This window comes from Gymnoscopelus microlampas, assembly GCF_963454915.1.
Source record: "Gymnoscopelus microlampas genome assembly, chromosome: 20".
In the NCBI taxonomy this organism is placed as follows: Eukaryota; Metazoa; Chordata; class Actinopteri; order Myctophiformes; family Myctophidae; genus Gymnoscopelus; species Gymnoscopelus microlampas.
Window position 1 is genome coordinate 5,356,667 of NC_139957.1, and position 72,089 is coordinate 5,428,755.

The window sequence follows — 72,089 nt, forward strand, 5'->3', positions numbered from 1 at the left end:
ATATAGCGCCCCGCGAAAGGGCGCCGTGCCTCCGCAAAGAGAACTAGGCCAGCGGGGTTGGACAGTAACAAAGCTTTAATTTAAAAAAAGATTTGTGTACGTGCCACGCCGCTCGAGACAACCTATGAATCTCGTTGCTTTCCGAGGCCTGGTCTGGCCTGGCAAGGGGGGGGGGGACTTTACAACATTGCATTTGTGGCGAGGGAGGCCTGTAAACAGCGATCAATGGGGTTCATGTGGGTGAGCGAATAGAGACGGGTAGAGAGACACGGACAGCCTCGTGGGTGCGGGTGGGGGGGGGGGGGGGGGGGGTTAACATTAGAGACAAAGGGGAGTTAAAACTACATGACCTTTTTTTTATTATTTTGTTTTGTTTATCCCATTAAGACCTGAGGCCGATTCTATACAAATGTCTTCTAGAGCTTCGAAAACTCTATCAGCGGTGCTCAAAACGTCTTCATGTCAAGGACCCCCAAATCATATGTATTTGACCGACCCCCCATCTCAAAATATTTTGATCCAGGAACCCCCAGAGGCAAAGATTTGAGTACAAATTGTAAGCTTTAAAAAATATACATATATTGAAAAATGTGCTCACATTTTCACAATTCTCTACAAGCTCAGAAATGACACAGATGCTTTCCCGGCATCAATGGATTATTACATCCGGGGGGGAATTAGTGACCTCAGTGATGGATGACACATTTCATGGCCGAGGATGAATGATTGCACAGCTGATGCGTAAACCAGTCAGCTGGACTCGGGCGGGAGAACCCATGCTGCGCGGTATCAATCACAAAATCAGAACTGTGACATAGATTCTTCCAAGATTAATGGCGCAGATTTCCCTGTCAAAGAGTGTACTGTATACGAGCCTCTGCGACAGATCTGCGTTTATTCATTAGGCGGCCGTGATTACGCATTAACCCCTTAAGGCCAGGGACGCAACCGTGTCATTTTAAGATTTCTTTGGCTATAAAAAAAAAAGCAGATCTACAAGCTCATAGCTCGGCACCGAGGGCTGCGCTATGAGCTTGTAGATCTGCAATTGTTTTTGAAAAATGTGTGCAAATCTTTCAGTATGTATTTTAACTCAAATCTTTGCTTCTGGCCTAGGGATTCTATGTCTTTTTTGAAAAACGTATGTTTCTATAATCAGTGGTGCTCAAACCTTTTCATGTCAAGGACCCCCATATGTATTGGGCTGCGGACCCCCGTCTCAAAATATGTTGTTCCAGGGACCCCCAGAAGCAAAGATTTAAATGTTTGCTTTAAAAAATATGTAGGTATATTCAAAGATTTGAAAAAAATGTCATGATTTTTCAAAAAAATTGCTGATCTACAAGCTCGTAGTGCGGCACTCGGTGCCACGCTACAGTATGAGCTTGTATATTTGCTATTTTTGAATAGCCAAAGAAATCTTAAAATGACACAGATGACGCTTTCCCGGTCTCAATGGGTTAAGTAAAAATACCGCCATGCATTCGAGTTCCTAATGGAAAATTCAGTTTCATTCCTGCGACGATTACACCCACCCCGGCTAAATTTAGATGCCATTTAGAGTTATGGAAAATGACAAGGTGATATCATGCCGCTCGGTCATATCAGATCATACGCTCTGTCCCAGGATACGACAACGATATGGATAAGCCCGATTAAAACCAGCTTGATTGATTCATCTCACGCTGCACATTACACCATCTCATGAGGGCCACTTCTATCAAAAGGCCATGAATTATGAATTGCGCCATATGGTTCGCCTTTCCCCTCCGCGCTCTAATTATGTGAAAGTCAAGAAAAATCCAATTTGCTACTCTGCATTATTAACCCATTAAGACCGGGAACGCATCTGTGTGTCATTCTGAGATTTCTTTGGGCTATTCAAAAATAGCAGATCTACAAGCTCATAGCGCGGCACCGAGTGCCGCGCTATGAGCTTGTAGATCTGCTATATTTGAAAAATCGTGAAAATGTGTGCAAATCTTTGAATATATATATTTTTAAAGCGAACATTTGTAACTCAAATCTTTGCTTCTGGTGGTCCCTGGAACAACATATTTTGAGATGTGGGTCCGCGGCCAAATAAACTTTTCTGGGGTCCTTGACATGAAATAGTTTGATATAGCAACATACGTCGCTATATACGTAGGATTTGGAAGACATTTTGTGGAATCGTCCTCAGGTCTTAAAGGGTTAAGGAACCAAAGTCCACGCCCGCGCTTCGTTTAGAAAGTCAACTTCAGACCTTCGGACCAGATGTACACTTTCACAAATATTTGTCTGTTGAAAATAGTAGCCTTCAAAATGACTGTTTCACCCTTTACGGAAAGCAAATTAGCGCTACATAATATTTATTTATTTATAAGGATCTGTGCAGCTTGCTTTAAAATTAGAATGTGCTATATTTGCAAAAGTATTTTTCTCGGAGAACTTCACCATAGTTTTCTGATGGGACCTCCAATGGATTCGTTTGCTTTCAAATTCAAAACATGTAAATAATTGAATAGTTTGTACGCGCCTTCATCCAAAGTGCATGGCACCGGCCGGTTCAGCGGGGGAGGCGTTTGGGGTTCATGTGTCTCGCTCCGGGGATCAAACCGGGGACCTTCCCGAAGCAGCCTCACGTGGGATATCAAAGTCATACACGTACCCGTTTCTGTATATCACACAGTAAGAAAACAGAATTGCCGTCGCTGCAGCACATAATATTTGCAGTTAGAAAATATGAAAGCTTTAACATCCTACAGTGCATACCTGAGAAATACCCTGTAGCCTATTGTAATAGCTACAGATTCTAATGCAGGGGTCTTCAACCCAAGGACCCCCTAGCTGAGAGAGAGAGATGAAGCAGGGACCCCTCTATATTGTATAAAATTGTGTTTCAGATTCAACTTTTTTTCCTCTTTTTTCCCTCTACACCTCTATACCTCTTTGCCAAAAAATAGCAGATCTACAAGCTCACAACGCCTCGCGCTGCGAGGCGTTGTGAGCTTGTAGATCTGCTATTTTTGGCTAATGTTCCCCACAGAATAGGGATGCTAGGGTTCAAGTGGTTAATGTAAAAAAAAAAATCCTCTCACACAAATATTTGGCGGACCCCCTATAGTAGCTCTGAGGACCCCCTGGGGGTCCCGGACCCCCTGTTGAAGACCCCTGTTCTAATGTATTAACATAGGTGGCAGGTGAGCCTGACAATTGGGAAGGCTAGGAGATCTGGCTTGAGGCTTGAGGGAGGTCGGCCGCGCGCGCTGAAATAGTGCGGTTTGCGTTTTTTTGGGCGGATTTTGTTAGTTTATTTTCGTTTTTTGGTTACTTTATTTCGGTTTTAGGGTTAGGTTAGGGTTATGTTATTTAATTCATACTTTTGCCTGATTTTACTGATTTATTATCCAAAAATTAACACAATAATGCTGCGCACCTATATTATATATAATTTGCACAATTCCCAGAATAACATTTGGGAAGGCTTTAGCCTACCCTAGCCTTCATTACCCGCCGCCTATGTGTGTTAACATCTCTAAATTAACACCCTATCCTGGTTAAAGAATTCCAAACCCCCCAAACAAAATGTTGAAATAAAAATAAAAATGCCTCCCCCTATGCAACTGCCTAGTTTACCGACGCCTAAAACTCCCCTTTTTGTGCGTGTGTGCTTGCGACGTGCACGTGTGTGTTCTAAGCCAGTGGTTCGTGCAATGGGGTCCGAGGGCCCCCAGGGGTCCTTGGAGGGGTTCCAGGGGGTCCCCACCAAAATGTGTTCACGTGGCTATTTAAAAAAAAGAGCAGATATGCAAGCTCACAGCTTGTATATTTGCTATTTGTTTACATTTTAGAAAAATCTTGAAAGTGTTTGAATAAAAAAAAATTAAAAAAAATTATATATATGTTTTTTTTAAATACACAAATCTTCTCTTTCGGGGGTCCCTAGCACAAAACATTTTCAGATGGGGGTCCGCGGCCAAATATGTATCAATTTGGGGGTCGTTGACATGAAAACGGTTGAGAACCACACTGTTATAAGCTGCCTGTGATGTAAATATTGTGACTATTGTCACTGAAGCCAGCAGACGCTGCAGGTAAAAAGCTCTCAGATGCAACAGCTGCCGTTCAATCAGCTTTGATTACCATGACATTTGCCTCGCCTCTTGAAAGAATGTGAGCATAATAACAATAAATTGCTGTGAGACCACAAAGGCAATATCCAAAGTTATATTCAAAACACTTCCTGTAGCACGGGCGCAAAAAACAACAACTAATGGGCGGGAAGTGGCGCCGCGAACAACAGAATCAGAACACATACTCTTGGCAGATATTGCCCGGTAGCGCACGGACCCTTTGGAAGTTGCTGCCAAACATATCTCCAAGACCACGGCTATTACTTCTGTTCAGTGGCATGCAATTTATATGGTGCGGCCCCTGGGGAAATTAACTTTGTGGTGACAACTCACAAGATCAACAATTCTGAAAGGAATACAGGCCATTCCTCCGTGAGGAGAAATAGCATAATTACAGGCCATGAACTTCAACGCAGCCTCCCTCTCTCTCTCTTGAGGAGAGAAATTTCATGATCTTATTCATAAGAAGGTCCCCCCCCACACCACCAGTGGTGGAAAGTAACTAAGTACATTTACTTGGGTACTGTATCTAAGTACAATTTTGAGGTACTTTTACTTTACTGGAGTATTTCCAATTGTCTATACTCTTACTACTCCACTACATCTCAGAGGCAAATATTGTGCTTTTACTCCACTACAATTATTTGACAACTTTAGTGACTTTGCAGACAAACATTATCACATTATAAAACATACATTAACCACTTCAGCCCTATTTTATACCTAGGCTATATGAAAAAAAGCCAATCTACAAGCTTACAACGTGTCGCATATATAAATAAACAGTACTCACGAGGACCTATCTATTTTATTTCGGTTACACAACTAAGCAACAAAACGTTGTTATTTTCAGGTAAAATGAAGGATTGTGACTGACTGGGCACTGTCATTACATCTCTAGGGCACAGATGTAATGACATTTTTTCCAGGTAGCGTGCCTTTGCATCCGCGTTCAGCTTCTCTCTGTATGGTATCTCTCTGTCACGCACTGCGCGGCGGTCCATCTTCTGTCCTTTACCAATGAATCCGTTGTAGTGTATGCGTGTCAGACTCAGGACACGCGTGAGTAACTGTCAATGGTGTTGATACAGCGGTTGTTGTGGAGCCCACCCAAGATGGCCTCCGGAACTAGGGGCTTCTGGGCTCCAGGGACATAGGCTCCTCCCTACGCCCATTCCCTATTCCGATATTAACCTGTGAGCCGCATTAAGTAAAACATTTGAGTACTTTTTTTCCACCACTGGTGGTATGGCTGCTTTTACCGATGTCAAGAAATCCGAGGTTTGAGTGCACGGCATATTGTGCCTTTTTATATATATATATATATATATATATATATATATATATATATATATATATATATATATGCAAAACGCAGCGGTTTGGCAGGACGGTGACAGGACGGTGCAGAGGCCATTATTAGACTGCAGGCGACGATCATGCCCAGTCGGCGCCAGGAGCCAAACGAATACCAATGGGCTGTGAAAATAAACTGATATGCAGAGAGGAGGTCAGCCAGAAGATGAGCATTGAGAGCTTTGGCCTGCCAGTGTCTTTGGCTGTACATCCTGCATGCCAAATGGGCATCGATTGCATAATGAAGGGATCGGGCTAAAAGTATCCCCAGGCATCTTATACTCACCGAACTATCGCAGATGTTCCCGAGGTGGCCGTTCACCGGCAGTGGTGGAAGAAGTACTCAAATCCTTTACTTAAGTAAAAGTGTCAATACTGCAATATAAGAAATACTCTGTTACAAGTAAAAGTCCAGAATTAAAAATGTACTTGAGTAAAAGTACAAAAGTATTGCCTTCAACATATATATGTATGTTATGTTACCAAAAGTAAAAGTACTAAAGTGTTTGACAAAAAAACAGATCTACAAGCTCACAACGCGTCGCATCGCGACACATTGTGACCTTGTAGATCGGCTATTTTCAAATGGCCTATGTACAAAATAGGGCTAACGTGGTTAATGTATGTTTCATAATATCATAATTTATATCTGAAAAGTAACTGGTAACTAAAGTTTTCAAATAATTGTAGTGGAGTAAAAGTACAATATTTGCCTCTCATATGTAGTGGAGTAGAAGTAATAGTATTGGAAATTGGAAATACTCAAGTAATGTCCCACAGGGGTCTATGCTTGGCCCCATCCTTGTTTCCCTTCTACACCAAATCTCTTTGCTGATAATAGCCGATCTACAAGCTCACAAACCGTTGCTACGTTCACCTATTTTCAGCAAATGTTTTGCTATAATGACATGCCCAGTACAGGGTTGCTAGGGTACATATGGTTAAGGTTTGATGATACAGTATAGCTACGCCATATAAACAGACTATAGCTAAATGATGTATGTAGGTATCTGTTTAAATGACAATAACAGTGTCACGACATTGTCTACTTACAGTTTCAGCCATAACATCATCTAACTATATAAATGGCGAGCAACTTCCGTGCCCTCGGTGTCCACACCCCACAGCTCTGTTATCGACTAAACACAACACCGTCACACCACATGTCGCCAACACTGTCGCCACGGCGGCCGGCCTGAATTTACGTTTCGCGTAGGGCACCTGGCATGCCTCACTACACCGTTCCCACCTCGCAACATAATTAATTCTACTCACCAAATGTCGGACACAACGGAAGTGGAAGCAGCTTCCTACCGCTTACCGTGCGTACCACCGAGGCCAACACAACACGACGGCCCGCCATTGAAAATCCCCAAAACAACAACAGCACGTTGCTCTGCTCTGCTCCACACACCAGGCTAGGTTCATGACACCAAAGGATTAGCCAGTGATGTCATCATTACTGGTCAACACACAGGCTAGGTTCATGACAGCAAAGGATTCGACAGTGATGTCATCATTATGCAACCCGGAAGTACACATCGCCGGCATTGGGATGCCAGGTTGGGATGCCACGCCAGAAACAAGCAAGAACCTGCATGATTTTTTTTTTTTTTTTTTTTTTTTTTTTACCGTTTGGAGATTTTCATCCGACGACTTTGGCGCGGACCACCAGGGGGTCCGCGGACCCCCTGAAACATAAAAAATATTATTTCTTCCCAATTTTTTTCTCAATTTTTTTACTTTTACATTACAACTTCTTTTTTTTTCTTTTTTTTTACCCAAATGTTCATCCCATATATACACGCGCCCCGTGCGCGGCTAGGGGTTTCGGGCGGCCGTAGGCCGCCCGGACCTCTAGTACATAATAAACATGTTCTTGTTATTAATGGTTTTATGTATGTATTCATGTTTGTTTGCATTTCATGCACAATCATTTCAGAATGTACCTGAATAATTCAATCATTTTTGGCTAAACATCACTGAATGGTTTATAAGTCATGGATGTTTGAAATTCTTTCAAAACTCAAGCTTCTTTTCCCCCAGAGACTATTTTCACATATTTAAATGGATTAGAATGTGATAATGTAACTTGTTTCAAGCTCATTTCAAATTGACATTTCAAGTCTGGATTCCTTGAGAATCAAACAATCCACGGTAGCCTATGCTTTGTAAAATGGTCAGCAGTAATGTCAAGTATACTGTGAGACAAGGTCAACGGGCTAAACATGCCAGACCACTGTTATGGTCCTTTAAGTGCCTTATGTACTGAAAAGCCCTTCGACTTGCCTCTGCGTTTGACATGTGCTTACATACAACCAAACGTGCTCGGCCGTGTTTCGCCATCAGGGATACAAATAGCAGAATAAAATCTGAAGATCAATCCAATGGTTTCCAAAACTCATGGCAAAAAAAAAAACGAATGGACATCTATTATTTGGCCATGTCCCGTTTACATGCACCGATTGCCCAAAGTCAGTGGTCCATTTGGCTACCCGCGTCGTTCGCCCGAGCGACAGTGAGTTTGGGAAAGTCAAACGGATAAATGCTCATAGCTCAGTTCAACATTCTGTCAACCTCGGCCTCACCTCCACTACTTTCTGAGCCGTGCCCCCCCCCCCCCCCATTATTCAGCACACGATCAATACACCCCGAACCTCCGAACAGCCGGACCGCCTTTTTTTGTGTCCGTCATGGCCCCCCTCGTGACAAGCGGCGTTCTGAGGGGCCTGTGTTCTTGAGGAGGACGGCCATTAGCGCGGTACCCAGGTGCATTGATATCTCACTTTGTTAAAGTGTACCGACAGTAAATAGATTTGGTCGATCCATATTTCATTTCCTGTGCCCTCTCCAGGGACCCGTCTCCTGTGGCGTGCCCTTGTCAACCGGGCCACACGTCCGCGGCGGTGCCGCGCCGCGCCAAAACGGCAGCCCAGTCCTCCAGAGAGGCCCTGCAAAGACATCTTTCTCTGCCTTTTGACAGGATCATTGCCAAACAGCCGAGGAAGAGTCAAAGAGTCTCTTCATAGGTTGATTGAAAACATCAGTCATGTTTCTTTTCCTTTTTTTGTCGTTCTTGTTGACTTGTGTTACCTTGACTTTAGCACTGTAGAGAAACTCTTGTTATTAGCGCTGTTAAAGTCTGGTGACAACGACATGAGCAAAAAGAAAAATGTTTTTTCAACTGTGAGGTGATCGATAAAAGTCATTATGGCCTCTTTATCCATACACGGAATGTGATGATTTATCACATACAGTAAGGTACACACTGCAGGATATTTGGTCCGATTTTGCTGTCGCGACCTTTTTTGGCGCTCGCCGACAAAACCTCCCGATCTGACACGGATCGGCCTTTGATCGGCGAGCTAATGCTCGCTGTGTGTGAAAGGCTCCACGAGACGACCTGGCCGCGATTATCCGCTCTGCGACGGCTTTCCGACCGTTTTCAGATAACTACCCTGTTAGATATTCAACTGTGTCCCAGACAGGACAGCAGACAATATCATACAATATGAAAGGAGCTGCAACCACCTTGCGAGGAGATGTACGCTACAGCCAATGAGAGCACATTACAGCCACCGTGGCTATGGAAGGTCGGTGGACCTGACCACAACAAACAGATCCCCCGCATAGTTACCGTCCAGTATTAAGTTAAACATTATTATAAAACAGAATGAGAGTGAGCGAGCGTACTCGAAGGGGGGCTGTTTATTTGAGACTATTGCACAGAGATAGAGAGAGAAGACACAGAGAGTGAGCGATCTGTATGTACGAGAGATTTTGCGAGAGAAATAAGCAACCAGGTTTGTGAAAACAAGCCCAACAAAAGCGACTATGAGCATTTTAAGCCTATATACAAATACATTGGATACTTGAAAATAGACGATCTACAAGCTCACGTTGTAGATAGGCTATTTTTAAAGAAGAAATCTGGGGGGGGGGTCTCCCCGCCGACCCCCCCCCCCCCACACACAATTTTCCAAATCCACACAGATCTTGTATGGGGGTCTATGGCACAACATATTTTCAGAAGGGGGAGGTCTGCGCCTCTGCGGACAATTCATTATTATTATTAATTTGGGGGTCCTTGCCATGAAAATGTTTGAGAACAACTGGTTCAAACAACATTAGGAAACAAGGCCAAAATAGCAACTACACTTTCAAGCAACTTTACAGAAAAACAATCCCAAAGTCGCTTATAATAAGCGGACATGGCAACTATGTCACTGACTGCTTCAGCGCACTTGACGTGCGAGAGAGAGACAGACAGACAGACAGACAGACAGACAGACAGACAGACAGACAGACAGACAGACAGACAGACAGACAGACAGACAGAGAGGGGGAGAGGGGGAGAGAGGCATATCACGGGAGACGTTGATTAAAATGAATTGGAATAAAAACAAATACATGCATGTATTGGGTCTGACTCTGGACAGCATCCTAGTGAACTATCCTACAGTGTGTAATCCCTGGTCGGGGATCAATCTATAGGGTGAAAACCACAACGATAAATGACAGCCGATTTCAAGAAATAAACTCCTGTAGTGTGAAATGCTTAACGATCAGACGACCCCCGACCACTTTAAAAGTCCTACAGTGCCCTAACTCACTCAACAAGTTTGAATTACTTACTAAACGCTCAAGTGTTTGAGTATTGCATCCAATCCATTATTATTGATATTGAAGTGTACTCAAACAATATAACAACCTCAACATGTTTAGGTATTCATGCAGTCGTAATGCTGATGAAACCCCCAGTTTTATTCCCTGTCCATCCCACACCACTGCTGTAGTTTAACAAGACTATGTCAAAACGTAGTAATAGTACATGAGGACCCCCTCGAAAAATGAAATGCTGCATCATCTCAAGGGGCTTATTCTCTAGTGCAGGGGTCTTCAACGTTTTTCCGGCCAAGGACCCCTTAGCTGAGAGAGAGAGAGATGTAGCAGGGACCCCCCCCCCCCCCTCCACAACATATTGGATTCATGTTAAATATTTTTCAGATATTTGACGACTTAAACCCTCAATACTTTGTAAACTTGACCTTTGGCTTGGTACTTGGTCTGCTCTTTTCCCCCCTGTACACCAAACCTCTTCGCCGAAAATAGCCGATCTACAAGCTCAAACTGCTGTTTTGGGCTAATATTTCCCTCAGAATAGGTTCAAGAGAGGGTTCAAGTGGTTAATGTAAAACTTAAAAAAGATAAAGTCTCTATCACTCAAATAATTGCCAGCCCCTCTGCAGTAACTCTGAGGACCCCCTAGGGTTCCCGGACCCCCTGTTGAAGACCCCTGCCTAGTGAAATGTCTAAATAAATAATGGCTGGACGTGGGTGTAAAATCCTGGTGGGCTTTCAATTTAAAATGACCGATTTAGGAAACTTAGACTTATCTCCATTACTCTTTCAGTAGGTTTGAATTGCACCGTAAGATCCATTGCACGGCTATAACATTCAACATCACTTCAACTTGGTGTGAGTTATTTCCTTTGCTTTTGATGTTCTGTCCGGTAACGACTGTTTTAATGCACACAGTCCGTGCTCAGCCAACTTTCAGTCAGCTTAGGGGGAGCGTCGGGGTTTCTCTTAGGATGGAAATGTAGATTTTAGCACCCATCTCAGCCCGAGCACACCGTCAGATAACTCACGAATGGATTGAGACCAATAATAGATTGAGAACGTTTTATTAACGCAAATGTAAATACAAGTGTGAAAAGTATATTTGATCTTGGCAGATATAAATATCTTACATTATAAAATTAACCACTTAAGCCCTATTTTATACCTAGGCTATCTAAAAAATAGCCGATCTACAAGCTCACGTTGAGTTTGCTCGGCTCGCAGTGTCATATTGCAGTGGTTCTCACACTATTTCATGTCAGGGACCCCCAAATTGACACTTATTAGCCCGAGTATACCCCCATTTGAAATGATATGCCAGGGACGGCATATCATAAGAGAAGATTGTTTTACGGCTCTAGCAGTGATTCTCAACCATTTTAATTTCAAGGACCCCCAGTTTGTCATGCATTAGGCTATACGTACGGACCCCCATGTAATGGTATTTCTATCTCTGGGACCCCAATTTATATTGTAAAATGAGAGTTACAGACCCATAAGGGTCCATTTGGTTCCATTTGTACACTCTCAGAGTTACAGACCCATAAGGGTCTATTTGGTTCCCAACTATCTATCATTTAGCTAGGGCCCCCCTGAAACTCCCGCAAGGACCCATGGGGGTCCCCGGACCCCACTTTGAGAACCAATGTCATATCGTACATGCAGAGAAGAGACGAGAGACTCAAGGAGGGGAGGGAAGACATTTTGTATGACGCATATCAGTGACAAATCACGTTCATTTATGCTCAAATAAGAGCAAAAGTCACGCGAGTTCTCACGGGAAGGAGAGATGCTATTTTCATGCAATTTCAAATGCATTGATTATGTTGTCATCCACAGACCAGGAGCGTGTTCAACTATCTTTCATTTGCCCTGAATAGGACAGTCTCTTGTTGGATATAATATTTTAAGTATTAACTTGGGTGAAGAAACGGTCTTGAACCTGCTGTAATTGTTAAGTGACACCACCTTAACTATTGATATAACTAATATGCTATGCATAGAAAAGAACAAGTATTGCTCAAGATTAAAGATATAATATAGCCTATATTGTGTATGATAATGGTCAGTGGTGGAAAAAGTACTCAAATGTTTTACTTTAAAGGGATAGTTCACCCAAAAAAAGAATAGGAGTCACAAAGGTGACTCTTTGTGTCTCCTACCGGAACCCACTGCTCGTCATCAAATTATTGGCTTAGGAATAAGACAAAAACAAACAAATATCCATGAATTCAAGTCTCCATGCGGTGAGTAATCGATAGGAAAAAAATGTAATTTTGGGGGGTGAGCTATGCCTTTAAGTAAAGTGAGAAAAAAAAGAAAAACTCCTTTAAATCTATGCATGCACATGCACACAAAATCATTTCTGCTTACACCTCCAGGAATGCCATTAATGTACTTAAAGCACCAGGTTTACACATTTGTACACTCGCTGAGATAAATTAACACTAACACTATTGATTTTACTGTTACAACATCAATGGGGGAGGTCCAAGCTCTGGGTCGCCAGCAGAAATAATTCTCCTTGGTGTCTTTGTTCCAGGAAGCTTCAAACAAAAACCACAACCCTCTCTCCTCTGCTTAGAGAGAGTTTCTGTCACATACTGTAGTACAGCAGTGGTTCCCAAAATGGGTGTCGGGGGGTCCCCAGATGATTAGCTTAATGTGCAACATTGTTTTCTCACTCAACAGTAAACAAATCAACATACAGAGTGTATACGGGTATCTGCACATTTATTTAGGGTGCGTTCAGAAATTGCGCACCGGAGCGCACTCGTTTGTATTGGCCGGTGCGCTCAGTGCTATATTTCCGAACGCACCCAAAGTTGCAATTTAAAGGTAGGGTAAGTGATTTTTTTTTGTTTGTTAAAGTTAAAGGTTAAAGTACTATATTCTGATAGTAATCATTGCTACAGAGCGTTTGTTCGGTCACAGGGGTCTCTCCAGCTCTTTAGTAAACAGAACATAAATACATTTTCAGGTAGGTGACAACGTTTAAGCCAATCAGGAGAGAGCACTGAAAATGCATTTTCTGTTAAATAAAGAGCTGGAGAGACATGGGAGACTCATTTTACTGAACAAACACTCGAGCAATGAGTACTATCAGACTAGAGCTATTTAACACTTATTTTAACCAAAGTAAATCACTTACCCTACCTTTAAGGACTTTTAAGACCTTTTCAATACCAAATTGGCCAAATTGTCAAATATTGCATAAGAACGAAGCAAACCTTGTGAAAATAGCCGATCTACAAGCTCACAGCGCCAGGGTGGGCGCCCCCAAACCGTGCACGCACACACGTGGACGCACTCACACACTCTTGTTTTTCAAACATGCTAACCACTTATAAGCCCTACGCTTCTCGTAGCTCGTGACAACGAGCTCACATGTCGCATAGTGACGCGTTGTGAGCTTGTAGATCAGCTATTTTGTGCACATTTTCAAAACCTTTCGAAACATCTAGACTATTTTTTGACAATAATATGACCCAAAAATGTTTTTTTTTTGTGCAACATGTTTAAAACTAGTCCATACCCGTCCGGGGATATGAGCACCCAAAGTAAGTGCAGTTTGGGTTATGCGCTGTGCACAGGCAGTGTATCAGCGATGGAAAGTGACTTTGTACTTGGTACCTTCAACAGTTCCAACAAAGGCGCGTGCGCGCCGCGTCGTCGCGTTGTCGACCCACAGCAAACACACACCCGCTCATAAACAGTTCCAACACACACACGCGCGCGCAAGCGTGCGACCCGTCGCGAACCCACATCCAACACATACAAACGCACACGCACACGCACACGCACACACACACACACACACACACACACTTTTGTACTTTTACTTGTAACAGAGTTCTTCTACATTGCAGTATTGATACTTTTACTTAAGTAAAACATTTGAGTACTTTTTTCCACCACTGTGTGTGTGTGTCCCTCCCAGGCCTGTAACCTTAGACGCCCCCACACCCCAGTTTGCAAAACACTGACATAGTGTATAGTACCAACGTGCCATGCAGCCGTTACAGGTTTGAGGTTTCTAAATCTAGGTAAAGTTCCAAAATGTTTTTTTTTGTTGCAGAATCCACTTGGGTATAACTCCTCCCGTCTTCCTGTCTCTATTTCTGTTTGAAGTCGGTATCCTCGGTGGAAGTCCCCCGAGGGGACGTCCCGATCCAATCACAACAGTTAACCCCTTAAGACCGGGAAAGTGTCTGTGTCATTTTAGATTTGAACCACTTTAACCATTATCTTATGCTTTGGGCTATTCAAAAACAGCAGATCTACAAGCTCGAGCTACAAGCTTGTAGATCTGCTGTTTTTCCCCCAAAAACGTGAAAAACATATGTTTCTATATCAGTGGTTCTCAAAGTTTTTCATGTCAAGGACCCCCAGAATTATACGCATTTGGCCGCGGACCCCCATCTCAAAATATTTTGTTCCAGGGACCCCCATGAAGGAAAGATTGGAGTTAAAAATGTTCGCTTTAAATATATATATACATCCAAAGATTTGCACACATTTTCACGATTTTTCAGAAAATAGCAGATCTACAAGCTCATGGCACGGCACTCGGTGCCGCGCCATGAGCTTGTAGATCTGCTATTTTTTGAATAGCCAAAGAAATCTTAAGATGACACACAGGTGCGTTCCCGGTCTTAAGGGGTTAAGTAGGACACCCATCTCTCCTGGATCGGCGTATCTGATTTTGGATTTTCGTCGCTGTTCCAATTCCCCCGAAAAAGAATAAGGGCGACCAAATTCCATCGTCAAATCAATCATGTCCTCCTTACTCTCTCTCCCACCCCCCCCCCCCCCCCAAGTGTCAGTTATGCTTAATTTATACAGTGTCGGGCACCGGAAATAGCGACATAGCTATTTTCGGCGCGCAGCACCATTGTACAACTAAGTGTAAATCAGCGAGTATGTCCATTCTTTTATGTTATACTCCACTACATCTCAGAGGCAAATATTGCACTTTTTACTCCACTAAGATAATTGTAATTTAGTTACTACAAAACATACACCAGCCAATTAAGCCTCATTTTAAACTTTGGCTAATCGAAAGTAGCAGACCATCGGATGAGCTACAGAAAATGTTTGACACATTTTTAAAACGTTCAGTACTTTTACTTTGCAACTGTAAGTATATTTTGATGCCAGTACTTTTCTAAGATATTTTTCTGCCAATATTGGGTAGTCCAGTGAAGAATGACAGGAACCAGGAAGAGAGAGAATTTTATACTTTATTTTTTTTGTATTGTAAAGTGTCCTTGGGTTTCTGAAAGGCTATATAAATTCAAGTCATTATTATGATTAATATTTCAGTTTTCAACCCATTAAGACCGGGAACGCATCTGTGTCATTTTAAGACTTCTTTGGCATTCAAAAATATCAGATCTACAAGCTCAGAGTGCGGCACCTGCCGCGCTCTGAGCTTGTAGATCTGATATTTTTTGGAAAAATCGTGGAAACTTTGTGCAAATCTTTGAATTATATATTTTTAAAGTGAACATTTGTAACTCAAATCTTTGCTTCTGGGGGGATTCTACAAATATCTTCTAAATCCTTATGTTGCTGTAAGTGGTTCTCAAACTTTTTCATGTCAAGGACCACCCAAAATGATGTATATATTGGCCGTGGACCCCCATCTCAAAATATTTTGTTCCAGGGACCCCCAGAACACGCTATGTTGTTTAGGACCTGTGCCACCCCGTTGTCACAGTGTGAGAGAGATGGGCGAGGGAGAAGGGAGCCCCCAGTTAAACCAATCCATAACCTTGTGGTCAGAGTAGATATCATTGATTACCCGCTGATGGGACCATGCATCAAAGATATGCACATAATCCAGACACATGCCTGTACACACATGTTGAGTAATGAACTCCCTCGCACACACACACACACACACACACACAAGCAACACCATCAAGGTTGTGGGGAAGGGCCTGTGGTGGAGAAAGTACTCGCATGTTTTACTTAAGTAAAAGTACCAATACTGTAGATGTAGAATTACTCACTCTGTTACAAGTAAAAGTCTGGAATTCTAAATTGACTTGAGTAAAAGTACAAAAGTATTGCCATCAAAATGTACTTAAAGTACGAAAAGTAAAAGTACTCATTATGCAGAATGGCCCATTTCAAGTTTACAACATGTATAGGCTAATGATCTTTTGAGAATAGCAGATCTACAAGCATCGCGACACGTTGTGAGCTTGTAGATCTGCTATTTTCAAATGGCCAAAATATATAGAGAGCTTAAGTGGTTGATGTATGTTTTTAATACAAATCCAAAAAGTTACTAAAGTTGGTTACTTTACACCACTGGGAAGGGGTAGTTTATAGTATAGGAATCAAAAGTTGAGAATAAAATATATATATTTTTTAAATGCCATGCTATTTTAAGATGACAGTAATTACTAGATTTAGCACAATAGAGTACCTACAGACAATTTGAGTTCAACAGCATTTTTAGAATTGTATTGACAGCTGTAATAAAAACCTCAAGAAGTCTAATCTTAACATAGGTACCCACTAAATTGAGGTTTTTGAAGTAAAAAAACTCAACATCCAAGGTTGGATCGCTCACTAACCCAAAAAAAAGGATAAGGACAGTCCCTCAATGTCACCATTATTATGGCCAGACAAAAATGCTAACTTCTCGGCATAGTTGGCCTTCACGAGAGCATCAGGCCAATATAGGCAGAAGAGGCATTTTTGTCCTGACAAAATAAACTGCTGAAATTAAGGCACTGTCCGCAATGCAACGCACTCTGAGCCTGTAGATCTGCCATTTTCACCATTATTGTTTTTTTTTTTCGTTGGATTTTTGCAGCTATGAGGGGGACGCGAAAGGAAAGACTAATTGCATTTAATCAAGATCCACAAGAAATATGAATGCATACACCTAACTGTGTGTAAATGAGGGATAATTACTTCACATTTGAATACTTTCAAACTTTTAAATTTCTATATTGCAGTATTGGTACTTTTACTTAAGTAAATCATCTGAGTACTTTTTCCACTACTGTACTCTAGACTCAAGTACTGGCGGTTGAGTACTTTGAGTGTCCACCACTGCTGGTCGGACCATTCATTTAACCATGTAGCATAATGTGGTAGTCTATTGATCGCGCGTCAGTGTGTTGTCAGTCATAATTCCACTAGGGAGTGTTCTATGAAATTACAGTCACGTTGCACACGGCTGTAAATGAGATTATGTCCTTCCAACTTGACTCCGGTTACACGTCAATAAACCAACGTGGAGGCGTGTTGACAGCCCCCCTGTTTCATGTTCTCATGTATCATTATGGGGGTTTGATCCCCTCGCACGTCTCCTATCACAATTGCACATCAAAGACGCCTGTGCAATATCCAGTTATTCTAGATCATTCTATGAACACTGTAATGTATTTGAACGCTTGCCGCACATTTTCGAACACGCACACAACAATGCACACACACTCCCCCCCATGCACACACACACACACCGCCACATAAAACGCACGCAAGCACGCACGCGCACACACACACACACACACACACACACACACACACACACACACACACACACACACACACACACACACACACACACACACACACACACACACACACACACACACACACACACACACACACACACACACACACACACACACACACACTATATATATACTCATTATGCAGAATGTGCAATTTCAGGTTTTCAAGTGTATAAACATATTTTGAAAATAGCAGATCTACTTGTAGATCGGCTATTTTCAAATGGCCGAAATGTATAGGGTTGAAGTGTTTAATCTGTTTTGTAATACTCAAAATCTACAAAGTAACTAGTAACTAACGTTTTAGTGGATTGTAGTGGAGTAAAAGTAAAAGTATTGGAAATTGGAAATACTCGAGTAAAGTACAAATACTCAAAATCATACTTAAGTACAGTTCTTAAGTAAATGTACACCACTGACACACACACACACACACACACACACACACACACACACACACACACACACACACACACACACACACACACACACACACACACACACACACACACACACACACACACACACACACACACACACACACACACACACACACACCACAGCTAACAGAGGCATCCAATAACATACAGTACAGGCACATAAACCCTGCGGGGACACGGTAGGCATGGGGAATATAAACACCGCCGGCTGGCCCGCCCGGTGCGGCTCTGTGTGATATATTTTTATACGATGCCATGCCGAGGCAATACAGTCAGATTTAATCACCTGGTCCCTGCCGTACGCTTTGCGTTTTGATATCTGTTATACTCCACTAGACACCAGTTAATTAAGCCAGTACGACCGGGAGAAGCATCCGTGTGTCATTTGAAGATTTCTTTGGGCGATTCAACAATAGCAGATCTACAAGCTCTTGGCGCGGCAATCGTGAAAATGTGGGCAAATATTTGAATATATGTATATTTTTTTTAAAGGGAACATCTTTTGACTAGAATCTTTGGTTCTGGGGGGTCCCTATCACAAAATATTTTGAGATGGGGGTCCGCGGCCAAGTACATATCATTTTGGGAGTCCTTGACATGAAAAGGTTCGAGAACCACTGATATAGAAACATACGTTTTTCAAAAAAAAAACTGATTTAGAAGACATTTGTAGAATCCCCAAGAAGCAAAGATTTGAGTTACAAATGTTTGCTTGAAAAGATTACATATTCAAAAGATGTGCACAAACTTTCACGATTTCTTTAAAAAAAAAGTTTGAATAGCCCAAAGACATCTTAAAAAACGACACTGATCATTTCCCGGCCTGAATGGGTTAAGTGCATTAGAGGCGTATTGACAGGAGTAGAGAACTTGATGCATGGAGGCTGGTGTGAAAGTAATTAACTTTTGGATGTTGTTATTAAAAAAAATGACTCGTACCCAGGAGGAGCGCCCGGTGGGGGGGGGGGGGGGGGGGGGGGTGAGACGACGGAGCAGCCGTCACAATTTGTATTTGAGGGGGGGATTAACTTGTACACCGTGAGAAGTGCATGGTGTGCTCCTGAATAATAAGGTATTCCTTTTCAACGGAGCGCGGGGACATAATATGGAGACATCTTGAGCATGACGCGTACCCAGTTAATCATCGGTTTTGAACACCGATCCGAGGTAATAAGTGTCGACGGGAATCTTCGGAGAAATGTGTCGGCTGTTCATTTTGAACTCTGGGAAAAAAAATCGTGCACCTCTGCCAAAAAAAAAAGAATGAGTTGGCACACGTTTGACTGAATGGAGAAAAAAATAGAAACTCCACGGTTCTTTGGACCGCTTGGAATGAACACCGGCGGGAGCAACAGCAGCGGCGGCTGCTTGTGAGATTGATTTCCGTAAACTCGTGTCAGTCAGTGGAGAACAATTAGATCCTCCGGTGTGAGATTGAAGTACTTTCACTTTCCATTTGCCCCGATCCAAAATGATGAACGCTTTGGGTTAAGCTCCACTGCAGGAATAAAGTGCAGGCTGTATCCCGGTTAGCAGGCTACATTACTGTATAAAGACTTCAAACACACGCACAATGTAAAAATCACACCCAGTGTGAAGAGAGTGGTGCCTATCATGAGTTCATTTCATTAAGCTATTATTAGCCTAAGACTGGCCCCCAAGTATTTTTACTCAATTTAGTAACTTTCAAGTGCTTTGACTTGAATGAGTTACTTTTTACAGACTTTGATGACTTTAAAGTATTTTTACTCATTTTAAGTACTTTAAAATGTTTCTACTGACTTTTATGTGTTTTTACTCATTTTAACATCGTATACGTATTTTTACTCATTTTAAGTATTTTTACTCAAAAGTGTGTGTGTGCGCGCGTGCGCGTGTGTTTTGAACTCCTGTTTGTGTATAATTAGTGTAACTGGTTGCATCTTTGTGTTGCAATCAGCCGCAGCTGTTGAGGTCATGCTCAGGTCATGCTCAAACATACATACACCCAGACAAAGTCACTCCTTGGAGTGGCTAGCACCACTCAAAAGTTCTGAATGCTAATTTACAGCAACTCTGAGAGTATACAAACGGAACCAAATGGACCCTTACGGGTCCATTTGGCTCCATTTGTATACTCTCAAGAGTTACACATGGCTAAATGAACGCTGAGGATTTTGCTGTGCACAAGAAAACCATAAACCCTGCGTGAACTTTTCAGACAAAAGTGCCCACTTACAAATAATGAGAATATGCAAATCCGCGTGACTTGTACTTTCAAATGGGAGAGGTTAAATGCAGCACCATCTTGCCACGGCATGTGCAATTAGGTTGAAAGCCAAACGGAACATCCATTTGTTCACACATCAAAGGCGCCGATGATGGCTCAGAATTCCAAAACAACAAACTGCCTTAAATAAAACATGAGCATCTTTTTTTTTGTGATGAACATTATGAAAGGCTCACAAGGTCTTGTTTTTTTAGTTATTTCCCCTCGGAAAGCCATGACTTTTACAACTGCTGCGTGCGCGGAGAACATGAATCGTGCACGATACGTTGACTTTTCAGCAAACCAACGGTGATGTGTTTTCATTTTTACGACTTGCTTCGGAGCCATTTGCTGCGTGATATACGGCGGATCAAAAAGTTCTAAATCGCAGCAGTTTATTTCAAACAATAAGGGAAACATGCATCATTGTTATGTGCTGTCCCCCTCAAAGTAACCTCCCAAAAGATGGCATAATGCATTTGTCTTGGCATTTCAGCGCATCTGAAATCTACTCTAAAAGGTAGGGTAAGTGATTTACTTAAGTAAAATAAGTGTTAGGGTTAGTGCTAGATCAAATAAGTGTTAAATAGCTCTATATTCAGATAGTATTGATATAGCGTGTTTGTTCAGTAAAAGGAGTCTCCATGTCTCTCCAGCTCTTTATTAAACAGAAAATGCATTTTCAGTGCCCTCTCCTGATTGGCTTAAATGTTGTCACCTACAGTACCTGAAAATGTACATATATTCTGTTTACTAAAGAGCTGACCCCTGTGACCGAACAAACGCTCTGTAGCAATGATTACTATCAGAATACAGTATATAAAAAATATATATATATATTACCCTACCTTTAAGTTTGTGATTTAAAACGTGATATTATTATGGATTGTTTGGAATGTCGTTAAATGTCTTCCCTTGCGGCTTCATTTAGATGTTTTGCACATCTGCAGTAGGCTACTCGTGCACTGATGCATTTAGACCCTGGTGTTGTGTAGGGTAACCAGAATCCTCGCCCCAAAACACACTCGCCCCCATTTTTTCTGCGGACCGCTCGCTACCCAGTGGTTCTTGTTTTCTTGTATTTGTTTTACTGAGGTTAAGGTTAATAAGGTTAGGCTTAGACATAGTTTTACTGAAGTCGCCGTATATGACCCGGGGCGAACGTGTTTTGGGGCGAGCGTTCTTGTATTCTTGTGTAGGACACCAACTGGTTGACAAGTAGCACTGCCTGGAGCCCATGAGCACAATATCAAGCGGGGATTGCCTTTTGGCAGAGTGGTAGAAATGTGGCCTCTCATTCTGGAAACCTGGGTAAAAATTCTGGGTAGGACATGAAGGTTATGGATTGCATCTTCAAGAGACAGCAGTTTGGGAAGCAGCGTTGCCATGGTGTAGAAATCAATGGCCATTTTCCGGCAGCGCGCATCAGTTTCTACTACTTTTATCCTTCAACTGAACTCTTTATAAAAGGCGCGATTGACCATTTGACCACAAGGTTGACTGCCTTCACAGCAACACCTGGGAACCACGCGCCCGTATCCTGGGCATGTCACAACCAGGGTTGGGGATAATGCCGTTACAAGTAACGCCGTTACTGTAACGTAATACTGTTTTGGGTAACGGAGTAACCTAACGCGTTATTTTTGCAATTAGAGAACTCGGTTAATTATTTACCTTTTCCAAAATAATGGCGTTACACCGTCACATTTAAGACTTTTATATTTCCCTGTTCTTTCTGTTTCCACAAAGGAAAAGGAAAATCCATCCGACACATTTGAGATGTTTCCTGATAAATGACAAGCTCGTCTCTATCAACTTGTCTTGCACGGATGTTACACGAAAAATGTTGACCGGGCCAGCAGTCGGTGGTGATGTCGTAATCATTCTAGTCAATGGGTCATCACTTTCGGTGTGACACGTGAGCCGTGGCTGATGGTATTACTGGTCTTGTTTACATTTAATTCGACGCACGTGTGCCACATGGCAGAGATTGAGAGAAGACAGAGAGTCCTTTAGTACGGTCGTGGAATATTCACACTATTTTTGGATTTATTGGTGAAAGGAGAAGAACGTCAATGAAAATTAGCGTTTGGTGAAGCCTAGCACAGCTCTACAACACTCCGGGTATAGGCTGCACTCTTGATTTTATGTTTACCAAACTTCCTCGCAGGTGGGTTTTAATTGTCTGTAACGTATCGGAATACGTTTTAATGGTGGTAACCCTGTAACGTAACACGTTACTTTTAGAAGTAACGTTACCCAACACTGCCCATAACAGGCGAACATTCGGCGTAAATAGCAAATCTACAAAAGCTACGACGCAAACGTGGCATGTTTTGTGCTTGTAGCCAGTGTCGCCAGATTCTGTGAGAGAAACAAGCAACCAGGTCTAGGAAAACCAGCCCAAAAGAAGCGACTATGGGCCACACGAGCACTTTAACATATACATCAGCTATTTGAAAATAGCAGGTCTATAAGCTCACAACGCGTCGCAATGCGACGCGTTGTGAGCTTGTAGATCGGCTATTTTCAAATAAAATATTGCGGGGAAATTATAATAAGCAGATCTGGCAACCCTGCTTGTAGCGTTGCTGTTCGAGGAGAAAACGAGGAGGCCAATCCAAGGACAGGCCCTTTGGCACCCCGGATAACAAAGTATATAGGGAGTAAGTGGTTAAAAAGTTAATGTGAGACTATTGCCTAACTGTCTGCACCCTGACAAGTCATGAATACACTACCTCACTGAGGAGGCACCCATTTATATTTCTCTCTGGGGTTTGTCGCATTGCGCACCTCTTCTGCTTAATCCGCTAAGACCGGGAACGCATATGTGTCATTTTAAGATTTGTTTGGCTATTAAAAAAATAGCAGATCTACAAGCACCGAGTGCCGCGCTATGATCTTGTAGATCTGCTATTTTTGAAAAAGCGCGGAAAATGTGTACAAATCTTTGAATATAAATATATTTTTTAAAGCGAACATTTTTAACTCAAATCTTTACTTCTGGGGATTCTACAAATGTCTTCTAAATCTCTAACAGTTTCTTGAAAAATAATTGTGTTGCTATCAGTGGTCCTAAAAAAACTTTTTCATGTGAAGGACCCCCAAAATTATATGTATTTGGCCAAGGACCCCCATCTCCAGAGCAAAGATTTCAGTAAAAAAAAGTTTAAAAATATATATTCAAAGATTTGCACACATTTTCAAAAATAGCAGATCTACAAGCTCATAGTGCGGCACTCGGTGCCGCACTATGAGCTTGTATATCTGCTATTTTTGAATAGCCAAATAAAATTACACACAGATGCGTTCCAGGTCTAAAAGGCTTAACACTTCTAAATGCTAAAGGAGCGCCTCGTGAGTTCTTCACCCGATGAATCGTCGCGGTCCGATGACACCGGCGATGAAACGACATGCCCAGCAAACATCCGAGCGAGGCCACGCACCACCACTCACCATCTAATCTCTGTAAGAGATGAGGCCATTTCAGTGGCCAAGTTCAATCGTTTTTCCCCCTACTGTACCGTCCCAATTAATATCCGTATTTCCGCTATAGCAGCTAGTTTGATTTCCTTTCGAGATAGTATGATCAAGAGTTTGATTATCTTTGCTAGGCAGTCGACACTGCTTGCGGTTTATCAGTGGGCTAAGCTAGTGAAGATTCATTAATGTCTCACAAGGCAAATTGATAACTCTAATCTAGTGCTAGGGAGAATCCCATTAACCGAGCCATGGCCTCTCCCGCGGGAGATCTCCGTTTGGTTGGTGTTTCATCCCTTTGTAATTACTTATGGAGAGAGATCAGCTTTGGAGGTGAGAAGTGTCTGGGACTAGTTTGGCTAGAGCGGCTATTCCCAACCTGCGGGCCTGGGCCCACTAGTGGGCCGTGAGGGTATGGCAAGTGGGGCCCCAAATAATTGGCAAAACACTGAGATTTTAAAGATTACAAAACGTTAATATGAAATAAATATATCTCTGCTGTCGGGAGGAAACCAGCTAACTCCATAAAGAAAAATTCCGGAAATGAAAAAAAAACAAAAACAAAACAAAAAGTGGAGTTAGGAGGTTTTGTTCATCACTGATAAGAACAGCTGAATGGACCTCCAAGCTCACAATGAGGTTGGAGGTCATTGTGAGCTCTTACACAAGCTCACAATGTGTCGCATTGTGAGCTTGTAGATCGGCTATTTTCAAATGGCCGAAATGTATATAGGGCTGAAATGGTTAATGTATGTTTTATAATAATATTCTAAATTTACAAAGTAACTAAAGTTCTCAAATAATTGTAGTGGAGTAAAAGTACAATATTTGCCTCTGAGATGAAGTAAAAGTATTGGAAATTGGAAATACTCAAGTACAAATACCTCAAAATTGTACTTAAGTACAATACTTGAGTACATGTACTTAGTTACTTTCCACCACTGCTCTGCACAGACTAGGAGCGGGTCCCATATGGAGTAAAACTTGGCCACCGGCCCTCTCGTGTTTAATCTTTTCTAGCTTTAGGTGTCTAATGACATCATTAACCCAGTGAATAAATGTAGGTGGAATGCTCTCCTTCCACTTAGGCGAGATTAACCGTCTTGCCTGTAAAGTGGTAAAAGTAACTACTGTACAGCCGACTGTTTACTGTTGAGAAACATAAATGGAGAAGGTGAACCAAAAGAAAAAGGTGAACCAAAAATGGGAGTAGGCTACATGTCCTGTACTGTACCTGTACTGTACTTAAGTACAATTTTGAGGTATTTTTTTTACTTTACTGGAGTACTTCCAATTGTCAAATATTGTACTTTTACTCCACTACAATTATTTGAAAACTTTAGTTACTAGTTGATTTTGATTATTACAAAACATACATTAACCACTTCAGCCCTATATACATTTCGGCCATTTTACAATAGCCGACCTACAAGCTCACAATGCGTCGCGATGCGATACATTGTGAGCTTGTAGATCTGCTATTTTCAAAAGATGTTTTAACACATTTGAAAACATATGAAATGGGACATTCTGCATAATGAGTACTTTCTACTTTTGGTACTTAAAGTTACATTTTGATACCAATGCTTTTGTACTTTTACTCAAGTAAATTTTGAATTTCAAACTTTCACTTGTAACATAGTATTTCTACATTGCAGTATTGATACTTTTACTTATAAGTAAAGAATCAAAGAACTTTTTCCACCACTGCTAGGCTGGGTCGTCTCCGACAACTTTTTCTGATGTATTTGCAGATGCCTTTCAAGCTGAAAGGCATCTGCAAATACATCTGAAAAAAGTGTGACAGATTGATTGCCTGAGAGGACCCAAACCTAGGACAGGTCCAGAACATGTGCAGAAGTGTGACAGGAGATGGTTTGTGCCTGTTATAGGCTCTATTATATGCACAGCAGCCATATTATCACTTTCTTCACAGGTGTTACCAATGATACTAATGAAGGCTCTGTTCCATTTAGTCTAGCACAGTGGTTTCCACGACCCCCATAACTCTGAGAGTGTGCAAATGGAACCAAATGGACCCTTACGGGTCCATTTGGTTCCATTTGCACACTCTCACTGTAAGGGACCATTTGGAAGCCCATGAGGGTCCCTGGACCCCAACTGTAGACCCACTGGTGTAACAGAGTGTTTCCAGTGAGCCAACATGCACAATATCAGCACCCTGACTCTGTTTGACCAGAATGGAACAGAGCCTCCATTAGTATCATTGGTAACACCTGTGAATGTCTTCATAATATGGCTGCTGTGAATAGAGCCTATTGAGTGTCCAAGACAGATAGAAGATGTCAAATGGCATCATTTGGTCCCAGACTTATATCAGGAATCTGATGCCATTGTGCCTCAACCACATGAACCATGAGCTTTCCTATTCTTTGGTGAACATTCGGGGAGAAAAATAGCAAATCTACAAGCTAAAAAAAACCGTGGCGATCTTGTAGATCACTGATTTCGGCCAAGAGATTTTGTGTAGCGGGAAAACAGGAGGGGGGCCTAGTATACCTGGGTGACTCCGGTCAACAAAGTATAGTGTGGCCCGGGTGTAGGTGTATCAGGCCAATCGGTTGCGATTCAGGGCGAGGAGAAAGTGTCAGAAATGGTGAAGGGAGACTGGGAAATTGTATAACGTAAGGATATGAAACTGCAAATAAAAGTATTGTGACTATGTCAAATGAAGGAGGAAATTAACATATTTACTCCAGCAACAAAAAAAAATGTATGAGGGAAAACGGGGATGCACTGAATTAAATATACATATTTATATACATTTACATACATACAGTGAATGTGTGTGTGGAGAGAGAGAGAGAGAGAGAGAGAGAGAGAGAGAGAGAGAGAGAGAGAGAGAGACAGAGAGAGAGAGACAGAGAGAGCTTCGGCAAGATATTCATTTTAGCAGTGTTTATCTTATACCCAGAGAGAGAGAGAGAGGCGAAGCATCCCAACGGACCAGGACCCTTTTAACTCCATCTACCAGAGGAGGGAGATTGACGTGGTGATGTAATCAAGGGATTCAAGGTCATTTACAGTTTGAACATGGAAATGACTTTCTAACTAATATAAACAGAGAAGGCTGTAGGCTGCAACAAAGCTCTGAACTCTCAAAAATCTGTACCTGGCTTACCCATAACAAACTGTCACTACACATTGGAAAAACTGAATCCATTCTGTTTGGGACCAAACATTCCCTCAGAGAAATGATTGTAAATCTCTAGCAAAGAAGAAATGACCTATTTGGGATGTATTCTTGACAAATACCTGACTCAGGACCCTCTCAGGGGCCCCGATTCAGCCCCTTTTTGACTATGCTTGCACCTCTTGGTACTCCAACACCTCAGTGTCACTGAAGACTAAGCTTCAAACCTCCCAAAGCAAACTGATTCGACTACTTCTCGGACTGGGGCCCATGACCCACCCCTCTCCCACTCATTTTGCCAGCCGAGGCTCGCTCAGGGTAGAAGAAAGGGTTAAACAACAAAAAATGGGACTGGTCTTCAAAATTGTAAATGCAGATTTGCCCGAAATGCCCCCTATACTTGCATATCTGTCTAAATACCTCCAAAAAGTTAGTGACACCCACAGTCACGAACCTAGAGGGAGCGTTAACAACGAACTGGTAGCACCCACCCATAAAACAAACATGGGCAAATTATCCTTCTACAGCACTGCCACCAAGTGCTGTAGAAGGATAATAATGCAGTTCGCTGGGATCATTTAAAACAGCCTTAAAAACTCATCTTTCTGGAGGCCAAAAGAGGATATAGTACCTTTTTCCCGTTAGACAGACGCCCCCCCCCCCTGCCCCCATTTTTGTTATTCTTTCTGTATTTTTGTGTTGATATTTGAACTGTTTGCTACTATATATGTCTATGAATTGAATACAAAGGACCCCAATGGAAACAAGACCGCAAGGGCTTTTTTGGACAGACCTTTTAGACAAAGTATTATAAATGTAATTGTGCTGTTTACATTTTTTTGCCTAATAAAATAAAATAAAAACTCTGAGTATTTCCAATTTCCAATACTTTTACTTCTACTCCACTACATCTCAGAGGCAAATATCGTACTTTTACTCCACTACAACTATTTGAAAACTTGAGTTACTAGTTACTTTGTAGATTTGTATTATTATTACAAAACATGCATTAGCCCTATATACATTTCGGCCATTTTGAAAATAGACGATCTACAAACAGAGTTTGAGAGTTTTCTCACTGTGTAAAGTTGACATTTTATTTGGGTTGAAGGAATAACAGAAGAATAATCATAGTTTTAATAATAATAATAATTATTATCATCATAATAACCAGTCCTGAACTGAAGGTTTCGTCGTTGTGGCATCATAGCTGATGACACACTGTGAACTTGTGCATCGGATGTGACAAGGGAGAGACGAAATCCCCTTGATGTGTTCATGAAAGGAAATGCAATTAAGATTAATAGATTCAAGCCGGGAACGAGGAGCAGATCTACAAGCTCATATGAGCTTGATCTACAAGCTCATATGAGCTTGTAGATCTGCTATTTTTTTTGAATAGCCAAAGACATCTTCAAATGGCAGAGATGCGTTTCCCGGTCTTAATGGGTTAATACATTGAAAATATATGTCATTGAAAACGAGCCCCGGGGCCGAAACGGTCCCATTGGAAAACACAGCATGCGCCCTGGATGCAATAATACATTCCCCCGCAGGTTGTAAAGAAGGGGAAACATTGCCATGTTATTAATGTCTTTGGCTGACGTTTAAATCCCTGGAAGGGGACCAAACAATGGGCCCACATTTTGGGGAAGGGAAATGGAAAAAACGAATCCTAATAGTGTGACACGACATTTTCCAACATGCGGCTTCATTGAGCTATAATGGTTCCTGGGTAGTGGTGCAGAGTAACTAAGTACGTTTACTTAAGTACTGTGCTTAAGTACCATTTTGAGGTGTTTGTACTTTACTTGAGTATCTCCAATTTCCAATACTTGTACTGTACTTCTACTCCACTACGTCTCAGAGGCAAATGTTGTACTTTTACTGCACTACAATTATTTGAACACTTTAGTTACTAGTTACTTTTCTTTTATAAATTATGATATTATGAACATACATTAACCACTTTAGCCCTATTTTATACTAAGGCTATTTGAAAGTAGCCGATCTACAAGCTCACAATGTGTCGCGTTGTGAGCTTGTAGATCTGTTATTTTCAAACATTTTAGTACTTTTACTTTTGGTACTTTAAGTACATTTTGATGCCAATACTTTTGTACTTTTACTCAAGTAAATATTTTGAATTCTAGACGTTTACCTCGCTGTAACAGAGTATATTCTATATCGCGGACTTGGTGCTTTTACTTTTTCCAACACTGTTCCTGGGTAACATGGTCTTTAGGGATTCTACATCGTAAAACACTGGATGTTAATTTAACTCTCAGAGATGCAAATGGATAAATGAACACTGTGAATATCACTGTGTAGATGTACTAGGCGCCTGAAAGAATGAGGAATTATTTGCAATTCAGCATTACAAATACATCCAAGGAAATGGTTGCAATGACAAGTGGATATTTTTGTAGGAACATTGACCTCACATTGATCGACCTATAAGGTTGGATCAATGAGTGTCTTTATTGGCGAGACAGCATTCCTTTCGACTGGATTATTATCGGTTTATCAAACCTACGTATTTGTGGTTATTGGCCGCTTTAACAATGTTTACTCTCCTTGTCCGTAACAAATATTGGATAGGACTTAATCTGCTCTCTAGTAGTAGCTTTGCCTCAAGTAGTGTGCAAGTTGAATTTGTCATCACCGCGCACCGTCTTCGGTAGGCTTGTATTAAAATTTTGTCTTTACAAAATATGTGATTGTTCGATAACGGCGATCCCAAACCGTTTTGAATTGACCGTGGGTGTGTAGTTCACGTGCAGTCGGAGGTACCTCTGAAAAAACAAACACAAATATAATATAGCAGATGAACATTTGCAGGCCTCGCGTCTTCTATACTAATTCTAATCGTTTATAAGGGGATTTTGCCTTAACCCAGACAATCCGGGAACGCATCCGTATCATTTTAAGATTTCTCTGGCCATTCAAAAATAGCAGATCTACAAGCTCATCGCGCGGCACCGAGTGCCGCGCGATGAGCTAGTAGATCTGCTATTTTTGAAAAATCGTGAACATTTGTGCAAATCTTTGAATATATATATTTTTTAAACATTAAGTAAAATGTTTTGTTCCAGGGATCCCCAGAATCAAATTGAGTTGCAAATGTTTGCTTGAAAATATAGATATATTCAAAGATTTGCACACATTTTCAGGATATTTTAAAACAAATAGCAGATCTACAAGCTCTTAGCACGGCACTCGGTGCAGCGTTGGATATCTGCTATTTTTTAATTGAATGGGTTGATCAGAAATGTCTTCTGCAGAGCTACATAGCCATTGCACAAAATTGTGATTATGCACCTTATGGATTGACTTTGTATTTGTATTTGATTTGTGTGACGTGTCCTTCCTGTTATTGACCTGTTATGTGTTCCTTATGTTTTCTTCCCTATTCCAACTCTCTCTGTAGCTGCAATACAAAGCTCACACACACTATTCCACCTGCAATCTGGTGTAAAGTAACTAAGTACATGTACTCAAGCACTGTACATAAGTACCATTTTTTACTTTACTTGAGTATTTCCAATTTTCAATACTTTTACTTCTACTCCACTACATATCAAAGGCAAATATTGTACTTTTACTCCACTACAATTATTTGAAAACTTTAGTTACTAGTTACCTTGTAGATTTTGATTATTATTGCAAAACATACATTAACCACTTCAGCCCTATATACTGTACATTTCGGCCATTTGAAAATAGCATATCTACAAGTTCACAATGCGTCGCGTCGCAACACATTGTGAGCTTGTAGATCTACTATATATATATTTTTTTATACATATCAAACATTTGAAAACTTGTGAAATGGGACATTCTGCATAATTAGTACTTCTACTTTTGGTACTTTAAGTACACTTTGATACCAATAGCCTTGTACTTTTACTCAAGTACATTTTGAATTCCGGACTTTTACTTGTAAACAGAGTATTTCTACATTGCAGTATCGATACTTTTACTAAAAAGTAAAGCATTCGAGTGCTTTTTTTCCACCACTGGCGTTGGTGGTTGGTATGCATGACACGTCTACCATGATCCTCATCTATCCTGTATATGTAGTATTGACTCCAGGGCCTGCTAACCTTAAGTGGAGTCATCAAGCCATTTATCAATATGGATTTCTTCTCCCGGATCCGTCGAAGAAAGTTCTTTCTCTCCAGCAGGCCTTAAGAAACAGGAGCGAGGTCACGACCTGAGAGGGAGATGCATGTATAATCAGTTAAATTGATGGTGTTTGGAGCGCGACGGTTTGATGTTTACCTCAACATCAGCGGTGTACTGTGGATTGTTTAACTACTGGAGCGCTACGTCACGGGCACACACGCGCAAGGGAGAGCGATCAACGATTGAAATAGGCCTCTTTAATATGTAGGCCTATTTATGAACCCACAATATATATATCGAATTGTGTTCTATTTACTTAAAGGGGAATTATGCCCCCGGTTTTCTTACCTTTTCTATGATGTTATGATATCTTAGGATGAATGGTAGCCTACAGTAGAACAAAATCATAACTCCATCCTAGGTCCGCCACAGCTAAAAACGGGTGCTAATCATAGACTGTATAAAAGAGATGGACAAAGCCAGACCGCTGGTTTCTACAGACCGAAAATGAAGCCGATTGTTCAGGAATTTGAAATCCGCCATCTCTAATATAAGCCCAAAAGCACGTCGGTAACAGGAACCAGAAAACAACCCCAAAAAATGCTATTGGTTGGGTAGCTTGTCAATCAAGAGCGCGGGCGGGGAATGAATGCTATTGGTTGTGCAGCTTGTCAATCAAATCATCCCGGCCCTCCTAGAGAATAGCCTACTTTATCGTCAATTTTTAAATAAATGGGACCATAGTTTACCAAAACGCATATCCTGATGATTGAAAGGAGACTTAAAACTAGCGACTGGAAGCATATCGAATTTTTATTAAGGTAAGACCATTTTTATTAAGGTAAGAAAATCTAGTCTAAAGTTTGTCAAAAAACGCATCAGATTTGCGTTAGAATAAATGCTTTCTGACACCGGCAGGGGTAAAACATGTAAAACATCACCAAACAGGCTATTCGTATGAACTGTCTCACTTCCGTATTGGCCTCGTTGTAAATATGCCAGGTTGGCCCCTTGGTGCTAGTAGACCTCGCGCTGGATCCCATATTTGGATAGCTTTTTTTGTCTTCGCCAGGCTGAAAGGCATGGCGAAGACAAAAACCTTGTCTGTCCGTCCGTCCGTCCGTCCGTGTGTCCTGTCCGTCCGTTAGCATCTAATCTCCGGCACCGTTGGCCCGGTCGCTGCGAAACTGTGCACACACATTCCCTCGATGCCAATTCAGAACCTCTGCCCCAAATCTTTCACATGGGCCTGTTAGAGCGCCACCAGGAGGCCGATTTGTGCAAAACCATATCCCCACTGCAATTGCATAATGGGGATATTTTAGTTTTGTTTTATGCATTTACCTGGCAGACTCCTGTACTTTAGTTCATGAATCAAGTGTGACTGCAGCTACAGCAGGTCCCACAATGGACCTATGCATCCAGCCAGGGTCACTCCTATAGTATTTCACATTGCGTTGTACGCTTTTGTAAGAAGGTGTGAATGGTCGTTTTTGATCGAAACGCGAGATAGACGCACTCCCACGGGTACGCACGTGCATGTCCGTACATGTGCGGGCGATCCACAACTAGTGGGGCGGTGCAATTTGTGATTATGAAGCCTAAAAACCAAACGGATATACAATTTGTATGCATATATGCTCCAGTCAGTGTACAATGCCAAAAAAACACAATCACACCCAATCGTCAAATTTGTAATCGACCCTAATCAGTAGTTGCAGCCTTACATAAAAGAACAAAAATAGCCTTTTCATCGTATACAGTGAGAGCCACCAGCCTGCCCCTCTCTCTCTCTCTCTCTCTCTCTCTCTCTCTCCAGTTTATCATGGCTGACAGTTTGTGTCTTGTTCATGATAAAACGCGGGGCCGCCCCACTGTGCCAGGTCCGCGTGTCTTACCAGTGACCTTTGAGTTGTTCAAGCCGCTTCGCCGCGGCAGTCTGCCAAGCCGAGCGGCAAGAGCAATGGCAGCGTCCTCCCTCCCAGGTCATCAGTAGTCCAGGCCTGACTTCACAGCGGTGGTGGGGGGGAAAAAAAGTACTCGCATGTTTTGCTTAAGTAAAAGTATCGATACCGCGATGTAGAAATATACTCTGTTACAAGTAAATGTCCGGAATTCAAAATGTACTTAAAAGTATAAACGTATTGGTATCAAGATCTACTTAAAGTACCAAAAGTAAAAGTAATAACATGTTTGAAAATAGCAGATCTACAAGCTCACAACGCGTCGCGATGCGACGCGTTGTGAGCTTGTAGATCGGCTATTTTCAAATAGGGCTAACGTGGTATGTTTTATGATGGAATAATGTATATCTGCCAAGTAACTAGTAATAAAAGTTTTCAAATAATTGTAGTGGAGTAAAAGTACAATGTTTGCCTCTGAGATGTAGTGGAGTAGAATTACAGTACTGAAAACTGGAAATACTCCAGTAAAGTAAGAAATACCTCAAAATTGGACTGAAGTACAGTACTTGAGTAAATATACTTAGTTACTTTACACCACTGTGCTTCACAGCCCTCTTTAGCAGTACACAGGGAGTGGGGAAAAGTTACTCCCATTTTGTCATTACTTAACCCATTAAGACCTGAGGCCGATTCTACACATGCCTTCTAAATCAGTGGTTCTCAAGCTTTTTCATGTCAAGTACCCCCAAAATAATATGTACTTGGCCGCGGACCTCCTATCTGTTTTTTTTTTGTGCCAGGGACCCCCAGAAGAGAAAATTTGTGTTAAAACACGCAAAATTATTTAAAATCTTCCAAACATTTTCGAGGTTTTTCAAAAATAGTTATATGAAGATAGGTTGAAAATGGGTGAATTGGTCCTTTAATGCATGTTTTGTAATAATCTATATCTACAGAGTAACTAGAAACTAAAGGTGTCTAATAATTGTAGTGGAGTAAAAAATAAATGCCTCTGAAATGAAATGGAATAGAAATATAAAAGTATCACAGCATGGAAATGCTCAACCAAAGTAAAAGTACCTCAAAATTGTACTCTGAAAGACTGGAAAAGGCCCAAAAAAAAATGGGGATATAGCTTGAATTAGTAAACTTCAAGACAGCAGACTTTTAATTATGTAATACGGTTGAAATATTCATGGTAAGTTGTTTTTTATTAAAGACCACATTTTATATTGAATAAAACAAGGTAATTAGGAAATGACAAAAAAGCCTCAACGTGCACACTGCAAAGAGGCAATTACAGATAACGAATACAGACAAATTAAATCTCCATAATGTTGTTTTAGGGCTGGCATAAGTTCGTCCAGAGGCCACGGACTGGTTTTCTTTCTCTCTCTTTCTGACACGGTGAAATGTGCACTTCCACATTAAGTTAACCCATTAAGACCGGGAACGCATCTGGTGTCACTTTAGATTTCTTTGGCTATTAAAAAATTGCAGATCTACAAGCTCATTGGAAAAAAACAAGTCGTGAAAGATTTTCACAACTTTCCAAAAATAGCAGATCTACAAGCTCATGAACTTTCGCAGACTTTTTTTCTTCTTCAAGCCGTCCCCCCCCCCCCTGGTCGGTGCCCTGTGCTTCAGCACCTCAAGTATCGTTGGATAAGCCACCACTGGTGACCACTTAACATTTTGCCAATTATTTGGGGGCCCCACTTGCAATAATCGTCACGGCTCACCAGTGTGTGGCCTAGGGGTTAGAGGAGCGCGCTTGTTGCCGGGAAGACTCCTACCGGTTCGATTCGTGGCACCAGCAGGTGAAATCTGAGTCGGGAAGTGATTGGCCACAAGTCACCCCTCCCCCAACACCACTGAAGTGCCTTTGAGCTAAGCGCCGAACCCCCAACTGCTCCAGCGGAGCAGCTCAGGGGAGACGGTATATGACTTTGGTGTTAAAAGGAGTAGTTCACCCAAAACATGACTTATTTTCTGTCAATTAGACACCCCATGAAGCCTTGAATTCATGGAGATTTTTTGTTTTTTGTCGCATTCCTGAGCCAATTATTCTATGACCGGCGGAGTCTCGAGTAGGAGACTTAATGGAGACTCAAAGAGACCCCCTGCTGCGCTATTGACTGAATGTGCCCAAAAACTAAAAAGTCTGCATTCATTCTACTCCTTTAACTCTTTCACTGCCAGAATTAATAAATACATAAATAAATAAACATTGTCTACCGTCCCCTCGCCAGCAAAAACCGAGCGATTTTACTGTACCTTTGAAAAAAACATGGAATATTCTCTGTGACCTCCGTCCTCACGGAGATCATCTCATTACACGCACGGGGGTGTCGTGGTATAGGGGGGGAAAAAAATATCCGCTCGCCTTAATCCATTGCACAGCTGTGGCCGTTTGAACGAGGCTTGTTTTTGCCCTTAAAGCAAAAGGAACAGAGATATAGAGATTTTCCCACAGGAAACCTGATTCGGAAGTAAACAGGAAGTAAATGAGCTTATATTTTTCTAAATGACGTCAATTCCGGGTGTACTCTTCCTCGGTGGTGCTTGGAACATTCACAGGCCCCCCCTTTTTTTTTTTTGCTTTTTTTTTATTGGAATTCTGAAAAGTAACATTTTTATTTAATTTCAAATGCATTTAGTTATACTTGTGTTAACTTTATGACCTTAAATTCAAATCCATTGGATTGAATTGTAATACTAGCCATTAAGCTACTAATAGACTGAAGTAATTAAAGCGGGTCATGTTTGCATGTTAGGAATTGTAACAGCTGAAATCAATAATATATCAGTAATCCGATATTAACCTGCGGGCCGCATTAAGTGAGGGCCGCCAGTTGCCCATGTATGGAGTAGGTCGTTGCTCAAAAATGAGCACTTGTGCTCAGCTTCAACTCTGGGTAAATAAAAACATAAAAATAAACAGCATGCCCCTGGCCCTCGGGGTGGGAATGGCAGTTTGTAGATGTCATTTGGGCAGGTCTAAACAGGTGTGGGAAATGGCCCGTGGGTTCACAGGCGGGCGTCTTTTTGGCTCGCTGTGTTTGAGTGCGTGCGGAGGAGCACTTGAGCAATCATGTACTTGTGCTGGAGAACGAGAGCGGCGGCAGCAGCGGCAGGCGGTCCTTAACAAGGGGGATGGTTACTATACCTGCCATACGCCCGGAGCAGGCTGTGTCGGCGTCCTGTTGAGCTGGCTTAACCCAAACACACTCGTCCCGCTGCTCTGCACTTCTGTGAAGACAAAAACATTGTTGCTTGTTATTTTATGAGACATTTTGGAGTGTGTATGTGTGTGCGTGCTTTGTGCGTATGTGTATGTGTATGTGTATGTGTATGTGTGTATGTGTGTGTGTGTGTGTGTGTATATATATATATATATATATATATATATATATATACAGTAATGCACTGTTTGTTTTGGAAATAAATGGATTTGCTTTGCTTTTAATTCTAGTGTGACTGTACCCTCTATAACTGCTGACACAACCCCCCCCCCCCCCCCCCCCGCCCCCCTTCCCGCTCAGTAAGTCATTTAGCTTAAGTGAACACTACGGCAGCTGTTACCGAGCATCTGCACACAAAAAAAAGAAGAAGCTACCTTTCAAAGGAAGGGCGAAAGGAAACGGACGATTAATTAATTGGCAAAGACAGGGCAAACATTATTGTGGCCTTTTCATGGGAGTCAGAATGAATATGCTAGTGTGCATGTGTGAACGCGTGCATGCACGTGAATACAAATTGAATATTCGCCGTGGTCAGCGGTCATTGTTACTGGACAAAGTAACTTAAACAAGGTTAAGTTGTTGTATCCCTTTGATGAAAGGTAGAAATATCCTGCATAGGCAGTGTTGGAAGAAGTACTCTTTTTTTTTTTTTACTTAAGTAATAACATCAATACTGCAATGTAGAAATACTTTTATACAAGTATAAGTCCGGTATTCAAAATTGACTAGAGTAAAAGTACAAAACCGTTGGCATGAAAATATACTTAAAACAGCAAAATGCAACGAGTTATGAGTTTATTCTGCAGATTGTAGATATCGGGGCCAAAGTGGTCAATGTATGTTTTGTAATGATAATCAAATGTCTACAAATTAACTAGTAATTCAAGTTTTCAAATAATTGTAGTGGAGGAAAACGTGCAATATTTGCCTCTGAGATGTAGTGGAGTAGAAGTAAAAGTACAGAAAGATGGAAATACTCCAGGTAGAAATATATTGGATCAGCACCACTTCACTGAGTATGCACTCCCCTACGCTATCCAGTTACATTAACATTGATTGGTTGATTTTATTTTTTTATTTTTTTAAAAACACATACAAAAATAGCAACATTAAAAACTATTAAAGGAAAACAGAGAATAATTCCAAGATTAGTCTACAGCACTGGTTCTAATTTCAAGGGCCCCCCAATTGGATATTAATTAGGCCACAGATCATTCGATCAAGATTTTATTTTTGTTTTCATGTATCTCTGCGACACTAATCCTCGGTAAAATTTTAATTTAACTCTTGAGAGTGTACAAGTGGAACCACTTGTACACTCTTGTGTACCTTTTTGATGCCAATACTTTCGTACTTTCACTCAAATGATTGTTTGAATATGGGCCTAGGCTATGGGACTTTTACTTTTTTTTTCTATTCTGTGCTATTGTTACTTTTACTTAAGTAATAAATCGGAGACTTCTTCCAGCAGTGGAATGGACAAGACAAGTCGTCCGCTTTGGGAAAGCGTAAGCGATAAAGGTCCGTAAGGGCCGTACTCTCGCTGTAATATTAAAGCTATGCCTGACTAATGGCTTCCTTTTGACACACTTAATTGAATTCATAATTGGAACTCTCACGGCCGCAGTTGATTTCCCCGGAGTATACTTTAGAGTACGACAATGCCATTATTATGGGACACAAGACAATCTCCGATTTCAAAGCCGACTCGCCGTATAGCATTACTAATCATAATGAAGAAGACTTTGCAGTCATGCTTTAGCACACACACAAGTTTTTTTTTTCTTTCTGCTGTCTCAGTGTATTAGTGTTGGAGCATGTGGACCTGTGCCTACGGCCTCGCATTGCTCTCGTCAGCATAACGCTATAGTGGGCTTACATTATGCAAATGTCGCACGGTTCTATACACCATATTTAACCCGTTAAGACCGGGAATGCATCTCTGATAGATCTGCTGATTTTTGAAAAAAAGTAGTGGGAGAATTGTGCAAATCGTTGAATATGTATATATTTTCAAAGCTCAGAACTCAAATCTTTGCTTCTGTGGGTTCTACAAATGTCTTCTAAATCAGTTTTTGTATTTGGCCGTGGACCCCCATCTCAAAATATTTTGTTCCAGGGACCCTCAGAAGTTGTAACAAAAATGTAAAAAAAATATATATATATATATTATATTTTATATATATATATTTTTGCAAAAAAAATATCACTGTTTCTCAAAAATAGCAGTTAGAAGTTAGATCTGCTATGTTTGAATATAGCCAAAGAAATATTAAAATGACACAGATGCGTTCCCGGTCTTAAAGGGTTAAATTGGTAACGGGCTTGCCCGGGGTAAATTACACCCATAAATCTGACCGCGGTGCTTTCCGTGCACTCATTGTTGAAGGTGCGTTTCCTCACCCTATTCCCAAAGATCAATGTCGAATCAGAGAACGAGCTTATTGATTAAGATCGATCTGGACGCTGGGAAAGGACGCAGCTAAAGTGGAGTGTGTGAGATGTTTACCTGCATTCCACTATATACGTCCGATTATTCACTTGCTGTCTTTTGTTAGTATTGCCATTTTATTCAACAACACACCTTTGAGCCACGATAAATTGTCTTTTGAGAGACTCAAAATGAACGGAACTTGGAAATAACATTCTGCTTGACGAGCGTTCCCTCAAGTTGTCTGAATGGCAGTGTTCAAACGCATAAAATTGCTCGTTTCCACACTTCCTTCCTGCAGGCATAAACATAATCTCATCAAGCGACCGACAGGAGGTGGTGGAAAAAGTAATATTTTTTTTTTTACTTAAAGGAGTAGTTCACCCACAAAATGACTTATTTTCGATCAATTGCATACACCATGAAGCCTTGAAGTCATGGATTCTTTTAGTTTTTGTCGCATTCCTAAGCCAATAATTTGATTACCGGCGGAAAGATGCTAATGTATCCGGTAGGAGACACAAAGTAGACTCTTTGAGTCTCCCACCGGAAATACACCCGGTCATCAAATTATTGGCTTAGGAATGCAACAAAAACTACAAAATCAATCCCCCCCCTTCCCCGAGGAAGAGGGCCAAAAAACAAAAGCGTGAGAGAGCGGTGACAATGGAGCAGTGGCACGCCATGGAAGTTGACGACGCAAGCAAGGGGCCATCAGCGGAATTGGCCTCCAGAGAGAGAGACACTGTCCCTGCCTTGCCTGCAGCTAGCTAGCTATACACTGGCATTGACCCTTTTTTTTTCTCTCCCCGGCTTTATCCGCTGTCGTACAGACGTCGTTTTTTGTACGGAGTGGACAGGGACGCGGCCTCTCTGGAGGTTATGAGGACGCCGGCCGAAAAAAGGGGAAGACAGAGACGTATCACGTAGAAGGTTCCATGGCCTTCTCTGCAGTGGCGTAAAGTCACTAAGTACATTTACTCAAGTACTGTACTTAAGTACAATGTTTAGGTACTTTTACTTTACTGGAGCATTTCCAATTGTCTATACTTTTTACTTCTACTCCACTACATCTCAGAGGCAAATATTGTACTTTTACTCCACTACAATTATTTGAAAACTCTTAGTTACTAGTTACTTTGCGGATATAAATGATTACATTGTAACACAAACATTAACCACTTAACATTAACGGCCTATTTTATACGTAGGCTCTACGATGCGACGCGTTGTGAGCTTGTAGATCTGCTATTTTCAAACATTTTAGTACTTTTACTTTTGGTACTTTACTGTAAGTACATTTTGATACCAATACTTTTGTACTTTTACTCAAGTACATTTTGAATTCCGGACTTTTACTTGTAACAGAGTACTTCTACATTGCAGTATTGATACTTTTACTTAAGTTAAACATTTGAGTACTTTTTCCACCACTGCATAGAAGGTTCCTGGCCTTCTCTGCCACAAAAGGACAGTCACAGTCACAAACACAGCATGTTTGTGACTGTGACTGCTTTCACACGTACACAGAATAGAAATATACAGAGGATGCCGGTCAAGTATTGATTGGGACAAAGACAGTGACACACTCTAAGTATAAAGGCATCAATACCCTATTGTAGAAATAGTCTGTTACGGGTACAAGTTCGGTATTCAAAATGTACTTGGGTAAAAGTACAAAAGCATTGCCATCAAAATGTACGTAAAGTACCGAAAAGTAAAAGTTAGTACTCATTGTGCAGAAGGTCCCTTTTCATACATTTTCAAATGTATAAAAATCCTTTGAAAAATAGCAGATCTTACAAGCTCACAACGTGTCGCTTTGTGACGCGTTGTGAGCTGGTAGATCTGCTATTTTCAAATTGCCAAAGTATATAGGTCTGAAGTGGTTTTGTAATAATGATAACTAGCGACTAAAGTTTCCAAATTATTGTAATAGAGTAAAAGTACAATATGGGATTGTAGTGGAGTAGAAGTAAAAAAATATAGACAATTGGAAGACAATTGAGGACCCCTGGAAGACGAGATGATGCATCTCAAGGGGTTTATCCTCCAATAAAAAAAAGAAAAAAAGTACTCCAGTAAAGTAATACCTCAAAATCGTAGTACAGTACTTCAGTAAATGTACTCTGTTACTTTCCACCACTGGACGATAGCACCGTGGCCAAAAAAAAAACAAGAACAACTTGATTCATGCGAGAGGATCAGTACACCCCTCAAAGGCAACAGATGAAAGCAGAGGGAAAAAAACAACAGCAGTGCAGCTGTAAGCGCCGACAGAATACTAATTGTATTCTTCATTTCCCCCCGACCCAAATGTTTCAATGCTACAACACAATAACCAAATATTCACGTTTTTCCCTGGGGTTCCTAACATGAGCCCCAGCTGCACCCCAACTATATGGTATCTACCTATCTGAGGTGGTATATAATTCTAATGGTTAACCCAATAAGACAGGGAACGCATTTGTGTCATTTTAGATGTCTTTGGCTATTTTTTGAAAAATGTTGAACATTTGTGCAAATCTTTGAATATACATATATTTTTTAAAGCGAACATTTGTGACTCAGATCTTTGCTTCTGGGCATTCTAATGTCTTCTGTATATCTCTTCTAAATCTCTAAATTTCTAACAGAAAGAATGTTGCTATAGGCCTATATCAGTGTCAAGGACCCCCATTTTGTTCCAGGGCCCCCCAGAAGCAAAGATTTGAGTTAAAAATGTCATAACATATATATATTCAAAGATTTGCACACGTTTTCATTATTTCTCCAAAAATAGCAGATCTACAAGCTCACGGCAGCTGCTATTTTTGAATAGCCAAAGAAATCTAAAATGACGCAGATGCGTTCCCGGTCTTAATGGGTTAAACATGTCTCAAAGATGTCCCCGTTTCCCCTCTGGGTGCATGCAAAGCAGAGGCAATTTAACTAATGGTAGCTTTTCGCTAATGAAACAACTGTTGGTTGGGTTTGCTGGGTAAATGTTTAAATATGCATTTCCAGTCACTATGGATATTTATTTAAAAGTCGGAGGCTGATCAAAACCTTCATCGATGGGGCCTGGCCTTGGCAGTGGAGCAATTGTTACTTTTAATCATGGGAGCTGGTCCCCCAAAAAAGCAATAAACGGCCAAGAAAAACGTTTGCAATGCATGAGAAAGAAAGAAAGCAAGCCATCCATCCAAGATATTAATATATTCAGGCATATATATATATATATATATATATATATATATATATATATATATATATATATATATATATATATATATATATATATATATATATATATATATATATACCATGCCATCTGTGACACTCAAAGCTAAAAACTACCAGCTAAATAAAGTTCAATATCAAAACTATATATCAGTGGTGTAAAGTACTTAAGTACCGTTTTGACGTATGTTTTACTTTACTTGAGTATTTCCCATTGTCAATACTTTTACTTCTACTCTACTTCTCCACTACTTTTCAGAGGCAAATATTGTACTTTTACTCCACTACAATTATTTGGAAACTTTTGTTATTTTGATTATTATTACAGAATATACATTAACCACTTCAGCCCTATATACATTTCGGCCATTTGAAAATAGCCGATCTACAAGCTCACAATGCGTCGCGATGCGACACATTGTGAGCTTGTAGATCCGCTATTTTCAAAGTATTTTTATGATTCTTTTTTACATTTGAAAACTTGTGAAACGGGACATTCTGCGTAACGAGTACTTTTAATGTTGATACTTTAAGTACATTTTGATACCAATCACTTTTGTACTTTTACTCAAGTCAATTTTGAAATCCGAATGTTTACTTGTAACAGAGTATTTTTGCATTGCAGCATTGGTAGTTCTACTTAGTCAAATATTTGAGTACTTTTTCCACCACTGATAATAATGTACCATATAACAGTAAAGAATTCACAGTAACAGTATAGCAGCAGGAGGAGGTATTATTATCTGGATCTTGTGATTATGTCTATGTCAATGTGTGTCTTGTGTATGTATGTTTACTGTGTGTTGGAGTTTCTTACTATCTGCTGTAGCATAAATTGCCCAGTTTGGGACATAATAAACTTGAACTTGAACTAACATTACAATCGTCAAATTCCAAGTCTTATCTCTTCATCGCCAAACTGTGCGACCCGACTTCCTCCCGGTCGTTCTGCTGGCTCAGCTGCCAGCGACATTGTGGATCAACGTTATCTGATCCTTGAGCTGAACCTCAACAAGACTGTTGTCTGTCTGTCTGTCTGTCTGTCTGTCTGTCTGTCTGTCTGTCTCCTCCAAGACACACCGTCTTTCTGATGCTTGGGATGGAGGGTTAGATCTCCACTCGTGCGTCCCTATAGGCACTGATTCCCAAGGGATCTGTTAAACCCATTAACTCATTCACTGCACTCTCGTCAAATGGATTTGACGAGAATTTTTTTTTTTTTTTGGTGGGGTGGGGCGGGGCCATGCGCGTAATGAGCCGATCTCCGTGAATTCACTGTTCTTGCTGGCCGAAAGACGACATCGTCTATCGGCGATAGACGATGTTTCAACTCTGGCAGTCAATGAGTTAAGACCTGAGGCCGATTCTACAAATGCCTTCTGAATCAGTAGTTCTCAAACTTTTTTTGTGCAGAGGAGGACCCCCAAAATGATATGTATGTGGTCGTGGACCCCCATCTGAAAATGTTTAATGTCAGAGGAGAACATTTGTGTTAAAATAAATTCTAATTTATGCAAAATGTGGCAGAACGGCGATGTGAGCTTGTACATCTGCTATTTTTGAGAACCACGGTTCTCAACCACTGTCCTAAATCGTAAGAGTTTTCTGAAAAAAAAAACGTATGTTGCTATACAGCATATATATAGCTCAAATCTAAAATGACACAGATGCTCTCCCGGATTGAATGGGCTAAATCTGATGATGCAATCAAAGCCGGTACTGTACCTTCTGTGTTGACCTGATTGGCTCCGGGTCAGCCGAAACGTATACAGTACTTCTCTGACATTTTTGGCAGGTACTAATCACTGGCATCTACTGTCAGATTACTGGCTGTGTTCTATACAATCAGCTTCTCCATTTACAAGTGGTGGATAACGTATTCACATCTTTTACTTAAGTAAATACCAACATATAAAAATACTCTGTTACAAGTAAAAGGCCTGTGTTCAAAATGTTACTTGAGTAAAAGTACAAAGGTATTGGCATCAAAATATACTTAAAGTACCAAAAGTAAAAGTGTTTGAAAATAGCCGATCTACAAGCTCACAACGTGTCGCACCGCGACGCGTTGTGAGCTTGTAGATCGGCTATTTTCAAATAGGCTAGGTATAAAATAGGGCTAAAGTGGTTAATGTATGTTTCATAATTTCATAATTTATATCTGAAAAGTAACTAGTAACTAAAGTTTTCAAATCATTGTAGTGGAGTAAAAGTACAATATTTGCCTCTGAGATGTAGTGGAGTAGAAGTAAAAGTATTACAAATTGGAAATACTCAAGTAAAGTACAAATACCTCAACATTTTACTTAAGTATAGTACTTAAGTAAATTTACTGCCATTTACACTTGGACTGTATTCTCAAAAGCCACTGAAATGCATATGCTGTGATTTATTTGTGTTGCTTGTACAGACGGTTTTCCGAAGCCCTAGATAAATCAAAGTGGTTAGTAAATCCACCATCTAAACCACAGAACTAAATGCATTGAACAGCCATTTCCATTCACAGCGAGGCTCTGCTTGCATGTCAAACATGGAAATGGGATTTACGCGTTAGTTTGATATTATGGCAGTGTGTAAATAATAATAAAAAAAAGGAAAATGAAAAATAGTGTAATAGATATTTTAGAATGCCAATTGTTCTAAAAAAATCTACTTCGACCAGAGTGTTAGCTTCACAGCAGGGCTTTTCACGGCTTCACATTTTTTTCTTAGCTGTGTATTAGTTGACCATTGATCAGAATTTTATTCATTTCATTGTTTTACTTTTAAATTGTTTTTAATCTTTTTTTTCCATACAATGTAGCACTTTGAGATTTGTGTCAAATATAAAGTGTGTTACAAATTAACTGTATTATTATTATTATTTTATTGTTGTCATTCAACTGTTACAAGGGCTATTTCTACTTCTACTACACTATTCTCTTTTGGCTGGTTCAGCAAAACAACATACATGAACGTTCTCAACTATAGCATCTCGGGAGGCCATTTGGCATGGAGGGAGCACTGGTCTATAGCAGGGGTCTTCAACAGGGGGTCAGGGACCCCTAGGCGGTCCTCAGAGTTACTACAGGGGGTCCCCCAAATCTTTGTGAGATATGATTTTTTTTTTATATTAACCACTTGAACCCTAGTATCCCTTTTCTTAAAAATAGCAGATCTACAAGCTCACAACGCCTCGCAGCGCGAGGCGTTGTGAGCTTGTAGATCGGCTATTTTTGGCAAAGAGTTATGGTGCGTAGAGGGAAAAAAGAGCAGCAAAAGTTTATCTGAAACACAATTGTATACAATATGGGGTCCCTGCTTCATCCCTCTCTCAGGGTCCTTGGCCTGAAAACGTTGAAGACCCCTGGTCTAATAGCACGCCAGTCTGTTCTGTTTTGATCATGATCTTTCAATAAAACTTTGTCAATCCTTCATCTTTGTGGAAGATCTTTTTTTTTTTTTCATTATAAAAGGATATTTACTCGCGTCCCATAAAAATGGCTTTGCGACCCAACAACTGGTCCCTGCCCATAGTTTGAGGTTATGGGTATCAAGCAGTATTAGTCACACGGAATCTCATACATCAAGCGTCTGAAGGCTCCGTTCTCTTTGGTGCTATAACAAAATGTGATGACTTCTTTAAGAAATGGTACTCGGGGAGGCTCAAGAATGTAATTTATTCTACCCTAGTTTTATGACCTATGCAGGTGCATCCTGAGCCAGCGTCTGGGTCACACTTTTCTATACGCGCTGTGGCTGTCACGAAATATGAAAGAAGGGCGGGGGTAAAAAAAAATCATGCATATTCAACCGAAATTAAATATCAAAAAACAGGAGTGCATTATTTGACCATCTGTCCTGCAGCACCTTCCTTACTGTGCCTCCCCCTCCGGAGCACTACATGGCCTGGAGCCCAGTCTTCAGTTAAATCCCTGCAGAGCCAAGCACATCCACCCCACTCCGCACGGGTTTATTGGGAGGCAAGCATGATTTAGGGGAGGGCAGTAACTGTTGATTAAGGGAAAGCATCTGTGTCATTCTAGATTTTAGCCAGTATGTAGCATATTGGTTCTCAAAGTAGCCTCACAATCATTTCAACAAAGGTTATATATTTTGGCTATTCAAAAACAGCAGATTTTTGATAATTATTTTAATAATTATTATTAAAAAACACAACTAAAACAGGTATTTTTGTATTAATAATTTTTGGAAGTGTTTTCTAATATTAGTATATTATAGCTAGATAACATCATTATCCATTGTCTTCATTATAGGAAATGTAATGAGTGAATTTTAACATTTTTACAAGTGAAAACGAGATATATTGATAGATGAAACCCTAACCCTAACCCAAAATAATATCTTAAAAAGTGTTGACATGGATATGAATGTAATAACAAGTCAGCTATGAGGTGGGGGAAAGAAATGAATTATTATTTATTTTTTTCTGTATTTTGAGCTGAGTTAAATCACGAGTCAAATTTGACCCGCTAACACCAAAAGCGTCAGCAGGTGTTAGCGGATGCAAGGGTTAAGCAAACATTTGAAATCAAATCTTTGCTTCTGGCGGTGGCTGGACGGCCAAATACATCATTTTGGGGGTCCTTGACACGAAAAAGGTTTGAGAACCACTGATATAGCGGTTTTCAGAAAACCATTTTAGAGGGCATTTGTAGAATTTGCGTCAGGTCTTAATGGGTTAACCTATACCCGTCGTTCCTCGGAGTCTTTGTCAGATTGTGTGACCGCCGTCGTCAACAGGCCGTCCCAGCTTCCCTCGACCGGCACTGGCCGCCGGTTCGGCTTGGCCGCTGTATACAGCAGGGGTCGCTATATATACACGCACAAACTTTTTGCAGATCGATTCTTTCACACTTTAATTGAGCCACTCGCTCGCGTTCCCCTCACAATTACAGCCGCAAATCACATTTTAATAGAACACTGGGTTTCAATCTAAGAAGCATGCTGGAGTAAACCCCCGAGTCATTTATTCAGAAGAGGGGCTCGAGGCTTTGGCAGACTAGTCGTTAATTGAGATGGAGAAAGGTCCCATGACTGCTTTTGTGCGCCATTCCTTGAGTGTGGATTTCTTTCTTGTTTTATGATCATCATTATTATTATTGTTATTATTATTTGTGTCTCTCCGGGGCCTTATGCTACCATCTGGTACTTGGTATTGTTCAAAGAAAGCAGACACACATAAGAGAGCTGCAACATAGGCTACTCTGTGAAAGGTGCATGAACAAAGTATCATAAGAAGACAAATCATATATAATGTTTTAATTATGGTAAACAAGAAAATGAGTAGGCTACACCTATCTTAATCAGCCCTAAGACTGCAGTGGTGTCACTAAAGTCCTTTATTATGAATTGGCTACTGCTTTTGGTCACATAATCCGATATGCTTTTTCGTATGACAAATTGAGGAAATAGCCGAACTACAAGGTCACAACATTTGCTATTGTTGCTATTTCTGGGGGATGGGGAAATACAAAAGTCAATGCATTTGAAAGGGTTTTAAAAGTGTTTTACTTAATTTCCTCAAAATAGGTACACAAGGGTTAATGTGGTTAGCAAATCATTAGCCACATAGCATAATTGCCAAAGTCATATTTCTAAGGTTTTCAGGAAAGAAGAAACAAACAAAAAAAATCACTTTCTGCCTAAGTCATCTACTGTAGGTATAGGCAATCATGAGTAAAAAAAAACTCATTTTGCCTAAGTCATTTATCTGCCTTTATCTATATCTGTCTGTCTCGCTCTTCTCTCTTAACACTGCTGATTCATCCTGCCTTATTGCCAATGTTCTCGCAAAAATGCAAAAAACGCAAAAATGTCAATTTGACCAAAAAGTGACTTAAGCAATTGCCTATATTCACAGCAGCCACATTATCACTTCCTTCACATGTGTTACCATTGATACTAACGAAGGCTCTGTTCCATTTAGTGTAGCACAGTGGTCCTCAGACTTATTAATGTCAGACTCAGAGTGTTTCCAGTGAGCCAACATGCACAATATCAGCACCCTGACTCTGTTTGACCTGAATGGAACAGAGCCTTCATTAGTATCATTGACAACACCTGTGAATTTCTCCACACTATGGCTGCTGAGCATAGAGCATATTGTGCTATGGCTAACAAAATGTGTTATTTACAGCCATGTCTTTTTAGGAATAGTTCCTAGTGGATGTAGGTTTGTTGGCTCAGTCAAGAAGAATGCTTGCATGCTGATGAGCAGTCTTTTTTTGTGGAACACTTCCAAATGCAGTTAATATTTTATCCCAATTTCCTGCACTGTAGGTCACTGATTTGATTTGACTGTCAAACCTGTAGTTCTCGCAGGGTGGATATTCCACATTGTTGCTCCAGATCTAGGAAAGTAGCATATTAATAAAATATTTCCTCTCCCTAAGGGGTCACTTCCCACTCAACTCATCCCCTTTTTATTCTTTTATCTCAGCCTGTATTGTCACTGTTCAAACTGCACATGACAGCCTGCTAAGTAGAAAAGAGATGCAGAGTGACAATATTGATTGTTGTAGATATGGCATTTCCCTGACTTAAATTCTAGGTCACAGCCCACTTGGTTGTGGGATATTTTCCCCTATATACTGTATATATCTTACAAGGATGCCACGAGAACACAAAAAAAGCACACAATGAAGGGAGAAAGGCCAAATTCGAGAAATACTTATGTAATTAAGCCCTGGAAAATCACTTCTTCTTTTTTCAAATTACTATATAGTAAATTGGGGGGGGGGGGGGGGGGGGGTGAAGTTTAATTATAGCTAATGCCACGCTGAAGGCTTAGTCCCTCATCAAGGCCGTGTTCAAGGGAAATGTCTGCTCCTAAATCATGCAGCATACAATTCTTTGGTTCAGCTAATAGAGGCCGTGCACAGAATGTTTGCATAGCTCCTTTTCTTCCACCATGGCTGCCTTTTAACCGCTTTGGGGGGAAAAAAGTGCCTAATAATGTCTTAATGTCTCTGCAGTAGTAACGCAGATAAAACATTTGCAAAGGCATGAAATGGCTCTGCCCACTGCGACTTGTTTACGAGATCCAGTAGTCAGACACCAAAGTATTATGTCTGCGCTGTCGGGGAGAAACCTCTCATCTCCATTATGTCTAGCTTTTTGTGTTTTTTCGTAAATTAACGCCCCTACTTGAGCATACTACAGAGTCACCCAAAAGCATCAAAAGTAGCAGATCTACAAGCTCGAAACGCGGCGCGAAGCGACGCGTTTCGAGCTTGTAGATCTGCTACTTTTGCTATTTTTGAATTTGAATCCTGAAAAGTAACTGTTGTGGACATGAGGTTTCCACCGACAAAGACTATATATATATATATATATATATATATATATATATATATATTATATATATATATATATTGTTGTTTTGCACGTATAGCAATTTGCTCTTAGCAAATGAAGCCATTGTTTGTTGCAAATATAATTATTCCATGAAAGCAGTCTACAGTATTCCCCTTGATCACTTTGATGAAATTCCTCGCAGACTCGCAGGTGAAGGACAAGGAAACGCGTTTCAACTTAGCCGCAATCAGCACCATATGGCACTGTGTAGCAGATTGCAATATCCATTTAATTATAATTACGCGATATTGGCTTTTAATTATGGTCGTATTACGTGAAGTTTGGCTTTACAGCTGTCTTATGTGCCCCTTTCTATGCCAATTTGTTCTGTGACTTAACTTAGGTACGTTCCTCCTGCTGGCGCCCAAGTGGGGCTCAAAAACGTGTGAATCCCCCGAGACAGACGCCACGATGGCGGGCGTTTAGGAGAAAAGGTTCTCGAAACTTTATAACAGTTTAAAACAGACTAATTACAACAGATAATGCAGTGCACACAATCAAAGTAACAAACAAACACTTTTGAGTGGCAGGTACACGCATCCAATCAGAGACCTCATATGTGCCCATAGGGACCCATTAGCACATCATGAACTCTATTCACCTTATTCCTGGCCACGCCCAGGAAGTAGGTAGGAAGGTCGGGGAGTAGGGCATAGATATAGAAACCTAGATACCTCATTGGCCTCTGCAGTTCATTGGACCAACCTGTATCGCGGCAGCCATTTTGGAGAAGGCAAGCTTCCTGACTACTGGCCAATCACAGCGCATCTTTTCCGGAACTTGTCAGAATCTAATTGTATAAAAATAGCCTTTTTTTATTTTTATACAACTAGATTCTGACAAGTCCCGGAATAGACGTTCTGTGATTGGCCAGTAGTCAGGAAGTTTGCCTTCTACAAAATGGCGCCCGAGATACAGACGCCTCAGAGCCGGAGGAGGCATCTACCTGGTGGTTTCCTGTTTACCAGTGTTGCCATGTCTGCTTATAATAAGCAACTTTGGGCTTGATTCTTAAGTGTAGTTGCTTATTTTGGCTTGCTTCCTAATGTCTTTTAAACTAGTGGTTCCCGAAATGTCAAGAACCCCCCAAAAATCCGTTGTTAGCTTGTAGATCTGCTATTTTCAAATAGCTGATGTAAAGTGGTAAAACAATTAGCCTATAGTCGCTTTTTGGGGGGTTGTTTTCATAGCCCTGGCCGCTTGTTTCTCTCGCAAAATCTGGCAACACACTGATGACCTGCATTACACCTGTATTCTACTAGGGAGGAAGTGAACAGATATTGATCTTGGGTGGAGTGGGGTGGGCGGCGGGTGCGCTTGAGTGATGTTTTGTTTTGTTCTGTTTTATATAAATTGTATATTTTTATACTGCTGTCTCTTTCTATGTTATGTGGTACCTTTTTTTATATGGACCCACGGGTCTGGAATAAAGATTATATATATTGAATGAAGCAGCGGAAAAGGGCAATGGCGTCGCCCTGAAGAAGGGCCTAGAATAAGGTGAATACATTTCATGCACTCACCAGCACCACACTATATGACCTCATACTGTACACACCTCATACTAAGGACCGCAATGGAAACAAGCTGTAGCTTTTTATGTGTTATCCTTTTGATTATGGTGGGTCAGATGTATGTTACATGTGACATATGTTTTATTTCATGATCAATAACGATATCAATCATTCAATCAAAACAGTGACTAAATGTCTAACTGTTGGATAACAAATGGTGCCTCCCTTTATTGTCACTGCCAGCCAGTTACTCACATGTTTTACTTAAGTAAAAGTATATTACCCAATACCCTATTGTAGGGATAATCCATATCAATTTAGAAAAATCTTAAAACTTGCTTCCAGCTATTACAGCCACCTCTCATAAAGCGAGCAAGCCTCCTACATTCTGCATTCAAATGATTTATTACACTTTTTTTTCTTACCCATGTACTGTAGGTTATGAGCATTCAGCAGATCATCATATCCCAAAAAGAAAACATGTGTCAAAGATTATAACTACCTCTCAAGCATTCCTTTTCCAACACTTAATGTAATGGGCGCTACCATTTTGTCGGAACATGGCAGTAACCGTTTAATCCCAGCAGACAACCTCTCTTGGTGTTCCCCCAGTCCTATATGTTCCCTCCGTTCTATGTTCCCTACGTCCAATGTTCCCTTAGCCCTATGTTCCCTTAGTCCTATGTTCCCTTAGCCCTATGTTCCCTTAGTCCTATGTTCCCTTAGTCCTATGTTCCCTTAGTCCTATGTTCCCTCAGTCCTATGTTCCCTCAGTCCTATGCTCCCTCAGTCCTATGTTCCCTCAGTCCTATGTTCTCTCCGTCCTATGTTCCCTTAGTCCTATGTTCCCTTAATCCTATGTTCCCTCAGCCCTATGTTCCCTTAGCCCTATGTTCCCTTAGTCCTATGTTCCCTTAGTCCTATGTTCCCTCAGTTCTATGTTCCCTCAGTCCTATGTTCCCTCAGCCCTATGTTCCCTCAGTCCTATGTTCCCTTAGTCCTATGTTCCCTCAGTACTATGTTCTCTCAACCCCAATCCTAGACTGTGGGAACATGGGGCTGACCGCCGTGTGCCGGTAAACTTGTAAAATAACTAATTCCTGTGTTTGATGACAAACGGAGTTAACAAGGGTGACTCCAGTTAACAAGTTGCTGAACTCATCCTCACAGACGTTGTCAAATGGACAGACAGGGAGAAAAAGTTGGGAAAGTTGAATTAACAGGGTATTTTATATCTCTTGTAACTTTTGTAACTGTTCTAGCTTATTGGTATTCCTGACTTGTTTCCCGCTTGTTGTACTGTGGGAGGCCTGAAATTAGATTGGCCTCTCTGCCAGAGTGGGCATATTGTCCGTCCCTGGATTTCAGCAGAGTTTCAGAAAAACAGTTTTAGACCTTAGACCAGCTTTGAAAATGCAATGAAAGCCTGGCGATCCAAAAGTGATATGTGAGAGCTGGCCGGGGCTCAGGAAAACATCTCTGCTTTTGGGGCACAATTGTGTAAACTTCCCCCTCCCCCTATTACAGTATAAAGGCTTATAACAGCTAGGACCAAATACCTCGATATAATTTTTTCAAAGATTTTCAGAAAAAGCCATAATATAACTACAAGGTCACAATGCGCCACAACGCACTGTGAGCTTGTAGATCGGCTATTTTTGCTATTCAAAATAGGGCTTATATTAGACTTTATTGTTGCCGAGCAATATTTATTTTGCTGTTGAGTGTTCAACATTGAAACACTGAAAGGATCCCTAGCTAATAGGCCGTATGTGACTTAATACATTATAATTGCCCTCTATAACTAACATTTAAAACACCTTAAATATTTTCTTAATTTTAGAAATTGTTCATCTTTTACCCAAGGCCGTCGCAAGTTGATGATGGCATTTGTCCACGTGTGGTCCAGTAATACACAATCGTACTTAACCTAAACTAAAAAACAACTTAATATTTCCTATTATGAGCATCAAAACTATATCTTAGATATGTTTTATTAGCACATGCATTCCATTCATTCCATCGGGCTGGACCAGACTTGGACAAATGACTAGAGGTGTCACGATACGCCTCAGCGATTTGATTTAACTCTCGATTTTAAGCTCACAATTCAATTTGATATTTGATGAAATCATTAAATTAAATTTCCAGGTGTTTTCATTCAGGGTTTTATGCGCAAAATCCAAAATGTGCAAACGGCTTGACGGAAACGCAGTTAGTGACATTTTCAGATTCTTCTTTAAGAAGATTAGTTGAAGATTTTTTTCCCATTTCAAGTGGCTATGACTGCCTTCCAAAGTTTGCGAGCCCTGGGTAGACAACCCGGCCTGGCGGAGATTGACGGAGATCTGCGCTCAAGGAGGAGCACACCGTTTTGTTGAGGCAACCAATTCTACATGGCTCAGACCCTCAGTAACTCTTGCCTTAATGTATCATACATCGCAGACACCACACTCGTGCTCAAATGCGAACTTTGTAATGTGATTCTAGAACGCGGATTAAATGTTTAAATCCAGTGTTCTCCACCACTGGATAGGCTTGCAGGTCACCGTGACGGCGCACGTTATATCTTGAGCCCGACCCGCGGGTCGAATTATGTGAGAGTTTGGGATAGTTGGCTCTCATCTTTTTACAGGACAGATGGGCAAATGAAAGGTAATGCAGACTGGACTCTACAATGCAACACTAGAGAGAGAAACACACGGTTTCTCTCTCTGTTCCTCTCTCTGTCAATTCGGCTGAGGCTTAACCTTTCCCTGTTGGAAGCAGAAATGTGCAGAATGCAAGAATGCAAGGAGCATTTGAGAACCAAGGGGGACAAGTGCACTCGCGCGCAGCGTGCGTGCATGCGTGTTCAGAGCGTGCGCGAGCATTTTATTTGCGTTCTTTTTTCCTTTTATTTTGGGTTTTTCTTAATTTCATTCGGTTAATTCGGTACAAAAAAATACTCCATGAAGTGTAGATGTGTGGCAAAAAGGAAACGTCTCTCCATCGCGCACCTCTCCATTCAGAAATGGATAACAAGAACCGTCGTCCTAAAACACCCTCGCCCCGGGTCTAATCCGGCGGCTTCGCCTGGGGGCAGTGTGTTTTAAGACGAGCGTTCCGTTTTCCACCTGGAATTTTTATTTTATTTTATTTTTTCATCCCAAAAAATAAATAAATCAAAAAGATATTGCTCCATTGACTAGAAATTGAAAGTAAAAAGAATGCTCCCCATTGACATCCATTGTATGTTAAAGAGGCTAGGGAGGAGCTCTTTTAGCCAGTAAACAAACGCAAACAAAGCTGATTCTGACAATAGAGAACGTCACCAAACCTTGTTTTTCTTTTTAATAAAACCCGGACTGGATCAGCGGATCTGGATCCAGATCTTCAAATAGTAAAACCAACAGGAAATTAACAGGTTGTTAATGCCGCAATGGCCGAGCCTGTGATAGCTGTGTCGTTCATGTTTGACAGTTTGGGCGACATTTCGCAATATTACTATATTCAAATCCCAGATGATATCTAGTCTCATACTGTGTGACGATAACATCAATATATTGCCCAGCCCTAATAACAACTCATACCTGACACATGTCTGTTGCAGGTCAAGTTGAGACCTTGACAAACAGCTCAGCTTACAGGAAGGTAGAGGACAATTTGCTTGCGCAATAATGTGCACAGCAAATACTTTGTTTGCATGCATTGACAGTGGTGGAAAGTAACATTAAGTACATTTACTCAAGTACTGTACAATTTTGAGGTTGTTGTACTCTACTTGAGTATTTCCATTTTCCACTACTTTTGCTTGTACTCCACCACAGGCAAATGTTTTACGTTTACTCCACTACAATTATTTGAAATCTTTAGTTAGTAGTTGCTTTTTAGATTTAGATTATTATTATGAAACATACATTAACCATTGCAGCCCTAAACATTTCGGCCATTTGAAAATAGCCGATCTACAAGCTCACAATGTGTCGCATCGCGACACATTGTGAGCTTGTAGATCTGATATTTTCAAAAGGCGAATATACATTTGAAAACTTGAAATGGGACATTCTGCATAATGAGTACTTTTACTTTTGGTACTTGAAGTACATTTTCATGCCAATACTTTTGTACTTTTACTCAAGTAAATTTATTTTTTACTTTTTCCACCTGTATAATAGTTCTTCGTCCAAATCTGACTCATTTCCACCTCATAGACCCGAAGTTAAATCACAGCTTAGAAGTCGCATTTATTTTTCGTATTTTTTTGGCTAATATAATAATTCAGACAGGGTCTGCGCATCATCAACATAATGCTTTGAAAAGTTTCTGAAAAAGCTCAAAAAGCTGTACTCAAACCAGATCAGATGTTCCCCAGATTTAGTTATTTGTGCATCTAAAGGATATGCTTATTGAGTAAACATTGATTCTGGAAATCCAATTTGAATGTCCGATGCACTGGTTGTAAGAGAATGAGGTGGGTGGGGCGGGAGAGGGAGAGACAGTAACTGAATTGTGAGATGTGTGTGTGTGTCTGTTTAACCCATTAAGACCGGGAACGCATCCGTGTCATTTTTAGAGTGCTGCGCTATGAGCTTGTAGATCTGCATTTTTTTTTGAAAAATCTTGAAAATGTCTGCACATCTTTGAATATATTTATATGTTTTAAAGCAAACATTTGAACTCAAATCTTTGCTTCTGGGGGGGTCCCCGGAACATCATATTTTGAGATGGGGTTCCGCGCGGCCAAATACATATCATTTTGGGGGTCCTTGACATGGAAAAGTTGGAGCGCCACTGATTATAGCGACATAAAAGCGTTTTTCAAAAAAAACGTTTGTAGAATATATATTCAAAGATTTACACTGTTCGCAATAACGAATAAATAAATAGCAGATCTGCAAGCTCATAGCGCGGCTTGTAGATCTGCTATTTTTGAATGGCTAAATAAATCTTAAAATGTCACAGATGCGTTAGTCGCTCTTAATGCGTTAAATGGCCACAGTAGCGGCGAGGATGCTTGCACCCAGCTGGCAGACAAGACAATATGCTTCTCCCAGTCTAACTGTCAAGATCGATCTTTGTCAGCGCCGCACACGTTCTCGTTGCTTCCAAGAGAGGCACGTCTTTGTATTTGGAAGCGTTTGCACATGCTCCAGACCAGTGGTGTAAATTAGCTAAAGTACGTTTACTCCAGTATTGTACAATTTTGAGGTACTTTTACTTCACTGGAGCATTTCTAATTGTCTATACTTTTACTTCTACTCCGTTACATCTCAGAGGCAAATGTTGTACTTTTACTCCACTACAATTATTTGAGCACTTTAGTTACTTTGCAGATATAAATGATTACATTATAAGACCTACATTAACCACTTTAGCCCCATTTTATACCTAGGTTATTTGAAAATAGGCGATCTACAAGCTCACAACGCGTCTCACCGCAACGCGTTGTGAGCTTGTAGATCTGCTGTTTTCAAACATTTTAGTACTCTTAATTTTGGTACTTTAAGTACATTTATAGCCTACTTCCATTGCAGTGTTGATACTCTTACTTAGAGTAAAACATTTGAGTAGTTTTTCCACCACTGCTCCAGACCAGAGGGCAGATTTAACCACATGAATCCTATAGCGATCGTAGTGTGAAGACATTTGGTGAAGTTCCCCCATTTGTTTTAACACCGGTTAGAGAGACCCACAGCATTTTTACACGTGGCAGCATTGCCAGTCTCTATGCCCCTTTCAATTTAGAACACAAATCGGTAAAGGATCTTTTTTGCATATTTATGTGCATTCCAATGGAACAACCCGGACACAGATCAAATTAAGTCCTAGCCTGAGCACTTTTAAAGGTATATCAAGATCACCGAACAGCGCGAGGAGCAGCAGACGAGGGTTATATGCGAGACAATTTGTATGTGTGTGTGCGTGTGCGTGTGCGTGTGTGTGTGTGTGTGTGTGTGAGTCTGATGTCTGTATGCACGTTTTTATTGGACTTGGTGAGCCTCCCATTCCAACCCCCCACCCGACACTAAAAAGGTAAACATGTCTATGCCATTTGCAGTTACCGCTATAGTAACGTCTTTTCAGAGGCTGCCTAGGCCATGAATGGAATCACATCAACACACTGCATTTCATACATAACATTCACTTAACCTCTGTAACAAAGTATTGCTGTTGTCTTTCTGCACCAACCAACAAGTCAAGCCCGATAATTAATCCATGCTGATGGAAATCCTTTGGCTGTGCTAGGAGTTTACGTGATCGCAAGATCTCCTCCACCGTTCACTTCCTTGTTAAACGATTTGGAAAAACGCCTGTATCTCGCCTCCCTGGTTCTCCTCTGCATTTTTTGACGAGACATGCTATATTCAACCGCCTAGAACAAGCGAACGGGGGGTTGCGATGTTTTTTTTATTTTTTTTTTCGTGGAAGCTCAGAGGAACCCTCCGTGGTTAGCAACGATCGGGGGATCGATCATACTGGAGATAAATATTATGTGACTAGCTGAAAACAGGGGTGTAGCCACGGGTGGGCATAGGTAGGTCTGGGCCCACCCGTTTGGTTTTTCTGCCTACCCCAAAAACAAATAACAATTAAAATTAAAAAAAATATTTAATTTATATATTTTTGTTGTTTTTTATATCATATTCAGCCATTTTGATGACAGTGTATAATAGTATATAGGTAAAAAGGTCCGAAATCTGTCACAAACCTGCAAAAAAAGTATCAAAAACTGCTAAAAAACGTCGGTCTGGGCGCGCGTGCATGCGTGCGCACCCGCTCATGCCTAGGCCAGCGTTCTGGCTACGCCACTGGTTGAAAAGGCAAGGAAAACGAAAAATCGCTGGCAGTGGACGATTTACTTATTTATTTACTCTGGCAGTGAATGAGTTTATGTAGCGTCAAAACCCGTTTAACAACGTTAAACCTAGGGATGTCCGATATTATCGGCCTCCCGATATTATCGGCCGATATTAGCATAAAAATTGATATCGGGAAAATATCGGTATCGGTTTTTGAAAAAATGTTTTTTTTTTTTTGCTTTATAAATAAGTTACAGGAGTTCTTACTGTATATGGTGTGTGTGATATGACATTTGAGCTTACCCTAATCACAATAATCCCCGCATATATCGGTATCGGTTGATATCGGTATCGGCAATTAAGAGTTGGACAATATCGGTATATCGGTTATCGGTAAAAAAGCCAATATCGGACAACCCTAGTTAAACCTATACAGTACATTGTCTGTTTGCAAATTGCAGACGTACAAGCTGACAACGTCAGATGCGGCAAGTTGTCAGCTTATACATTTACAAATCTTTTTTTGTTTTTACAAATTTGAATGTTAACACACATCTTGTATGGGGGTCCCTGGCACAAATGACTTTCAGATGGAGGTCCGCGGCCAAAGACACATTCATTTTGGTGATCCTTAAATGAAAAAGTTTGAGAATCGCTGCTCTACAGTAAGGTTGTTTTTTTAGGTTGCTCCTCACATTCTAAATGAAGAGAGAAAACATTGAGCGTTTCTTGTGGTGGAAGAACTGCCAAGTGACTTGTGAACCTTCAGTCCCCCAGACAGGCTACAGCTTGAAGCACAAGTCGGCTTTCATGTGAGGTCTCAGAGTTGAGAAAAGTACTGTTTTTCAAAGGAAGCTCAATCTTTGAGCTACGTGGTTAAGACAAGACATTCCTGGAAGAAGCTCATGGAGAAATGTGTGAGAGTCGTGACTATCGCATCGTCGAGTAGTTGCAGTTTTATCAGAGGTGAATAGGGTGGTTTAAAGTAACTAAGTACATTTACTCAAGTACTGTACATTTGTAGGTACTTTTACTTTACTGGAGTATTTCCAATTGTCTGTACTTTTACTTCTACTCCACTACATCTCAGAGGCAAATATTGTACTTTTACTCCACCACAATTATTTGAAAACTTTAGTACTAGTTACTTTGCAGATATAAATTATAACGTTATAAAACATACATTAACCACTTTAGTCCTATTTTGTACTTAGGCCATTTGAAAATAGCCGATCTACAAGCTCGGCTACAACAAGTTGTGAGCTTGTAGATCGGCTATTTTCAAACATTTTTAGTACTTTTACGTTTGGTACTTTAAGTAAATTTTGTACCAATATGTTTGTACTTTTATTCAAGTAAAAAAAAAAATAGTACATTTTTAATTCCGGACTTTTACATGTAACAGAGTAGTTCTACATTGCAGTATTGATACTGCTTGAGATGCTACTATAAAGTTAAACATTTGAGTACTTTATCCACCACTGGTGAATAGTCAATCAGGTGATGACATTTCAGTAGTTGTGAAAAGTGTAATCTCTCAAGACAGATTCTGCTAACAGCAGCATCTGTCAGCACCACTGCCTGTTGTAGGAATAAACACAGAGGCGCCCGGGAGGAAGTGGACTAAGAAAGGGGGGGAGCAAAACCGAGTTCCTGTTTCTAAACAAAAAACAGAGGTGGCGCCATTTACCGGATGGGTTTCCAGATTGTGAGAAGTGAAACAACATCACTGCCTATTTGTGTTGCATGTCAACAACTACTGGCAAGTCGGGCACGATGCAAATCGGGAACGATGCACGCCCCACCCGGTTACGCAATACCCTTTGTACCCGTTGTCAGAGTACCCTGATGTGTGTCTCTGGCCAGGGTTGCTAGGGGGGGCGTGGCATTGGGCAATGTTAAGTCAACCTGGTTTTTACCCCTCAAAGATGTCCGCCGCTACCAAAAGACACTTGTTGACGCCCCTTTCAGGAATTTTGGCACGCTCTATACTGCCTCGCCCTGGTCAGCCGGGGTGCCTGATGGAGGGGAAAGGTACTGGTTGGAATAACATGTTCCTTCCACGCGCTACGTCCTACCGGGGGAAACTCCCCCCTGTCGGGTGATAAGAAGCGGCCTGCTCGCTCATCATGCATAGAAGGAGGCATGAGCTCAGTTCTGGGCTCTCCCTAGGCTGGCCAGAGGCAGAGTAGCGCCCAGGATTACATAGGCAATTGGCACTGGGTGAAAAAATGGGTTACAAACTTAAATATACAAATAAAGAACATAATAGTGTGTCTGTCGGTCATTGAACGCCTTCAGCGAACCCTGGAGGAGTTGTTTTGTTGCTCGGTCGAAAATAAGTTTAGAACTTTTAAAAAATAAAGTAAAAGTCGATGCTCAATAAGGAGTCGACAGTTCATGAACCCAATATACCGTGTAGATGTACAGGTGCAGAACAATAAGAACGCAATAACAGATAACGTTACGATAACGTTCTATCAAGGTGAAATATGCAGTATCAACCTTGAGGTAACTACACGAAGTGAAGGGATTCTGCGGCTGACTTTCTTTTAAGTATGTCTCTTGTGTCTCAGTGGTTCCTTTGTTTCTGTTTTCCAATAGGCCCGGCTACAGAGGACTCACTTATTAAACATTTAAAAGCGTTGCCGTCTGTCTCCCTCCGTCTGGTACACTCCATATCACTCTGAAGAGTCGCTCCACACCTCCAAGCAAGCACAAGAAAGAAAATCCACTTTTCCCCCCTTTCAGAATCACACGAAGACAAATGATGAGTTCTTTAAGAGTGTGTGGGGAGATTTTTACCACAAAGCTGTGTCTGAATCAAACGCTATGGCTGACAATTCAACAACAATAAGCGTACCGACTCTCGCTGCTTGAGCAAATAACAAAATGATTCACTGTCATACCTCTCCCCAGCAATTCAGCCATGCAGAAAATGGACTGGGGGGTTTTAAAAAGATGTGATGGTTTATCGCTGTGAGAAAGATGTGTCCCCGCCGCAAGACTGTGCGGCCCCGCGACTAAGACCTTCAAAATCTGCGCTGCCGTGACTAATTGCAATTAATTACAATGCATCACAACCACAAGATTATGTGATATGACCGCTTCTAATGTGAATGTTAATACAGATGGAGGGGAACTGGGGATGTGGACGAGTCACCTCACACAAACTCAATTACAGGTAGTGGTACTGCCGTATAACTAACTTCTCTGTCCAGATATGGATTTATTCTGTGACTTGGGTGATTCATAACATCGTTGCTCTGTGTTTGCTGGCTTGCCCGCGACATTGGGTCCTGCCATGACACGTTCTTTTGTTGAATGTATAACGCATTGCTGTCATCCATCAGAGACCGCGGCGCGCTGGCACAATGGCATGTCTGTAAGACATTTTTTGCCTATGAGAAAAGGGAAAGTGAGTATTTAATGGGACCTGGGGAGAGGTAGATAAGTGTTCTGCTTTCACCCCAGCAGATGCTACTCAGATTGCTCAGATCAGCGCTCGAGGGCGAGAGCTGTTAGGGGTTAAGTTTGTCGCTCAGGGACACTTCCACATGTAGAAGGGACAAGCTGAGGGTCCAACTAGAAAAAGTGCTCCTCGGAGCACAGGTCTCCACCAGGTCAGGTACGTTATCGTGGCCTCCTGGTGGCGCTATACTAGGCCGATGTGAAAAGGGTGTTATTCTTAGGCTTTTCGCGGCAATCGGACACTGCATTCATGATTTGAGGCTTTTGTTCCAAAAATGAGTTTTGCTAAATTAGACCTGCTGGTGGCGCTATAACAGGCCAATGTGAAAAAGGGTGCCATTTTGTCCTCGGCCTAGTGGGAATGTGCGTGTGAAATTTCATGGAAATCGCATGCTGCGTTCATGATTTGAGGCATTTTGTTCAAAAGGGACCTATCCTGCAAACTTTGGAAGGCAACCTTAGCCAATGAGGGAAATCGGACAGATCCGTGTTGATCACATGACTAGAGATACTGTGTACCGATGTGCATGACGTTTGCATAAAATCTGTAGGAGTAAATGGGTTTTGCACAAATCGGCCTACTGTTGGCGCTATAACAGGGATATGTGAAAAATTTGGGGCAGAGGTTCTGAATTGGCATCCAGGAAGTGTGTGTGCACAGTTTCGGAGCGAGCGGGCCAACGGTGTTGGAGATTAGCCGCTCGCAGACAGACAGACACACACACACACGGACGGACGGACGGACAGTAAAACATACTCTCGGCATGCCTTTCGGCCTGGTGGAGACAACCAGTGATTTTCAGGTTTTCGGCTACGGCTACGGCAGCTATGGCTGCTGCTAACCCCCCCCCCCCCCCCCCCCCCGCCGCCCCGCCAGATTCTGCAAATCACATTCTGAAGCGAATTTCATATGAGTAATGAATCAATTTTACAGAGATCTGATGCTATATTATAAAACTGAATATGAGATGGGGAAGGACTAAATGACAGTGATTTTGTTGTGCTGTTTTTAATAGTGCTATGGACCTCCTAAGGAAGAAAGAAAGAAAGAAAGAAAGAAAGAAAGAAAGAAAGAAAGAAAGACCAAAGTGCGACATGACTCAGCAGACACGACTAGCATAAACCTACAGCAAACGACTCTTTTCATGTGCACACGATAGTCAGAGCCTGTGACCAGCGAGCCACATAATGGCGGTGTCAATAGCGTCCGCCACATGATGAATTTCAACCTTAATTCTCTGTCCCATAAACTGGCGTTGAGCGAACAAGGATGACACTCTCCGGTATAAACTTGTGGCTGTTTTTATATGACAATTCATCACCGCAGAGGTGCCCTTTTTCCTGCCCAACTTAACGAGTGTGTCCCGTTGGTAAAGTGCACAGTGAGAACAAGAGGTGTATTGAGACGCTGCCACTGGCGTTGTCCTTCTAACAAAACCACACTTGTGCTGAAAAGAGAACGGCGGTGGAAAAAGTACTCAAATGTTTTACTTGAAAGTATCAATACTGCAATGTAGAAGTACCCTATTACACGTAAAAGTCCGGAATTCAAAATGTAGGCCTACTTTGCAGATTTGTATTATTATTGCAAAACATACATTAACCACTTCAGCCCTATATATATTTTGGCCATTTGAAAATATTTGTATACATTATGAACTTGTGAAATGAAACATCTGCTGTAGTTTTTATCCTGAACTAGAAAACAAATGCAAAAATCTGCCTAAGGGCTGTGCGCTCCTTTTTAGTCCTGCATTGTTTTGGTCACTCGATGATATAAGGGGGGGAGAAAAACATAATACTCTTTGGGTAAAATAAATAAATAAATAAATGAAACTATGAAAGTTATGTGCGCAGTGCTGCCGGGGGTGGGGGGGGCGAATGCGAGGGAAACATCTTGGAGCATATGCCTCGCCGTGTTTTGTCAGGGGGGGGACGCCGGGAAGGCGGCCATCTTGGCAAGGGGCCCTGTGAATGCTAATGAAGTTGGCCCACATCTTCTTCCCTTGGTCAGATGCCAGAGAGATGGACCTGTACCTGTCACAGCCCGAGGCTAAACTCACTTCTGGCATCGGGTCCCCATCTGTCAGGCCTGCTGTCTCTCTCTCTCTCCACCGCCCCCCCCCCCTCCCCCTCCCCCCCTCTCTCTCTTGTCTCTCTCGTATCCTTATTTAATCCATTAAGAGCGGGAACGCATCTGTGTACATTTTACAAGCTCATAGCGCGGCTACGGGGTGTGCCGATATATCGTCCCGCAACATATCGCGATATCGATATATATCGACGATATGTATCATTTTGGCGCTTTAAAAAAAATCTATACTGTACATATATTTTTTGCAATAATAATAATGCGAAAACAGAAGTATTTGTTTGCTTTTTTTCCCCCCATATATTTTCATGATAAAAAAGGGCCATATATTGTATCGATATCGATATCGTGAGCTCAATATCGTGTATCGTATCATATCTTGAAATTAGTGTATCGGCAGACCCCTAGCTTGTAGATCTGCTATTTTTGAGAAATTTGTGTAAATCTTTGAATATATTCCTATGTTTTTTAACATTAACATTTTTAACTCAAATCTTTGCTTCTGGGGGTCCCTGGAACAACATATTTTACAAATGTTCGCTTAAAAAAAATACATATATATATAGATATGTATATTCAAAGATTTGCCCAAATTTCCCACGATTTTTCAAAAATAGCAGATCTACAAGCTCATAGCGCGGCACTCGGTGCCGCGCTATGAGCTTGTATATCTGCTATTTTTAATAGCCCAAATAAATCTTAAAATGATACAGATGCGTTCCCGGTCGTAATGGGTTAAGACTATACAATTCTCTAGTCAGTTCAGAAGACATCCAAGTTTGGTTATCCAGATAATGGCGGAATGTTTCTAATACAGTGCAAGCTAACGAAACGATGCAATCCAAAAGGCACGAGATACACTTGTAACCCGTTCATTCCGGGAAGGCATCTGTGTCACTTGTAGATCTGCTATTTTTGAATAGCTAAAGAAATGAAAATGAGACAGATGCCCCATCCTCCTAGGGATGGGATGATATGAAAATTATATGTCACAAGTATTGTGGCAAAAACAATTGCAATTAACGATATTATCGCGCCGATGAAAATATGAAGAACACTTAAAATGCCACTTGTGTTAAACTCTTGAACCCCCTGAAACCCTATTCATAGCCGTTCTACATGCAACATAGCGTGTCGTGAGCTTGTAGATCTTCTATTTTTTGGCGAATCGATTTGTGTAGAGTGAAATAAGAGCATACTAAATGCGCTCTTTACAGGTCTGTTTTGCATCTTAACAAAACAACAAAAGCTAATTCATTCTAGGGTATGACAGAGGACAATTTATCAATAAATGAAAGTCTCTGCCATACGATCGTTGTGAACGATCTCTCTCTCTCTCTCTCTCTCTCTCTCCCTCTTTCATCTTTGAACGTTTTACAGCGAACATTTTAACTCAAATCTTTGCTTTTGGGGATTTTACAAATGTCTTCTAAATCCTGACAGTTTTTTTATTTGTATATATTTTATATGTATTTGGCCGAGGAACCCCGTCTCAAAATATTTAGTTCTCTTTTTTATAAAGACATTTTGGTGGAAAAAGGAGGGGGTCAAAGTACAGACCCCTGGGAGACCCCAGTCAATGAACAATGGGGCGGCAGTGGCTCAGGGGTAGAGCGGACGGATGGAAGCCGTGAGGTTTCCAGTTCGATCCCGAGTTAGTGTCGAAGTGTCCTTGAGCAAGACGCTGAACCCCTAATTGCTCCCGATGAGCAGGTTGGTGCCTTGCATGGTTTCCTCCGCCATCGGTGTGTGAATGTGTGTGTGAATGGATGAATGTAATGCACAATCTATGTAAAGCGCTTTGGATAAAAGCGCTATATATATGCACCATTTACCATTTAACTATATAGGATTCAAGTGGTTAAGTTCAAAGTTCGAGTCAGTTCAAAGACGTACAACTTTTGTCTATCCAAGTGATGGTGACAGTTTTGCATAACACTACAAATTACTCCACATGTTGTTTCGTTTTTCTTGTGTTGAATAAGAAAGCCAGTCTCTATGGAGACAAATTGAGACGCAGAGATCAACGGACAGAGTTGTAGCTCAACGACAGCCGGGGAAGTTTAACTTCACCCTCCTCCATAATGGAGTGGGTGGTTGTTGTCGTGGTAGGAGGGCGTAGTGTAAATGTTTCTCTTGTGGTCACCTTGTAGTGGCAGCGTGACCGCGCCAGCCATGTTAACTCCGTCTACAAAAGGGTGGGTATAGGGAGGTGACGACCCTCCTCAGAATATTTGGTTCCTTCCTCAGCCCTCATGTGGCTTTGAGCTCTTAAAAGGGGTAGTTCACCATCAAAGATTACTTGTTTTCTTTCAATTACATACCCCATGAAGCCCTGAATTCATGCATATCTGTTTGTTTTTGTCGCATTCCTTTAAAAGGCTGCAATGAAAAAGAAAACTATTTGCCTGTGGGTGTTGCTGTTGGGGGATTTTGCCCCAGTCCCCCCCCCAAGGAGAAAGATAGGTGAGGGGAGGGGCAGGAAGGTGAGGGGGCGGGATTAATGGACTGTGACATCAAAGTCCAGGGGCCAAACACGGCACCTTTTTTTGCCTAATTATTCAGAAAACCCCAGACCGCAGAAAATCCACAGAATGTTCAAAGTTCAAGTTTTTGGGGTGTAATTGCGGTCATAAAATAATATTTAATACAAAAATATATATAATAAAAAATAATAATGAAAATGAATGTAATGAAACCTTTAAGCCAATAAGGTGATGACTGGCGGAGACTCCGGTAGGAGACTTGCATCGAAATTGGCTTAGGAATGCGACAAAAACTAAAACTATTTTAAAGGACTGAGCTACCCAACAGAAGGGAACAATTGAGACAAAGCAGTAACAACCGGAAACGTTGAAAACCGTTCGGTTTTGACAACGCTCCGGCCGTAACTACTTTGTCTCAGCCGTTCACTTTGTCAGTTTGACGCTAAGGGACTGAGAGTGGTGAAGAAAATTGCAGGAAATGTTTGTTTGCCATCGTTTGGTCCTTTTCTGTTGGGGTGGTTTCCTTCATTGCTGCTCTGATGGAGCTCTGAGGCAGCTCAAGCAGAAATGCCTAAATTGTACTCTTGTACTACGGTGCCTCTATGAGCTCACAATGATGCGACGTTGTGAGCTTGTAGATCTGTTTCACGGTGTGCGACATTGGTGTAAATTGAGCTTAACCCATTCAATCCGGGAACGCATGCGGTGTCATTTCAGATTTTTTGCGTTGGCTATTGAAAAATAGCATATATACAAGCCCATAGCTCGGCACAGAGTGCCGCGCTATGAGCTTGTATATCTGCTATTTTTGAAAAATCTTGAAAATGAGTGCTAATCATAGCCTTGTTCCATACAATAGACCCCGCCCACTCTCTGAGTGGACTGCCTCTTGGTCTGGAGTTGTAAATGGGAACCTAGGACTTCTCCGGTACAAAATGTATTGTCCAATGAGAGTCGGAGGTGGGCGTGGGGTTCCCTTAGGATTAGTTTAGGGAAACTCTAATCCCCTCCCCCTTGTAATCGCCTACGCTGGAGCCAATGTCAGACTGAAGCGCCACGCAGCTTGTTGTTTGTTTTCTAAATCCTAACAGTATGTTGCCATACTGTATCAGTGGTGCTCCAACTTTTTCATGTCAAGGACCCCCATTGTCCCCAAAATAATATGTATTTGGCCACGGACCCCCATCTCAAAATGTGTTGTTCCAGGGACCTCCAGAAGCACAGAGTTAAAAAAAAAACACTTTAAAACATATATTCAAAGATTTGCACACATTTTCCATGATTTCAAAAAATATTTATATCTACAAGCTCATAGCACGGCACTCGGTGCCGCGCTATGAGCTTATAGAGCTGCTATTTTTTAATAGCCAAAGAAATCTAAAATGACAGATGATTTCCCGGTCTTAATGGACACGCACACTGGGGGGGAACTTTGCGTGGAATCGCAAAGTTCCTAGTTCGATTCTCGGCTCATCCTGGCTGTACGTCAAAGTGTCCTCGAGCAAGAAAGACACCGAGCCTCTCAACTTGCCCCCCCGATGAGCAGGATGGTGCCCGGCGTTGGTTTCCTCTGCAGTCTTTATGAATGTAATACATATTTTAACCCTTTAAGACCTGAAGCCGATTCTACATGTCTCCTAAATCCCAACGGTATTCTGAAAAAAACGTATGTTTCTATGTCAGTGGTGCTCAATATCTTTCATGTCAAGGACCCCCAGAATGATATGTATTTCGCCGCAGATCCCTATCTCAAAATATTTTGTTCCAGGGACCCCCCAGAAGCAAAGATTTGAGTTAAAAATGTTCGCTTTAAAAAATATATATATATTCAAAGATTTGCACACATTTTCACTATTTTTCAAAAATAGCAGATCTACAAGCTCATAGCGCGGCACTCGGTGCCGCGCTATGAGCTTGTATATCTGCTATTTTTGAATAGCCAAAGTGTAAAATAAAGCTTTTTGGCTCAAATAAAAAAATGACAGATGCGTTCCAGGTCTTAAGGGGTTAAAGGCACTATATAAGTGCCTTTTACGCACGCGCACGCACGCACACACACACACACGATCCATATCAGTATGTATAGATAGCGCACGCGGTAGCAAATCATGCAGAAAATGTGTGTGCTTATTCTCGATGCGCTGACGCGTTTGAGCTTCCATGCCGCGTAACGTTTGACAGGCTTGGCTGGATTCATCCAGAAAGCAACCGGAAAGGCATGCAGACTTGAATGGCAAATATTACCATTACCCCGTAGTTGCAATCATGGCGGTTCCATCTCTCAAAGAAGAAAAACGAGAAGCAGGCTTTATGATTGTGTTTCATTGACTCGTTCAGATTGCAAGTGTAATATTTCAGCAATAACGTTTTTTTTTGCCAAGAGTCGTAGTTTCATTTGTGAAAATGTTCCATGTTGTGCTGTACACAGGTTCAGTGGTAAAGTACATTTACTCAAGTACTGTACTTTTTTTTAGGAACTTTTACTTTCCTGGAGTATTTCCAATTGTCACTACTTGTACTTCCACCCCACTACATCTCAGAGGCACATGTTGTACTTTTACTCCACTACAATTATTTGAAAACTTTAGTTACTAATTACTTTGTAGATTTTTATTATTATTACAAAACATACACTAACCACTCCAGCCCTAAATATATTTCGGCCGTTTGAAAATAGCCGATCAACAAGCTCACAATGTGTCGCGATGCGACGCATTGTGAGCTTGCTATTTTCAAAAGATTTTTTAATTTTTGAACTTGTGAAATGGGACATTCTGCACAATGAGCACTTTTACTTTTGGTACTTTAAGTACATTTTGATACCAATTATTTTGTACTTTTACTCAAGTACATATTGAATTCTGGACTTTTTCCATCACTGCACAGATCGCAAAAGAACAGCACAAGGACAAAGGCGAAAAGGTCGGACAGGACGGACATTCATCAAGATTTCACTCAAGAATGAACATGAACCTCAAGACTTTATTTCGTGGCTATCCAACGTCTTTAGCGGAGTACCAATAGTGGAATGGGATGTGAAGCAAAATTAACGAGATCTTATTGCCAATTATGTGATTCAAAGTTGTTTCACAAAGTAAATTAGTTATTAAGTATTTCAATTAGTGTGACTTAATGATGGCTTTGCTGGATATGAACTTATGGAGACAGACATGATAGAAAAAATTGTTAGCGTACTCCTATGCAAATAAAAGACACAGAATTATCTGTGCAATATCTGTACAATATCAGACCTGTTAATACAAACTTATAAAGTAACTCTGCATATAAGAACATGGTATAACAATCAATGAATGCTGACACACATTTAACCACATATACCCTAACATCCATATTCTGCGCATGTCATAATAGGCAAACATTCAGTAAAATAGACGAACATTAACCTTAGGAAGTATTAAGTTAGTTGTTTTTTTTCACATGCATTAGGGCTGGACCACACATGGGCAAATGACATCATCAACTTGCGACGGGCATCGCCCCCTATTGAGTGAAAGATTAACGGTTTCTAAAATAAATACAATATTTAAGTTTTTTTTGTAAATACATTTTAGTCATAGAGGACAATTATAATGTATTAAGGCATATTTGGCTTATTGGCCAGGGATCCTTCTAAGAGACAATGGAAGATCTACAAGCTCACAGCATGTCGCGAGGCGATGTGAGCTTGTCGATCTGCGATTTTCTCTATTTGACTTGCAAGGGAGTTTATTGGGTTTAAGTGGCTAACAATTCTAATACATAATTTGCATGGTCTGTGACTGGAGCATCTGAACAAAAGTTGAGAAGATGAATTTCTCTGTTCAGAGGTCAAATCTGGGGGCTGCACACGCAGCCTAGTAACGGAAGACTTCTCTCGTGGACCTGCGGAAACTTTTGCATGAAATATTCATGCTCAAAAATGAGCTTTACTTTATCGCAAGCGTCGTTGTCATTCAAAGCCGGCAGAAAGCTCTGGCAGAGATTAATCCTTAGACTAACAAGGCAACACTCGGTTCCAAGAGAACAGCTCTCCGGGCAAGTGTTAAGACAAAATCCACAACAACAACAACAAAGAACAAAACACCACCTGCAATCAAACTGTTTCCATCCAAAAAAAAACAAGACTATGCTGGCATTTAGGGAGACGCAGGGCCGTGACACTCGGTTATCTCGGCGTGTTTTCTAAACAACTACTGCGATTTGGATGACAAACGGCGGCAATAGCGTCTTTTTTCCCCCCGGATCCCGTACGGTCCCCCCGCGAGGCCGATAATAGGAGACCGATATTCGCCGCATGTCGCGCATGGCTTGACAAAATCAAACCCTAGTGGGCAGCTATGCGGGGGCTGTAATTTTAACCCCCCCGAGCCCCCCCCCCCCTCCCTGGGTCAGCTTGGCAGCGGCAACAAAACACATACAGAGAGAGGGGGAGAGAGAAAGGTCTTCTATCATCCTAATGTGCTGGTGCATCAACACGCGCACTGTATTAACTTCCCACCCCCCTCGCGCTCCACTGCATGCATACTAGCCTCTCCTCGCGGTTATTAGCGAGCCCTGACCGCTGGCATTGTTTACACGGTTGTATACAGAAACGTAAGATCCCTCTGTGCTTAAGAACAGGGGGGGGGGGGGGGGGGCTCAGTTGTGGAGGCAGACAGCTGCAGGGTCTTCTGAGGACAGTATCACGTCGTACACAAACAAACCGTGTATCTCCATATTTGATATTTTTTGGCACCATTAGCTTAGATTGACTATTTTCGGACGATGTTTGTCTACACATTCCCTGCCATTGACGTAGATCTCAGTCATACAAAATAAAAATAAAACACAAATTAACCACTTTAGACCTATTTTATACCTATTTTCAAACCTTTGAGCACTTTTACTTTTTGTACTTTAAGTGTATTTTGATGCCAATACTTGTGTACTTTTACTCAAGTAACACGGAGTAACGGAGTACTTCTACATGGTGGTGTTGATACTTTTACGTAAGTAAAACATTTCAGTACCTTTTCAACCACTGCAGAAAATAAGAAAGAAAGAAAGAGGACCCAGACAGAATGAGAGAGCGGTGTGTTTTTTTCTGGATGACACAGGGGTGCAAGGCAGTGCTATTTGGCCGGTGGTAGTTTGAATTAGGACCGGCATCTCCCACCCCCCCCCCAACGGTGCAGGATCAATACCCAACCTTCCTTCCTTCCGCCCCCCCTTGGGCTCTGAACCCGCTGAGCTATTGGTCACTCTGTGTCCATGGAAGTTAACAGGCGAGGCCAAAGCAATGAGCAGCGCAGAGCCTTTCTCCTGCAGCACCGCTCCAAATGACTCTGTCCACACTGTTAGTGGAAGAGAGAGGGGCGTGTGTGTGTGCGTGTGCGTGTGTGTGTGTGTGTGTGTGCGCGCGCGTGCAGTGGTGTAAAGTAACTAAGTACATTTACTCAAGTACTGTACTTTAACCCTTTAAGACCTGAAGCCGATTCTACAAATGTCTCCTATATATCCCAACAGTTTTCTGAAAAACGTATGTTTCTATATCAGTGGTGCTCAAACTTTTTCATGTCAAGGACCCCCAAAATGATATGTATTTTGCCCCCCATCTCAAAATATTTTGTTCCAGGGACCCCCCAGAAGCAAAGATTTGAGTTAAAAATGTTGCTTTAAAAGAATATAAATATATCAATTTGCACACATTTTCTCGATGTTTCAAAAACAGCAGATCTACAAGCTCATAGCGCGGCACCGAGTGTCGCGCTACGAGCTTGTAGATCTGCTATTTTTGAACAGCCAAAGTGTAAAATAATGTAATTTTTTTTCTCAAATCAAAAAGTGACACAGATGCGTTCCAGGTCTTAATGGGAGTACAATTTTGAGGTATTTTTTTAACTTTACTGGAGTATTTCCAATTTGAAGTAATTTGACTTCTACTCCACTACATCTCAGAGGCAAATATTGTACTTTTACTCCACTACAATTATTTGAAAACTTTAGTTACTAGTTACTTTAAGTAGATTTTGAAAACATGCATTAACCACTCCAGCCCTATATACATTTCGCCCATTTGAACATAGCAGATACAAGCTCACAATGCGATGCGACACATTGTGAGCTTGTAGATCTGCTATGTTCAAAAGATTTGTATACATTTAAATGGGATATTCTGCACGAGCACTTTTACTTTTGGTGCTTTAAGTACATTTTTAGGTCAATACTTTTGTACTACTCAAGTAAAATTAGAATTCCAGAGTTTTACTTGCAAAAGGGTATTTCTACATTGCAGTATCGATACTTTTACTCAAGTAAAGCAATTGGGTACTTTTTTCCACCACTGTGTATGTGTGTAGGGAGTGGTAATGCAGGAAGACGGCCTCAGGCACAAGTATGCTTGTTGAACCTCTAGATCACCTCACATTACCTTCTGAAAAACACAGTCGTGGCCTCGAGAGAGCGAGAGAGAGAGAGAGAGAGAGAGAGAGAGAGAGAGAGAGAGAGAGAGAGAGAGAG